The sequence below is a fragment of the Coturnix japonica genome, chromosome 29, assembly GCF_054131305.1.
Source record: "Coturnix japonica strain WE chromosome 29, WE-NBRP24, whole genome shotgun sequence".
Taxonomy (NCBI): domain Eukaryota; kingdom Metazoa; phylum Chordata; class Aves; order Galliformes; family Phasianidae; genus Coturnix; species Coturnix japonica.
The window spans coordinates 3,116,345-3,188,433 of NC_140691.1; positions in this window are offsets into that span (position 1 = coordinate 3,116,345).

A 72,089-nucleotide genomic window follows, 5' to 3' on the forward strand; every position below is an offset into this window, starting at 1 on the left:
CAAGACCCTAGGCCTGCAAAGGCACAGAGATTTGGAGTTCGCTGAGTGAATGTTTGTGGTCCTCTCATTAGTGTAACGACTCTTCAGAAAGCATCCCCTTCCAGAAGCATGCTTTGATTTAGCCTGTCTGGGTCTTGCATCTACACTGTGGTACTGATGTTCAGGGCCTTGCTCAGAATCAGCAGCCTGCATGAAAGGAAAAGCTCTGTGGTTTTCTCTTGATTTGTCCCGTTTATTTCCCATGCTACCCGCACTGGTCTACAGGCACTTTAGGGCAGCAGTAGGTTGGGGTTACCCCCAGAGGGTACACAGTAAGATTTAGGACGGGGTATTGGCAACAAGACTTTCTCTGAGGAATCCTCACACAATCCTATAGAACAACTCAGAGGCTTTCCATTCAATCTCCAACAGCAACAATATCCCTCAGCCCTTCTCTGTCACATCCAATTCCCCACCCTTCCCCATTTGGACCTGGTTTAAAGCCCTATAATCAATCAGTGCAGGAGCATTTCAGATGGGGTCATGGAGGAGGCAGACTGCCATTCTTGGGGTGGCCATTTTCCCAGGAGGGCATGGTGGGAGGGCTTTGTCCCATCTGGTTCCACCAACACTTGCATCCACCCAGCAGAAGGCTGTGCCCTCTGTGTCCCACTTGAACTCTGCATGGAGCTTACAGTTGGCAGTGACATGGCTGAGAAGCTCTGGGCATGGATTAAGGGACAGGGAATTAATGTGCCTTCCTAACTTCCTCCCTGCATGCCTTAGCAACTTCCTTGTAATCTCCCCAAGTACCCAGCCCCTTCTTCCAGAGGACGGAGATTCTCTTTTTCTTCCTGAGTCTCAATAGTTTTTCCCAGTTCATCTGCACTGGTCTTCTTCCCCTATGGCTCACCTTATGGCATTCAGGGACAGCCTGATCTCGTGCCTTTAAGATTTCCATCTTGAGGAGTGTCCAGGCTTCCTGGACCCCTTTACCCATAAGGAGCGACTCCCAAGGGACCTGTGCTACAAGTGTCCTGAACAGGTCAAAGTCCGCCCTCTAGAAGTTCAGGATAGTAGTTTTGCTAGTCACCCTTCTGACATCTCCAAGAATAGAGAATTCTACCATTTCATGGCCACTCTGCCCAAGACAGTCCCCAACCTTCTCAACTCCTACCAGTCCTTCACTGTTAGTGAAGAGCAGGTCTAGCAAGGAACCACCCCTGGTAGGACTTCATACCAGCTGTGTAAGGAAGCTGTCTTGCATGCAATCTATAAACCTCTTGGACTGATTCCTCTGCTATTTATTATATTCCCAGCATATATCAGAGAAGTTGTAGTCTCCCAAGAAAATGTGTGCTGGCAATCTTGCGACTTCAGTAAGCTGCTCATAGAATGCCTCACCCATCAATTAGGCGGTCTATAAGAAACCTTTAGCAAGATGTCACACTTACAGTCCTTTCCCCCGATCCTTACAAACATGCACTTCATTCTGAAGCCCAAGCTCTTCAACATCAAAACTCTCTTTAATATAAAGGGCCACACCACCACCCTTCCTTCCTCCTCTATCCCTTCTGAAGAGCTTGTAACCATCCATCACAGCACTCCAGTCATGGCAGTGGTCCCACCATGGGTCGGTAATAGCAACTAGGTCATGGTTTGTCAGATGCACAGTTGCTTCCAGCTCCTCTTGCTTGTTGACCAAGCTGCGTGCGTTGGTGTAGACGCACTTCAGCTGAGGCATCTGCCTCTCTCCCAGCTCAAACAGCATTTCCCTAGGCTTATCTCTGGTAAGCCCTGTTTTGTCCACTCCCCCATCGTAGCTAGTTTAAAGCTCTTTCGATAAGCCCCGCTACCGTCTATGCTAGGATTCGCTTCCCCCTTTGAGACAGTTGGGTTCCATTCATGGATAACAGACCATGGGCCAAGTAAACTGTCCTGTGATCAAAGAACTCAAAGTTTCTGGCTCAGTACCAACCTCTGAGACAATTGTTCATTGCTTTGCTTTCCAAGCCTGCTCTGTGTCCCTCACTGCCACTGAAGGTATAGAACAAAAAATCACTTGATCTCCCACTTTGTGAACTAAATGGCCTAAATTCCTGAAATCTCTTTTTATAGTTTGTAGTCTTATCTAAGAAATTTCATCACTGCCCACCTAAACTATGAGTAGTGGAAAATAATCAGTGGACCTAACCAGCATTGGGAGTTTCCTCATTATGTCCCTGACCTGAAACCAAGAAGGCAGCAGACTTACTGACAACTGGGGTCCAGTCTGCAAATGGGGCCCTCTATTCCTCTGAGAAGGGAGTCACCCACCACGGCCACCCTTCATTCTTTCATGGCAGAGGAAGTCACAAGGCTTGGTAGTGACTGCCTTGCATTAGGTTTCCTCCTAGGCAGATCCTCCATTGCCTCCCCATTCTTATCTCCTTCAGATTTCAGAGTGTCAAACCTGTTGCTTAGATGGATCAGGGGTCGAGGGCTAGGCAGGCATGGGGGGGCTCCTGTGATGTTGAGTTGGGACTCTCTTCCAACCCTTCTCATCAGTCAGGTCTGTCTGACTGTGACAGGGCAGGGAGTCAACCACTTTTCTGGGGGTATCTGCCTGGCAGCCTTCCCTCGGGGATGCCAGCAAGTCACTCCACCAGCCCATCTCCCGATCACACTCCCTGATGGTAAACTGTGAGTAAAACCTTGAGTAAAGTGAGAGTTCACCTAGACAAAAGTATGAGTAGAAACATGGACTGACGTGAGGGTAAACCCAGAGTAAACCCAGGATCCCATCCATTGGGCATGCACAGCCTCTGAGGGCAACTTTTTCCAGTGTTGCTGTGTAAAAATATAGGTTCCTCACATCTAACCTATGTCTCCCCTTTTTAATTTAAATCCGTTTCCATTTGTCCTGTTATCAACAGACCATCCCATCCTTATTCTAGCGTTAGGCATCTCATCCTCAGATGGAAACCCTGGGGCTGAATTGGGATCAGTTTTTCAAAGAACCACAGGAGCTACAAGTTCACCTAGCTGAGTTCAGATGTGCACAGTGAGGTGTCTGTGTGTGAGTCCCTCATCTGAATCCTTGGTTTTTATTCCACAGGGACTGCACTACTCATACACAGTCTCTCAGTGATGCCCAAGGTGCCTTGGGTGATCCTAGTTTTGTGCTAGTGCTTGTAAACTGTGACGGAAAATCTATGAGATAGACACCTCCTTCTGGAGCATCAGCTGAGGGCCAGAAGGGAGGTATTCTTGGCCATCCTAAATACCACCTCAGCCACGTGCTTAGGGCACCCATTGTGTCTTTTGCACCTGACCCCATGGAGTATGTAGTGATATTCAGCTTATCAAAAGGATGAGCTCAGAACAGAAGAGGCAGATCTTCCTCTCTGCTCCATCTGTGGCATAGTCTGGATTTCAAGGCATTGCAAAGCTATGGCACATCTACGTTCTTGCACTGATGACACTTTAGCATGCTCTGGGCTCGCATTTCAATGGCATCTAATAAATCTAGGGTCATACCTGTTGACAGGAAGCTGGCAAATGTTGTCTCATTGTAAGGAAGAGCAAGAAAGATGACACGGGCAACTATGGACCTGTCAGTCTCACTACAGTGCTTGGTAAAATTATGGAGAAAATGATGGTGGGAGTTATGGAAAAACAACTGAAGGACAGGTCACAGACAACACAAGATACAGAGGGGAAGGTCCTATTTAATTTCAGGTCTTTTTATGACACCTTTATCCATTGAGCTGAACAAGGGAAGGCAGTTGATGTAATCCTTGAGGATTTCAGTAGAGCTTTTGATACTATTTCTCCAGCACCCTTCTGGACAGAAATTCCTGCATACAGCTAGACAGAAACAGAACGTGGTGTGTTGTAATACAAGAAGAATTTTACAGAGCAGCAGCCATGGATTGAGATAAGGAGTTCACAGAGCAGCAGCTGCGGAGCAGGATAAACAGCATGAGAACAAAGGACATCTCTAGGAAAAGAATGAATGGCTCGTGGCTTTGAAGGGGGGTTATAGGGTTGTTATTGCAGTAGCTTTCCTCCAATTAGCGTGTGTGATTTTTGGACACCCTTGTCTGTCTCCTATAAAAGTCTGGCTTTCGGGCAATAAATTGATGCAGCTATATGTAACTATATTGGTGTTTCTCTGTTTGACCCAGCACGCTGACATTTTGCCTTTCAGGTTCACCAGCAGTGGTGGGTGAGCAGTTGGCCAGTAGTTCTGTCCCAAAGGATTATAGTCAGTGGGTTCCATTGGGCTGGTAGATGGTCACTGTCAGAGCTCCCCAGGGTTCCATTTTAGGGCCACTTTCCTTTCATGTTTATGCAGATGACTTGCATGCAGGACTAGAAGATGTTCTGAGCAAGTTTGCTGATGAGACCAGATGAGGAGGTGCTGTTGCCTCCACTGAGGGTGGAGAGGACTTGCAGAGAGATGTGGACAAGTCAGAGAAGTGGGTACCAGTTGGTACTAAGCACCAAGTGCATAACGTATAACAAGAACAAGTGCCTGATTGTGCACCTGGGTATGGGCAATGCTGGACATAAACACTGTCTGTATATTGGACACATGAGAGACGTCTGACTGAAAAGGATTGGGGGTCCTGCTCAACATAAAATTTTAAGTGAGTCAGCAGTGTGCCCAGCCAGCCAAGAAGGCCAACAGTCCCCTAAAGTGCATCAAGCAATTTATTGCCAGCTGGGTGGGAGAAAGGTTTGTCCCTCTTTGCTCTGCATTGCTACTGCCTCACCTGGAGCACTGGGTGCACTTCTGGGCAATGCAGAACATAAAGAACATCAAACTATGGGAGAGTGTGCACAGGAGGGCACTGGAACTGAGAGATCTGAAGTTCAGAGTTTCACTGGGATTGACTGCTTGTTCAGACTGGGCCCTTCTCACACCCCACATCCTGTGATGAGACACAGGGCACATGTGGGATATGAACTTTAACAGCATCCTTGCACCACATGCAAATGCTTTTCCCAGTGCTTCAGTGTTCCACCACCCATTGCTTTCAACATAGTTTTCAACACCCCATTGTATCTTTTAATTTTACCAGAAGCTGGTGCATGGTAGGGGATATGATAAATCCACTCAATGCCATGAACTTTGGCCCAAGTATTTATTAAGGGAATTTTTGAAATGTGTCCCATTATGAGACTCAGTTCTTTCTGAGGTGTCATGTCTCTATAGGACTTGTTTCTAACAACCCAATATTGTGTTTCTGGCAGTAGCATGGGGTACTGCGTATGTTTCAAGCCACCCAGTGGTTGCTTCCACCATGGTAAGCACAAAACGCTTATCATTATGAGATCCTGGCAAGGTGACATCATTCACCTGTCACTCCTCCCCATATTTATACTTTTGCCTTGGCCTTCCCCCCAGAGAGGCTTCATATTCTTGGCTTGTTTAATTATGGCACATGATTCACAGTCATGAATAACCAGTGCAATAGCATCCATAGTTAAGTCCACCCCTCAGTCTCTAGCTCAATTATATGTTATGTCCATTCCTTGATGGCCTGAGGTCTCATGGAACCATCAAGCTTGAAATAATTCACTCTTGTTCTGCCAGTCCAAGTCTATTTGAGCCACCTCAATTCTGGCAGCTCGACCTACCTGATGGTTGTTTTGTTGTTCTGCAATAGCCCGACTCTTGGGCAAGTGTGCATCCACGTGACACACCTTTACAATCATATCTTTTTTTTGAGCAGTTATGTTTTTCTACAGTTCAGCAGCCCAAATAGGTTTACACCTCCGTTGCCAGTTATTTTGTTCCCACTGCTGTAACAACCCCCATAAGGCATTTGCCACCATCCATGAGTCAGTATAAAGATAAAGCATTGGCCACCTCTCCCGTTCAGCCACATCTAAGGTCAGCTGGACAGCTTTTACCTCTGCAAACTGACTTGATTCTCCTTTACCTTCAGTGGCCTCTGCGACCTGTCGTGTGGGGCTCCAAACAGCAGCTTTCCATCTCCGATGCTTCCCTACAATATGAAATGATCCATCAGTGAAAAGAGCATATTTCTTTTCATTTTCTGGTAGTTCGATGTATGGTGGGGCCGCTTTAGCACATGACACCTCTTCTCCTGGTGATGTTCCAAACTTTTTATCTTCAGTCCAGTTCATGATCACTTCTAAAATTCCTGGACGATTGAGGTTCCCCATCCGCGCTTGTTGTCTAATCAGTGCAATCCACTTGCTCCAGGTGGCATCGGTAGCATGATGGGTGGAGAGAACCTCCCCTTTCAACATCCGGTTCATCATTGACAGTCGAGGTGCCAGAAAGAGCTGCATTTCAGTACCAGCTACTTCGGAAGCAGCCCGAGCCCCCTCATACGCGGCTAAGATCTCCTTCTCAGTTGGAGTGTAGCACTCTTCAGACCCCTTGTACGCTCAGCTCCAGAATCCCAGGGGTCGGCCTTGGGTCCCTCCTGAGGCTCTTTGCCACAAACTCCAAGTGGGACCTTTCTCTCCAGCAGCAGTATAGAGGATGTTCTTTACATCCTGTCCAGTCCGTACTGGCCCCAGGTCCATGGCACAGGCTATCTCCTGTTTAATCTGTTCAAAAGCCTGCTGCTGCTCTGGGCCCTATGCAAAATCATTCTTCTTCTGCATCACCTGATAAAGGGGGCTTACAATGAGGCTGTAGTTTGGAATGTGCATCCTCCAAAAGCCCACTGCACCCAGGAAAGATTGTGTCTCTTTCTTGCTAGTTGGTGGAGACATGGCAGTGATTTTGTCAATCACTGTTGGGATGTGATGACATCCATCCTGCCACTTTATACCTAAGAACTGAATTTCCTGGGCAGGCCCTTTTACTTTGCTTCACTTAATAGCAAAACTGGCTCATAGAAGAATTTGAATTATTTGCTCTCCAGCACAGCAGCACTCAGTGGGGGTGTGACCTCATTCAGGCCACGGTAGTCTACTGTCAGCCTCCATTCTCCACTGGCTTTACGCACTGGCCATATGGAGCTGTTAAAAGGTGAGTGAGTTTTACTGATCACTCCCTGATTCTCCAACTGGCGAATCAAATCATGAATGGGGAGCAAGGAATCCCTGTTGGTGCGATACTGCCGTCTGTGCACTGTCTTTGTAGCAATCGGTACCTGCTGCTCTTTTATTTTTACTCGTAGCAGCCTCACAACAGACGGGTCCTCTGACAGGCCAGGCAAAACAGACAGCTGCTTAATGTTGTCCATATCTACAGCAGCGATTCCAAAGGCCCAGTGATACCCCTTAGTATCCTTGAAATGCCCTCTTCTGAGGTATCCTCAATACCAAGTATGAACGGAAACCCTGGACCACTCACATAGGATGTTTTTTCCAGTCTTTACCAGTGAGGCTTATTTCAGCCTCCAACACAGTCAATTCTTGAGAGATATCCAGAAATATGGATTGATTCTGTCCCTTCATGACTGGAGGGCATTAGGGTGCACTGTGCACCAGTATCCACCAGTGCCTTATATTTCTGTGGTTCTGATGTGCTAGGCCATCAAATCCACACAGTCCAATAAACTCTATTATCCCTTCCACTCCCTTGAATGAGGGCAGGGCCCCTCTATTGGTTACCTGTGATAACTGGAGCAGCCGTACTGGTGGTTGGACTGTTTTGTAGTTCCCTCACCCGTGCTCATAGTACAGGAGTAGGCTGGTCATGCCACTTCCTCGTGTCTTCTCTGTGGTCACGTAGGTAACACCACAAGGAAACACACAGTGCAATTTACTGTTGTTCCTTGCTCAATCTGGAAAGCGCTTGTGTCTAATAGCTGAGAATTTTAATGATACACATGAAGGCTTTATGGTCGTTAATTTCTTTACGATCTCTCGCCTTCAACTGAAGCAGCAGCTAGGCCAATTACCAAGTGACACCAAGGAGATGAAGTGGCAAAATGGCGATTTATTGAAACAGACACATCCTTATATAACCTACGCCTTTTTGTCTACACCCACTGTATTACACTAAGATTCTTCCAGAATATGGGGAAGGGCCTGTCACATCACAACAAGCTACCGTCCCAGCTGTCCCAACAGCGAAGCAACCAGGTAACAAGAGATTCATTCTGGTGCCGTGTGAACTCCTTTCTTACGCCTTCGATTTCAGTCATCTTCAGGGATCGACAAACAGTAACAGAGATTTCCTCCTCATCACTCTCTTCTTCATGACACTTTTCCTTTTTCCTTTCTCGGTACTTATCCAGACCTGTCACCTGGATCTTCTGTTGCCTCCTCCTCCACTTCTTTTTTCCGTTCTAGACGTGAGGACACCCATTTCCATTTCTTGCCTTCCACAAGGGCAACTGATATTGTTACTGGTGCCTCCTGTGACTGATCAAAATTGACTTGGGGATTTCCCTTTTTGGCTAGAACCTCAGCTCGGAAATTCTCTCTTTTCGGAACAGTGTTATATAGAGCACGGTAAGCACAAGCCAAGCCCCAAATAAGTCATACCCCCTTAGATCTATCTAGGCTGCGCCATCCCTGACTCAAATACTGGCTTAGTTTCTCGGGATCCCACAGGTGTTCAAGAGTTAAATCCCATGACATTGCGGGCCCCCATGTGTTGGCGAACCTGAAGGCAAAAGTCAGCGTTCTAGGACAAACAACCACACACCAATATAGTTAAATATAGCTGTGTCCATCTATTGCCTGAAGAGCCGTACTTTTATAGCAAACAAACAAGGGTGTTCAAAAATCACACGTACTAATTGGAAGAAAGCTTCTGCAATAAGAACCCTAAAACCCCGCTTCAAAGCCACGAGCCTTTCACTCTTTTGCTAGAGGTGTCCTTGGTTCTCATGCTGTTTATCCTGCTCTGCAGCTGCTGCTCTGTAAAGTGCTTATCTTGATCCATGGCTGCTGCTCTGTAAAATTCTTCTTGTATTACAACAGAATGGCAGTTCCCTGGGGTCTCCAGCACACCCCCAGCCAGCTGGCAAATGCCACTGAGGACCTTTAGGAAAGACATGCCCTGGGTAGTGACAATGTTCACTGGATAACTGTGAGCCCCACAATGGGTCTCGTACCTGTGTGCCATCTTCTGAACACCAGTAGCACGGTGTAGATGCAAGGCCCAACCAGGCAAAATCAAAACATGCTTCTGGAAGGGGATCCTTTCTGAAGAGTCGTTACACTAATGAGAGGACCACAAACATTCACTCAGCGAACTCCAAATCTCTGTGCCTTTGCAGGCCTAGGGTCTTGTTTGGTTCACAGAGACATGGTGGGTTGATTCTCAGCTCTGTACTGTAGCAAATGGGGTACAGATTCTGCATGACGGATGGGCAAGGAAGAAGAGAAAAGGCTGCTGCCATCCATGAGAGGGCACTGAGCTCTGCCTGGGGATGGCAGAGGAGCCAGCTGAGAACTGATGGAAAGGGCTCAGAGAGGAGAGCGGCAGATTCTGTTCCTTGCTTCCTGATCAGGAAGAACAAGAAGAGGGGACAGGCAGGAATCTGAGTTACAGCTGGGATGGAATTGTTTTCTTCAGACTGTCTGCTGTGGTGCAGTGTTTTGGTTCTAGGAGAAAACCATTGATAACACTCTGATGTTTACAGCTGCTGCTAAGCAGTGTTGTACAGAGCCAAGGCCATGGTCAGTGGAGGGCACATGGAGCTGGGAGGGAACAGAGTGAGGACAGCTGACTGATAGTGGCCAAAGGGACGTTCTCTATCAGCTGACAGCAAGCAGAAATTGTATTGAAAGGGGTGGGAGTTCATCTCAGTCTCTTCACTGCCCAGGGTCCAGCTGAGCATCAGTCTGGTGGTGCTGAGCAAGTGCTTGTGCATCAGTTGTTACATACAATTCCATATCAACGGATATATAGTGATAACTATTACTCCACTTCTTTTATCTCTCTTAGTAAACTGCTTTGTTACATCCCAGAAGTTGTACTCTTTTTCCCAGTTCTCATCCCCATCCCACTGGGAATTGGGCAGTGCACAAAGCACTGTGTGCTGCTGAGCCACATGTTGGGTTCAACAACCACTGTCATTTTGGTGCCTGATGTGAGGCTCCAAGGGTTGAGATAGCAGCACATCTGTCCAGAGCGGACAGGGCTTTGTGGGAGCTGGAGAAGTGCAGGCCATGGTGCTGATATGTGTGGATGTGCTCCCTATGTGTGGAGCTTGTTGAGTCTTCTCATGAAGCTTCACTGCACAGCTCCTTACTTGGTGCTTGGATGCTGCATTAGGGTATTTATTTTGCTATGCTGTTTGACCTCAGTTTGTACCATGATAAAATTGGCAGCTGACAAAGTGAAGTTTTGTGCACATTCAGCTCAGCGGTCATCTTTGGGTTTTGGAAGTAATATTGTCCATATGATTAGGAATTACACAATTTACATTGTCGCCTCTGTGAGTCCGGGGGTGTACTGGATATTGTGTTGAGGGACATGGTTTAGTGGGAGCTATAGGTAATAGGTGAACGGTTGGACTGGATGATCTTTTAGGCCTTTTCCAACCTTGGTGATTCTATGAATCTATGATTGAGGTTAAACAATTATTCAGGAATATCAGTGAGAGATCTGCCCCAAGGTGAGAAGGCTCTGCATGGCAGAGGGTGTGGGACGGTCTGGGCAGCTGCCTGGAGTGGTGGGCACCCCCAGGGCTTTGGAACTTCATCTCCAAGCAACTGCAGGATCCTGATAAACTGGTAGAATATTGGGGGCAGGTCTGCTGTGGCACTGGTAACCCCCAAGAGGCACAAATGACTGCAGTGTGCCAGATCCAGAGAGCTGGATCTGCTGACAGTGCTGCAGCCTCTGCAACTCCTGGCACAGACCATGCAGCAGCTCCAAGGTTTTGCTACACGTCCTGCAGTTGCTCTAAGCTCTGGGCAGATCCCTCTGTCACTCCACCCCTCATAATGAGCTCTGCAGTTACTCCTGCTACGGGTCCTGTAGCTGTTCCAAGTATGGTAATAAGAAAATGGTACAAATTCCTCCCAAGGGAGGAAGTACAGCCCTGCGGTGGCTCCAACCCCTCCAATGAGCCCAGTGGCTGCTCCAACATAGTCACAGGTCCTGTGGTGGTTCCAGCTCTGGCAATGAACTCTGAGGTCACTTCAACTCCTGCAACAGCCCAACAGCCACTTCAGCTCCTACAGTGAACCCTGTGGCTGTTAAAACCCCTGCAACTAATCCTGGACTTGCAGACAGATGCGCATAGGGATTAGTTCATATATGTTTGCAACTGCATATGTTGTATATGTGTGAAAATACACTAAATATATTATATATGTATAAATACATTTGTCATAATTATTATCCTTTTCTTTTTCTCTTTGTCTCAACCCATAAACCTTAAACCACAGCACTGCCTTGAGATGCTTACGGATCTCCTTGGGACTATTCAATCTGATCTGGTCACACAGTGAAGAGCACCTGAAGATCTCAAGGTTTTCTCAGGGAGCAGCTCCTGAGGTATATTCCTTACACCAGCTTTGGAAGAGGCCTCCCTCCAGTTCTCTGGTCCTGCTCTAAAGGGGCCCTCTTGTTATGGCAGTGCCAGCAAGGAGACCAGCTCTGACAGACCTGTTCATATTGCCGGCTACTGACTGCAGCCCTGGATTGCTGCTGTAGAGGCAACAGGACTGTTGTGAGACACACAAGACCTTCAGGACTGCACAAATGAGAGGACTCAAGAGCACTGCAGCACTGGTAAGAGCACATGAATGAAAAGAGCACGTTGAGCTGCTGTCTGTGGCTGTACCTCCCCAAATCCAGGCAAAGTAGGAAGAAAGAAAATCTAAGTAAGTCTATTTTGAAAGCTTTTTAGGTATCTTATAACATATTCAGGGAATCTGGTTCCATGTTTACATGAGTTCTTGGAGTGAGAAAATGGAAATTAGGTAGGAAAGAATTTAAATACATTTTTATTTATAAGTTCAATAACATTTTTTTTTTTGCATATTCCTATATCTCACATAATCAAACAGACAAAGATGCATAAAACATAAAGAACCACCACTGGGAATCCTATTGAGGAAGTTGTGCATTTTATTGTAGCTGGAATAGTGCTTATTGCAACACCTTCCTGAAAGCGTGCTTGATCTCCCTGTTCCTCATGCTGTAGATAATAGGGTTTAGTGTTGGAGGAACCACTGCATACAGAAGTGCCACTGTCAGATCCAGGAGTGGGGAGGAAATGGACGGGGGCTTCAGGTAGGCAAAAGCACCAGTGCTGAGAAACAGGGAGACCACAGCCAGGTGAGGGAGGCACATGGAGAAGGCTTTGTGCCGTCCCTGCTCAGAGGGCATCCTCAGCACAGCCATGAAGATGTGCACATAGGACACAACTATGAAAACAAAGCAACCAAAGCCTAAACTGACACCAAAAAAGAGAAATACAAATTCCATGAGGTAGGAGCCAGAGCAGGAGAGCTTGAGGATCTGTGGGATTTCACAGAAAAACTGGTTGACAACATTGCCTTGGCAGAGAGGCAGTGAAAACGTACTGGCAGTGTGCAGCAGGGAATAGAGAACCCCAGTGCCCCAGGCAGCTGCTGCCATGGTGGCACAAGCTCTGCTGTCCATCAAGGTCCCGTAGTGCAGGGGCTTGCAGATGGCAACGTAGCGGTCATAGGACATGATGGTGAGAAGGGAATACTCTGCTGAGAGGAAGAAGGAAAAGAAAAAGAGCTGTGCAGCACATCCTGTGTAGGAGATGGCCCTGGTGTCCCAGAGGGCGTTGGCCATGGCTTTGGGGAGAGTGGTGGAGATGCAGCCAAGGTCGAGGAGGGCCAGGTTGAGGAGGAAGAAGTACATGGGGGTGTGCAGGCGGTGGTCGCAGGCTACGGCTGTGCTGATGAGGCCGTTGCCCAGGAGGGCAGCCAGGTAGATGCCCAGGAAGAGCCAGAAGTGCAGGAGCTGCAGCTGCCGCGTGTCTGCCAACGGCAGCAGGAGGAACTCACTGATGGAGCTGCTGTTGGACATCTGCTGTTGTTGGGCTTGGAGTCCTGCTCAGAGTGCAGAAGATAATGACAAGTCCAGACCATTCTCAGACACACTCCTCCTGCTATAATATGAAATGTTTTTATTCTCTTACAACAGTGTACATTTAGCACCATTACTTGCATTTAATTTCATGTATTTCAGCATTCCTTAAGCAGAAGCAGCATATGGAGCTCTAACCTTCCTTTTATTTTCTTATGCCTTCTCCCTGGATATTTTCATCTGTTTCATGTCTCATATCTTTACCCCAAGTGCTCTTAGAGCCCCCTACCCGAGCTTCTGTGGCATTCAGTTTCAGTTAGAAAATGCTGCCTGTTTGTAGGATAAGTGAATTATTCATGCCTACAGAAAATGATGATAATTCCATCCTTCGAGAAAGGGGAGACTGAAAGCACATCATGTGTGAGTGTTCACAAAACAAGCAATTGATTGATGAAAAATTCTCAGAACTCTTATTGCCCCTTTTAGATTTCTGACTCCAAACCTCTTTGCCTCAGAACAGGAAATGGAAACCCCCTGCCTTGGCTCTCCTCTTGCAAAGTGCCCTCAGAAACATTCCGTTGTGCAGTGGAGTTGTGATCCCCTGCCCCAGGCAGCAGCTGTGGCAGCACAAGCCCTGCCGGGGGGCTCCTTCCCCCCACCCGTCTCCCTGCAGCACCCTGGGCACTCCCCGGGCAGGCTGAGTGCTGAGCCTGGCAGGCGGCAGAGTCCCATACCCGGCACACAGCCCCTGGGGCACAGCAGGGACCCTGCTCTGCAGGACAGCCCTGGGCACCCGCCTGCAGCCCCGGCTGCACAGCCTGCAGCCGTGCTGGGACATGCAGCCCTCAGGGCTGTGATTTCATACTGCAGTATGGAAGCCCTCAGCTGGAGCAGAAGGCTTTTTCCACAGTAAAGAAACATGCAGTGCCTGCATCCAGATCTCCTATGGGATGTCCCAAATTAAGTTGACCCTCTATGAAAAGCAGCTCATGGTCTGCAGTGAGACTTACCCTGTCATGGTCTGTGAGCAATGCTCCTGCAGTGAGCTCACAGCCCGCTCACACCACACACATCCTGCAAGCTCTCTTCAGTTTCTCTCCTCTCCTTCTGTCACCTGCAGGCTGTGCTGTGCACAAGAGCTGCTCCTGGGCACAGCTGTCTCTCTGCAGCCCTGCACACTTTTATGAGCTCCCTGTGTCCCAGGAGCCTGGACAGGCAAGCAGCAGATTATGTCATTTTTATCTTTCCGACTTGTCTCCCCTGACATGTCCCTGGGTCCTCATGGCCAACAGCTCCTGAAAGACAACAGCATCATGACTGTGCTTTGAAATTCGCTCAATTAACCACCACATGTCCAGTGGTCAGTGACTGATTGGAGACATATGGGGAGTGCTCCCAGAGATCGTTTGATGAAACAATAAGGGCAACCAGACAAGGAAGGCAAGGTTTGGACTTTCCCTGTGCAGGGCAGTGATCCAGCTGAGGCAGTGCAGGAGTCTCATCCCTTGACAGAAATCCTGGAGCTGAAATGGGATTCAGCTCCCTACACACCCACAGGAGCTGGGATTCCTCTGGTTCAGTTCAGAAGAGCACAAGGAGTTGCCTGCATGTGAGCTCCTGCTCTGAGTCCTCGGACCTTCAGCTGGGAGGCAGCTGCTCACACACAGACACTGGGTGATGCCCAAGGTGCCTGGGCTGCTCCTGATGTGTGCCAGTGCTTGTAAACCGTGTGGGAAATCCCTGAGATAGACAGCTCCTTCCTGGGCATCAGCCGAGGGCCAGAGAGGGGATAGCACTGGCTGTCCGGTGAATTCACTCACAGCTGCAAGAGCAGCACAGGGCCTTCAGGAAAGCCATGCCCATGGTGTGACCATGTTGCTGTGTCAACTCCAAGGCCCACGATCAGTCTAATGTTTGTGTGCCACCTTCTGCACACTGATACCATAGATTAGCTATCCAGTCAGGCTATGTCCAGTGATGCTTTCCAATTAGGATGTTTACTTCTGTGGTTTTGCACTAATGCAAACACCAACACACAAGAAGCTAGAAATCTTGATAGAGCTGCAGGCCTGAGCTCCTGTTTGGACCATGAAGACACAGTTTAATGGCTTCCACAACTGCACTGTAGCACAAGGGGGATACCGAGTCTTTAGGATGGATGGGCGAGGAGATAAAGAAGGGTGAATGCCCTCTGTGAGAGTGCACTGAGCTCTGCCTGGGGATGGAAGAGCAGACAGGTCAGAGCTAATGGAAATGGCAAACAGAGGAGACCATCAGTGTCTTTTCCTGTCTTCCTGATCAGGGAGAGTAAATGGAAGGTGCCCTCTGCAGACAGATGGGAATCTGATGTTGTCTGTCCCTTGTCCCATTTGGTGGCCTTTGTCACTCCATTATCTGCAGCAGGGACAGCACAGCAGGGCATGTGGCATCCAGCAGATCCCTGGAGAGCACAGATGGCAGCTTCTTGACCAAGCAGTGGAGGAACCAAAGAGGAGAGGTGCTCTGCTGGATCTCATACTCTCCGGCATGGAAGGACTTGTGGGAACTGCGAAGGTGAAAGGGGCATCAGGCCACGTGCAAGATGCAAATGTATCTCTTTTTATTTATTTTGAGGCTGTAAGCTTAATAGTTGATCATAAATGTCAATAAAACTGAAACAAATAATTGAAGACAAAGATGGAAATCAATGAAAATGTGTTAACCCTTCTCAACATGAAAAATTCTCATGAGTCTTGTTCCATTTTAAGTTGTAAATATGAATCTTTGAGGTGATTTGATGTCTTTTTTTTTCTTTTACTGAAACTACAATGTTTTCCAGAACTGTGTTCGCTGGACACAAATGTCTTCAGATTCAGAGACACAGACAGTGGTGCCAGTGCCAATGCCCTGTGACTATAGCCCGGTGCCCAGCACTACTCTTCCCTGCTGCCTATTTGATGTGTCTCATCCTCCAAGTTTTTTCAGCTCTCCTAAATAAATGGCCATGGTTAAGGGCATGTTTTCAGCAGGCCATTTGGGCACAAACTACTCCCACTGCCCTCCAGATTTCTCCATCCCTTGCTCTTTGTTCAGTCAGATACCTCCCAATTATCTGTCTGATTTCTGACTTTCAGGGGGATTACTGGAATTTGTTCCATCTCCCCAAAGTCTGAGAATCAGTGAGAATGTGTTAACCCGTCTCAATGTGTGAAATACTCACAAGTCCTGATCAATTTTAAGTTGATACCTCTCAACTACCTGGCTGATCTATCCCAGGGAGATTACTGGTATTTGCTCTATCTACCAGAGTCTGATGGCCTCTGTTGTCAACTACTTCACTGTGATTCAATCTATCCTATCCTACCTCAGAATAAATCATTTCTTTTAAAAATATTCCATATGAAAGACAAACTTCAATAGATGCCGCTTGAACATGGCATGCAGTTGATCACTGTGTTTTACTGTTCATTCAATTGCATCACCTTTCTTTCCATTTGCTGGCCAGATAAAAAAGAGAAATCTTTCCTTTTCCATGTGTAGCTGGTTCTCTGAGGAAAGCCAGTGGGAGTTGGTGCAAAGCAGTTTTAACACTGAGCGGATGAATGCAGAGGAGAAGAGTGATGTGAAGAAAAGTGATGCAAGTCCCATAGGTCCATTGTGAGCAGAAATTGGGTGGGGAGGTTGAGAAGGACCTTTGTCAACACAGTAACAGTACAGAACTCATTGGGACATCCTGGATTGGTATCAGTTGCACAGTGCTGCTTTAATGTCTTCTTTAAACCCAACTATAAATAAATAGACAATAAATTTATACTGGATTCTTTAAGCTCTCTCCAGATATCCCTCCTTTTTGCTGAACAAGTTCTGATAACCTGAAGAAGATAACAAGATGGCATAAGGCACAGGAGATTCTTTAGGTTATAATGGTCCCAGGGTGCATTTGATGCTGAGTTCATCAGCCTCTAGTGCAGAGAGAAGTTTGCACAAAGTGCTCAACAAGACAAAGTCAGAAGTAACAGTGAAGTTTCTTGGAGTATTAATGGGCCCGCTGAGGAACATTACCAAGTAAGCTTCCCAAGGGACTTGTTAGAGAAGATAACTGGAAGCCATGACTACAGGCAGGCAAAGGCACTGGCATGCTAAGAAACCTCTCCTTTGCCTTACAAAGCAGACAGGTCAAGCCCTGATTGCAAGACCAGTGGTAGAGAGGTCCTGTATGTCATGTTGGCTCTGGGCATTTCCTGGGGCAATGTGTTGGAATTTTGTATGATGTTAAATGAAAGACATGGGGACAGAAGATCCCAGGCTCTACATGTGGTGCAAGGACGCTGTGAGGTTCATGTCCCATATGAGACCTATGTTTCATTGCAGGATGTGAGAAGGGATGTGAGAAGGGCCCAGTCTGAACAAGCAGCCAATCCCTTTGAAACTCTGAACTTCAGATCTCTCGGTTTCAGTGCCCTCCTTTGCACATTCTCCCAGAGTTTGAAGTCCTTTATGTTCTGTGGTGCCCAGAACATAGTGAGGCAGTAGCAATGCAGAGCAGAGGGACAACCCTTTCCCTCACCCAGCTGGCAATAAGTTGCTTCATGCACTCCAGGGGACTGTTGTCTTTCCTGGCTGCCTTGGCACACTGCTGACTCACATTCAGTGTGATGCTGACCAGCACCCCAACCCTTTCCAGTCAGAATCCTCTCCAGTGTCCCATATCCAGTCAGTGTGTATGTCCAGCATTGCCCCTACCCAGGTGCACAATCAGGCACTTGTTCTTGTTATACTTTATGCACTTGGTGCTTAGTACCAACTGGTACCCACTTCTCTGACTTGTCCACATCTCTCTGCAAGTCCTCTCCACCCTCAGTGGAGGCAACAGCACCTCCTCATCTGGTCTCATCAGCAAACTTGCTCAGAACGTCTTCTAGTCCTGCATTCAAGTCATCTGCATAAACATGAAAGGAAAGTGGCCCCAAAATGGAACCCTGGGGACCCCGACAGTGACCATCTACCAGCCTGATGGAAAAAACTGACTATAATCCTTTGGGACTGACCTACTGGCCAACTGCTCACCCACCACATTGTGTTTCTGTCTAGCCATATGCAGAACATTCTGTCCAGAAGGTTGTTGTGAGAAACAGTATCAAAATCTCCACTGAAATCCTCAAGGATTACATCAACTGGCTTCCCTTGGTCAACTAAACGGATAACTGTGTCACAAAATGAGCTTAAATTAAACAGGACCTTTGCCTCACAAACTTGTGTTGGCTGCGACCAATGACAGAATTGTCCTTCAGCTGTTTTTCCATAACTCCCACCATCATTTTCTCCATAATTTTACCAGGCTCTGGACTGACAGGTCCATAATTGCCCATGTCATCTTTCTTGCTCTTCCTTACAATGAGACAACATTTGCCAGCTTCCTGTCAGCTGGCATGACCCTAGACTTCTTTAGATGCAATTGAAATGAGAGCCCAGAGCACACTAAGTTTTCATCATTGAAAGAAAGTAGATGTGCCATAGCTTTGCAATGCCTTGAACTCCAGAGTATGCCACAGATGGAGCAGAGGGGAAGATTTGCCTCTTCTGTAGTGAACTCATTCTTTTGGTAAGCAGAATAACACTACCTGATACATGGGGACTGTGTCTCTGCTCTGCTCTGCTCAGCTCACAGGGCAGCGGTCTGGCAGGGTGTTGCTCTCATGTCAATGCAGGTAAACTCACTTTAATCCTTTTTCCTCTGTAAATGCTTCCTCTATTTCTATGCTCAGATACACTTCCACATTCCCTCAACTACACTTTCATATATCATTAACAATTACACTTTCTTATACCATCAAAACAGTTTGTCAAAACGTACAGTTCTTCAGTTCACATAAACTCCCTTAATACAGTCTGTATTCTTCAGTTATAAACACTGTGCCACAGAACCAGCACTGATTGAACCACCTCCCTCACACACTTCCTCGCAAGCAGTACATAGTATTACATAAATGGGTTGACACTCATTGGTTGGGTGGAATGTACACCTCTCCTCAGGACAATCTTACTAATCTACAGAGTACAAACTCCCGTCTTCTTACATACAAGCAGAAAGTACTTATGAGTGGACACACAACACAGTCTTTCACTTTGTCCGTGTCTGGCCATTTCCCTCACAGGAGGAAGGAAACATGGATCGGGACTCGGCACTCACCCTGCAGCTGTTCTGTGTCTCACTCACACCACACTCACTCTGACATTTAGATCAAAAACCATGGTTTATTCATACTACACAATGCTGACAACGTTTTCTAGCTGGAATCTTAATAACACTCATACTCTGGTCGACCAGTTGCAAACGTTAATGTTTTTCCCAGAGTCGGCTTGACACACGGTACCAAACACTTAAAGCAGATGATAATATTGAACATACAACCTATAACCCCCGTGATTACAACTTGGAGAACCCAGGCTACCATTTGACAGGCTATCCACTATATCCCATACCCGTAGGAGAGACCAACCTAGGTCCCTCCTATTGTCACCCACCTGGGAGAGAGTACTTGTTCTTGTTTCCATTCATATGACATACAGTTCCCTTTCATAGGAACTCACCCAAGGAGTCTTCCTACCCAGCTGGCAACCAAAGCCATGAGCTCACCTCCCTGGGAGCAGCACGTATGGCTGTAAACTGTGTAGGATGTCTCCTCAAGACATATGGGCTCCACTTACCATACACATACCTGGTCCACCTATGGGTGGTCCTTGTCTGTCCCTGCAGTGATCAGGTGAGGAAGGGAGTCCTTCAGAGAAATCTCAGGGTGCGCCAAAAGTGTCTCCCTCTCAGCTGGTCCTGCAGCGAACAGAGCTGGTCCCACCTGGGCCGCCAAATTGACTACAGGAATTGAACTCTATAACCTCTATAACTGATACAGTCTCCCATGACATCCTTATAACAAAGCTGAGGAAGTATGGGATAGGTGATTGGACAGTGAAGTGGGTCGAGAATTGGCTGACTGGCAGAGTGCAGAGTGTTGTCGTTGGCGGTGCAGTGTCTGGCTGAGGGCCTGTAACGAGCGGCATCCCCCAGGGGTCTGTGCTCAGTCCGGTCTTGTTCAACATCTTCATCAATGACCACCCTCAGCAAGTTTGCTGATGACACGAAGTTGGGAGGATTGGCTGACACACCTGAAGGCTGTGCTGCCATTCAGCGAGACCTGGACAGGCTGGAGAGCCGGGCAGTAAGAAACCGGATGAGGTTTAACAAAAGCAAGTCTTGCACCTAGGGAGAAATAATTGCATGCACCGGTACAGGCTGGGGGAAGAGCTGCTGGGGAGGAGCTCTGCTGAGAGGGACCTGGGCGTCCTGGTGGACGACAGATTAACCATGAGCCAGCAGTGTGCCCTTGTAGCCAAAAAAGCCAATGGCATCCTGGGGTGCATTAAAAAGAGCGTGTCCAGCAGGTCGAAGGAGGTGATCCTCCCCCTCTACTCTGCCCTGGTGAGGCCTCATCTGGAATATTGTGTCCAGTTCTGGGCTCCCCAGTAAAAAAAAGACAGGGGTCTCTTAGAAAGAGTCCAGCAGAGGGCCACTAAGATGGTGAAGGGCCTGGAGCATCTCCCCAATGAGGAGAGACTGAGGGAACTGGGTCTGTTTAGCCTTGAGAAAAGAAGGCTGAGAGGGGACAGGATCCAGGTTCTATAAATGTTTGAGGTGTGGGGGGCAAAGTGTTGAGGCCAGACTCTTTTCAGCAGTGTGTGGAGACGGGACAAGGGGAAACAGACAGAAACTGCACCATAGGAAGTTCTGCACTAATGTGTGCAATAACTTCTTTACGGTGAGAGTGACAGAGCACTGGAACAGGCTGCCTAGGGTGGTTGTGGAATCTCCTTCTCTGGAGATATTCAAGACCTGCCTGGATGCTGAGCTGTGCAACGTGGTGTAGGGAACCTGCTTTGGCAGGGGGCTGGACTCAGTGGTCTCTGGAGGTCCCTTCCAACCCCTACAATTCTGTGATTCTGTGAATATCATGGAGTTGTTTGGATGGGGAAAGACTACCCCTTTGAATGACCTTTTGTCAGGGCATGTCCTGGGATTCCTAGGATCCTCAAAATGCAGCACTGCTTCTGTCACTGAAAAATGGGGCCGTGTGTGGGACGGAGGGAGGGTCCATGAGTCCCTGGCCCACCTGACTGAGTATTTCCATGGTCTTAGCAAAGACATACTTACAACTTGAGAATGACAGTTAGCTGTGTTCATGGTGGCATGGCCACTTTTAATGGCCTTGAACTGTCTGAACATAACTGAAGAGGCTCAGGCTGATGCAAATCAGCTATTGAATGATAGTGTTGAAAAACTGGAAAGACAGGTGGCAGTTTTGATGGGGAAAAAACCTAATTCAATCATTCTCCTATGGAAGATCAGGAACATCTCTCTGGAAGACCATGGGGACCCTGTACAAGGGAATCTGTATAAAATGGACTCTGTAAATGAAGGCACTAAAAGGTCAGATTTTGAGGTTCCATTTGGACTAGATCTATTTGAGATCTGACTGATTGTAACCCAAAAATGAAAAAAAAAAAAAAAAAAAATGCAGGATAGGCTGGTGGGAGTGCCCTGACCAGTATCCAACCCCCCAAACCCTGCTGCCCATAATACAGCAGCTGAACTGATGGATATAGTACAGTGGTTTAGACAGAAACCAAGAGAGCATGCCAGCATAGCTGCTCTGGTTATGGGACATGGAGGCAGAAAGCGCTGTGGTGAATGGACTGGAAATTTCAAAACTGACATCCATTACTACTCACCCTGCCCTCAGGCAAAGACTGTATGCTCTGTCCAACATAATGAGGATAGCCATTTGATCAGTGAATGATTTATGGCTGTGTGTCATATAACATGGCCAAATAAGAATGACATACCATTAAATATCAGCCTGTGGTCCTCTATGGAGGACTAACAAAATTATATTAGAGAATTAGGCATGAAAGAGGCAATCTATGAAGATGATTTTGAGAGCCCAGTCAATAAATTTTTCATCAGGAACGAGGGATCTCATCCTACAGCCATCACCTTTACATCAGTATGGGTCTATGTTATCCATACTGAACCCCCCAGTGGCCCTCAGGTGCTGTAATACAACAGGCTGCCCAATTGATGGGGAGACAAGAGTGCCTACGGCCAGATGCAGGCTCTGAATGGTGGTGGAAAGGTCTGAGAAAGGCAGAGAACCATCTGCTGCCATGACTTAGGCGTCCAGCCCCTAAGGTAATCCAGTCTGGACCCATTAGGGTCTTGAGACAACCAATGTTTAAAGACCAGATTAGAGCAGGAGTTCAGTTTAAAAAGATCGATGGACAGCATAATCAGGAAAAAATATCTGTTAAACAGGCCCAAGCACTGAGTATTTATAGTCCAACCTTTTCAGCCAAACTAGATGTGAATGTAACTCAAGAAGGGTCTGGATGGGGGCTCTGGCAGAGCCAGAGTTCTTTGTGAACCCCTATGAGGTTTTGGCCACAGGTTTGGCATGGAGCAGAATAAAGATACATCACAGTTGAAAAGCATTTATTGGCTACCTATTCTACACTACAGGTGGTAGAACCAGTAGCTCAGATTTCAGAGGTTATCGTTAAACAACAAGGCCAGTCCAGGGGTGGGTAAAAGATCTAACACACATCTCTATGATGGGGGTGGCCCAATCACAAGCAGTGGTGCGCTCAGTTGTTCTGCTTGCCTGCTCCTCAAGGAGTTAAGAGAAATCTATGCCTGTTGCGTGTTCGAGTGCATGCGCAATGCCATGTGGAGGGCTTATCACAATAAAGATTGGCGGATTTGCTGCGTAGACCGGTCAGAACTCAGATCTGCGTTGTGCTTCCTGCGGCACCAAACGCCCAACAGTGGCAGTTCCGTGTATTGGCCAGCAGGTGGCAGCAGAGACCACGGAAAGAACGTCTGCGGGACAGACCCTGGGGATCCGTTCTCTTTTGATTATAGGGGAAGAACACAAAGATGGAAGAGGAGGGAAGGGGGAAAAAAAAAAGAAAAAAAGAAAAAACCAAACCACAGCAAACAAATAAAAACTTCTCCAAACGTAGCAAACTTGAATGTCTGTCAATAAATAAATGAATAATTGAATTGATGTCCGTTTCAGACAGTCCCCTGTAGAATCAGGGTAAGGGTTAGGATTAGAGTTACATTGCAGGTTAATGCTGTTATCTTTACAGCTCCTGTGAGGGTTGGGGTCTGGGTCAGGTGTTTAAAAAATGAAATGAAAAAAGAATTAAAAAAATATATTGAAAGCTTCAGATTTCCTTAATCTTTGTGGGAATCATATAATGTGCAACTCAGATCTACCTCTTCGTACCTCTTTTGTGGTGTATGGAACCTGCTTTGGCAGGGGGACTGGACTCAGTGGTCTCTGGAGGTCCCTTCCAACCCCTACAATTCTGTGATTCTGTGAATATCATGGAGTTGTTTGGATGGGGAAAGACTACCCCTTTGAATGACCTTTTGTCAGGGCATGTCCTGGGATTCCTAGGATCCTCAAAATGCAGCACTGCTTCTGTCACTGAAAAATGGGGCCCTGTGTGGGACGGAGGGAGGGTCCATGAGTCCCTGGCCCACCTGACTGAGTATTTCCATGGTCTTAGCAAAGACATACTTACAACTTGAGAATGACAGTTAGCTGTGTTCATGGTGGCATGGCCACTTTTAATGGCCTTGAACTGTCTGAACATAACTGAAGAGGCTCAGGCTGATGCAAATCAGCTATTGAATGATAGTGTTGAAAAATTGGAAAGACAGGTGGCAGTTTTGATGGGAAAAAACCTAATTCAATCATTCTCCTATGGAAGATCAGGAACAACTGTCTGGAGGACCATGGGGGCCCTGTACAAGGGAATCTGTATAAAATGGACTCTGTAAATGAAGGCACTAAAAGGTCAGATTTTGAGGTTCCATTTGGACTAGATCTATTTGAGATCTGACTGATTGTAACCCAAAAATGAAAAAAAAAAATAAAAAAAAATGCAGGATAGGCTGGTGGGAGTGCCCTGACCAGTGTCCACCCCCCAAACCCTGCTGCCCATAATACAGCAGCTGAACTGATGGATATAGTACAGTGGTTTAGACAGAAACCAAGAGAGCATGCCAGCATAGCTGCTCTGGTTATGGGACATGGAGGCAGAAAGTGCTATGGTGAATGGACTGGAAATTTCAAAACTGACATCCATTACTACTAACCCTGCCCTCAGGCAAAGACTTTATGCTCTTGTCTGGAGGGCTTATCGCAATAAAGATTGGCGGATTTGCTTCGTAGACCGGTCAGAACTCAGATCTGCGTTGTGCTTCCTGCGGCACCAAACGCCCAACAGTGGCAGTTCCGCTTATTGGCCAGCAGGTGGCAGCAGAGACCACGGAAAGAACGTCTGCGGGACAGACCCCGGGGATCCGTTCTTTTGATTATAGGGGAAGAACACAAAGATGGAAGAGGAGGGAAGGGGGAAAAAAAAAAGAAAAAAAAAAAATCAAACCACAGCAAACAAATAAAAACTTCTCCAAACGTAGCAAACGTGAATGTCTGTCAATAAATTAATGAGTAATTAAATTGATATCCCTTTCCCGTCCCCCCCTCCCCCCCCCAACTTCTGAGATGAAAAAAAAACACTTCTTTTAGAAGAAAACAGAGTAGTAACAACTTCTGTACCTACATTCACCACTCTGAGATCCTGTCTGGGTCTCCCAAGGCTTGTAAATAACCACTGGGTCGGTTCTGATGTCGCGTGATTTGTTGTCAGTTCTCTCATGGTTCTCCGGTCAGTTCTCCGGTGCCAGGATCTGCCACAGGGCATTCTGACCACGGGCATCATGTTTCTACGCTGCCGCCTGCATTTAACAGGCAATGGGACTGCCCAGCATGTGCAAGGCAGCACCTCTTTCACACCACCAGAATGTTTAAGGCTGTTGGGATTGTTGTTAGCGTCCCATTAACACTGAGGCTAGAGATACCCTTAGGATTGACATTACTATTAGCATTACTTTGATGGTGCCCTATCTGGGTCATTTCCAGGGGATGTCAGGAGTAAGGCACAGTGTCAGGAGAAAAAGAACAGACTCTGTTACTTTATAAACGTGATAATAGAGAGAGTTCATTGGAAAAAATACAACTCTTAAATAATGCAAAGCATGCTTCTGATTGGATGCAGGCATCATCTGGGCTCTGATTAATATTACTCTTAAGGTAAAGATTATTGTTACCATAATGATTTTTTTTTTGGATTATGATCAGGGTTAAGGTTCCTTTTGCTACAAACTTCTAGCATCATTTTTGTTGTTGCATTTGGAGTTAGGGACGATTTTAGAATCAGGGTAAGGGTTAGGATTAGAGTTACATTGCTGGTTAATGCTGTTATCTTTACAGCTCCTGTGAGGGTTGGGGTCTGGGTCAGGAGTTTAAAAATGAAATGAAAAAAGAATTAAAAAAATATATTGAAAGCTTCAGATTTCCTTAATCTTTGTGGGAATCATATAATGTGCAACTCAGATCTACCTCTTCGTGCAGTGACTGCCTGTAAATTTGCTGGAGCCTAATATAATATGGCCTTGTGCTTTCCACTAACTCACCTTCATTTCATTTTCATTACATTTGCTTGGTAGTCAGATTTTGGTGTGTGGATATTTTAAAACAATCTAACTGACATTAGCAAAAAATTAAAAATAAAATTAAAAAAAATGCACAACAGCATCGTATCAATTTTTATAGATAAGATAAAGAAGAGCAGTTTCCCTTAGTTTTCTGTGCCTCTTTACTTTCTTACCCTCTCCCCTTGTGTGAGAAACTCTCAAAGTCAAAGATTTCTAGTTAGGCAAAGATGGCAGCGATAGCAGCAGTGCTTATTCATTATTGCAATACTGCGCGCACATCCCCTATTGGCAAGGGAGAAACTGCACACCAGTCAGTGAAATCAATTCTGTTCTGTGCCCTAAACCCACTGCAGGTGATGCTCTCATGGCTCTCATTGGTTGAGCATCTCAGGCTCACAGACTCCTCGAGACTGTGGCTAGGATTCATTTCCATAGAAGGTCAATTACCAACCTCTTGTTTTTAGGTCTGCCTTGTACTTTTCTGCGGACAGAGAAGGGCAATGTTTCCAAAAGTCAGTACATTCATTCTGTCCTGTGCTGGGCTCTACCCACCCTGTATTTATCTTGTGCTTGTCTCAATTCTCCCCATGTCAGAATGCCCCCAGTCTGAACTTAATTCTGTTCAGCAACTTTCTTGGTGCAAAAAATACTTATACAGCTGTTTTACAAGAGGGTTATACATTCAGTTAGGGCCTACACTATGTACTGAAAATACTGGAAACTTCCACTGCAAAAACACAATCTACCTCTCCCATCTGTGCAGCCTTGCAGACCCAGAGCATGCCAGGTTATTTCTGCTTTCATAGCATTTGCATGCTGTAGGGTGAGCACAAGGTTCTGCTGCTTGATTCTTCTGCAAGAGCTGCCTACCGGCAAATGGTTGCAGGGATGGAGGATGTGACAGAAAGCATTTGTCTCCACAAGAGCAGAGTTACATTCAGTGCAGAGTGTGAGTGTCAGGTTGGTGTGGAAAAGCACTGACACGCTGGGGATGATGCAGTGCTCACATGTCTAACACTCACAGACATTACTGTCAGAAGGATGGTGCTGTGTTGTGCTTCTACCTTTGGCAGCCCCTGGAGAAATGCTATGGCACACAGAACACCTTTGTATTGCACTGACTGCTGCCATGCAGCATGGATTTAACACACCAAATCCAGAGGAGCATGACTGCATCTAACTTCCCTGAGAAAAACTACTGTAGCTGAAGAGATGAGGAGGCAGCTGCTCATCTGCAGAACAAGCAGTACTGCCAGACATTGGGCCAGGTGAGCACCTCCTGCTGCAGCGTGATGATGACAGGGCTGGAGATGATCTGCAAAGCCAGCTTAAAAGTGGGAGACGTGAGTCAACATGGCAGGAGGACAGAGGTGTTAGGGAGCAGCCAAGGCATCAAAGAGTATCAGAAGGCTTTGAAAAGTATCACAAAGTGACAGCCAGGAAGACTGGGATATATCATGAGCAGCAACCTGGATGCTAGAGATTATTTGCTCCCATACAAAATGGTAGAGATCTTGCTGCAGACATCCCAAAGCCAGGCAAAATGGGAACCCAGAGCTCTGCCTGCACGAACCCCACAGCCATAGCATTGCAAGCTGAGCTGCCTTGCTGTTTGTTGCATTCATCCCAATCCCTGTGATTGAAGACTCAGAATGCAGTCAAGGCGATGACTGAGCATGAGAGTGACTTTATTCAATAAAAGACAGGAGGGCTTGAGAGGTCAAGGGTGAAGATGGGACTCCTCTTGTCAAGATGAGAGTGGCTCAGAGCTGGTGCTGCTGCCTGGTGCCTGGGACTGGCAGCCTGACTCTAAGTCCCCATCTAAGATGCTCAGCTTCACCTCACTGATGCTGCCCTGCTCCTGCATGGTGGTGCTGCTGCTGGGACACTCGGGCTGTGCTTGGGATGGGCAGCACTGCAAAGGCGCTGGGTCACAATCCAGGCAGGTGACTGCTGTGTCTGGCAGGCTCAGGTCAGGAGCTTCAGCAGAGCCAGGAGATATGAGAGCATGAACGTGGATGAGCCCCTTGTGTCCATCACTGTTACCATGTGGAAGGCTGTCATCCGAATTGCAGCGATTCATGCTTAATAAGAACTCTCCATTGATGGAAAGACACTGCTTGGTTTGGATCTTTGGGGTTGACAAGGGCTCGAATCACCTAGGAAGGCATAGAAACACAAGGGTTAGTTTCAAACATTTGCAAGTTGAATCATGAAAGGTTGTTGATACTTGGTAATAGAGTGGCGGCAGGAAGAAGCAAGTAGGCTTGAAGCAGCATAGCCACTGTCTTGAAAGTGATCCTCATTCAGGTCCAGCTCGTGTGTTGTTTCACTGTAATCTGCTTCTTTGGGTCTACCTAGTGGGCAGCAACACTCGAGCTGTTACTGATATCATTGAAAAGAACTGGAGACAATTGTTCTATTCCTAAGAGCTTCAAGGTGCCTAGAAGCACAAATAGAAACCAGCAGTATTTCATCACTTCACCAAAAGGAAGGTCAAACACCTGAGCTGTGAAGAGCAGTTACAGAACCTATGCATAAGATCACACCAGACATACTTTGTTCTAACAACAGTTATGGCACATAGTCCATTTCCTTCAATATTCCCAAAATGAAATGATGTGGAGCATTACAGGGAAAGAAACACTGCACACAGACACTATGACCCTGATTAGACTCAAGCAGCAGACTTAAAACAAGTCAGAGTTTTTGATTCCAGGATATTTCAGGACCTATCGTGTGAAATTCAGTTACACAACAGTGCCTAGGTGCCTGCGTTTCAAGCAACTTTCAGATCACAGCCATGTAAAATAAAAACAAATTCAGTGCAGAAATAGCAAGCCTGTACCTTAATACTCATGAGATTATCCATTTTTTACTGCATTCTGACTAAGTTCTAAAACTTGCTCATCCCAGTTCACTTCAACAAGTTCCACCAGTTCAAGCAATGCAGTTCTGAGATCCGGTGTATGTTAGGCAGATAGAATTGAACAGTGCAGAAATAATCTCTGACAGCTTTAAGAGCTCTGTTCTGCTTACAAACTCTCAGTCCAAAACTATTCACAGTTTTAAGGAAATGAACACCTGAAGCAGTTGGATCATCTGCCATTTGCCGCATTCTGCTTCTTGGCATCATGATTAGCACAAAGGGTTTTCTGCTGTCCTGCAGAGATGGACAAAGTCCTGCTTACAAATGGACCAGGTTTCAGTGTACAGCAGAGTTTGTACCAGACTAACAAGCCACGTCATTCAATTCATGTGCTCAGGTTGTTATGCACTCCGAAAGGAAACAGAACTAACTGTTGGATTCTGAAGGCAATCTGTGGGGTCCTACATTACCTCCTGATTCTGGAAGAGGAAATTCTAATAGCAAATGCAGAACTTTGATCTTTGTAGACATGAGAAGAGCTGGCATTTAGGAACATTCATTTCAGGGAAATCAAATGATGTGTCTATATTTTTACTACAGATAGTATAGGGAGCAGCCAGTTGAAGAACCAGATACAAAAAAATCCAGCCCATTGGCAGGAAAATACTTCTCCTTAAATTCTGTATGCTATCATGGTACAGAATTAGGCTACAGTGCCACATAGGCCAACCAAGCGTAGAACCAAATCCACAAAATACTGGTAGACAAAGCAGCAAAAACAGGGACAATATTCAGCAGACTGTGCTGTGGCCTTTCTACCCACAGCTCAGCATGTTCTGCCATCCGAAAAGCAAGGCCTCTTGTCAAGCTCAGCTATTTCCCTTCTCAGTGTATTCTAGCACCACTGATACCCACTGGTATCCTCCTGTAGAGTGCCATCATATTGTCATCATCCAAAGGAAAAACCCACACAGCAGAGCATACAGCAGTACACCCATGCTCCAAATATCCGCCTGAAAAACAAAAAGACAAGCTTACAAACCTGAAGCACCTCAAATGGCTTCCTGACAGACTGGATTGTCTGCCCTTGCCAAAGCCCACATATAGCCCATGAAAAGCTGGCTCTTTCCCTCAGGAAATAAAACCTTATCGTCCCAGAGAAAGCATATAACCCTCATTCAATTGCCCTTCCACTCAGCTTAGAGCACTACTAAAACCAGCATCTTCACCTTAGCTCATCACACTGCTGCAGTTCCTTTTACAAGGATTTCACTGGCAAAAATGAAATCAAAGCCGTCACAAGGGATTTAGCACAGTTACGTGTTACTGGCTACGAGAGCTGTCAGCACAGTCACCTGTCTGGCTTTGCTGCTGTTCGGTTCTCTTTATGTAGAGGCACAACAAGGTTCAGACACAGTGCAGTTCTCACTTTGACTGTAAAGAAAAAGGAGGCTTGAAAAGCAGCGTGTGGAAAACAAAGAAACAAGAATTAGAACAACAGTGGGGCCATGGCACTTGTAGGAATTGCTCCGCCTTTAACAGCGATTCAAGAAGTACGAGGGCATCCCAAACCAGACCAGTTTGGACAGATTAACAACTGCAAGTAGTGGGTTCCAAAATTCCAGACATGAAATCAAAGCTGGAAAAACTCTTCACATTTTCATCTCTCAATTTTTAGTTCATTGTGCATTACAACGGAAACAATTCTTCACATACAACTTGGAAGCTAAAGACAAGTCTGACAAAACAGACTGCACAGAAATGATGGATAATTAACAGAGCAAATTGCTCTTTCAAACACTTAGTAATAGAAAGAGATCTCTGAAGTTGCTGTTCTGTAGAGCCCCAAAGCAGTCGCTTGAGGCAGTTCAGGATTAGCCTGAGACAAACCAGCCAGCTGTGTGAACTGAGACCAATTGCACTTTTCTAGTCTGTGGCCACTGACAGCTTCTGAGAGCTACCAAGCGATGCAACCTAGCAGAATTCAGAAGGGAAACCAAGAGAGCCTACCTGAGCTCCACTGCCTTTAAATGCTCTGTGGAGAGGGAAGGGAAAGAGGGGAAAACAAACACCGCTCTACATCCCTCTGAGCCAATAGACACTTTGCCCTGGATTAGCTCTGGTGCTGCATAAGCTGGGCTTCCACAGCATGTGTTCAGGCGGTAATCAAGGCCTGCCTGGAATAACACAAAAAATAGAGAGAAACGTTTGCTTTAACAGAGTTTATGTCTTTTGGTTATAACACTTGAGAAGCCTCAGAGGCTTCTTCTCCTGTGCATATTTTCATTCATCTTAGAGTTTGCTTTCATTCAATGTGACCTCTCTAGGCAAATATTGTCTAAGACCATGAGCATCACATAAATGTGCAGATCTCAAGCTGCTCACTTATCTAGTACCCTTCGCATGATGCTTTATTTTCCTCAGCTGATCATCTAGATTGTGTTTGTTGATTGTGCAACAACAGCCTGTTGATCTCGATTACCTGTGAGAGGCTCTAACTTTGGCCAGGAAAAATCATTTGAGGATAAGTAATTATCTGGGACTCAGTAAGGCAGTCTTCCCATGCTTTCATAACAGCCGAGATACACACACACACAAACTCGTGGAACCCCACTGCTTTGCACAATCCTGTGCACACTCACGTGTGTCATGCACTGATTTCCCAGCCAGTCCTCATAGGGTCTCTTACTTAGGACGTGAGTGTAGGGGAGCAGCCAGAAGCTGTTTGCATTCCCTGCTGTCTGCTGGGCAGCTTTGCTGGAGATGCTTGGGTTGCTTTGTTTTTCCTTGGGAGGTGGGAAGGAGCTTTGGGTTGGAGGCACATCCCGTGCCAGAGCATCCCAATGGCACGTGTGGGGCACTGATCTGCAGCAGATGAAGGGGAGGAGGTCCCAGCACAGCTCTGCACCATGCTCTGCCACACTGGGCAGCTTGTTCCTGGCTCAGCAGCGTCATCAGACAAGAAGCAGGGAAGGAAATCAAGGATGGGGGGTACCATCAAACGCAGTTAGTGCATGCCTGTGCAAGACAAACAGACCCAGAGCTTGCAGGTTGTTCCTGCTTTTGTAGCATTTGTGTGCTGTAGCTGAGCAAAAGGTTCTGCTGCTTGAATCTTCTTCTGCAAGAGCCACCTACCGGTAAATGTCTGCGGGGATGTAGTCGGTGTGCACGTCTGAAGCCATTTGAGAACCTAGTCGTTCTTGCTGCAGGACCCCTGTCTTCTGTTAAAAGCTGAACGGTCCCCAGAGCACCTGTTTCCATCAGCTACCACCATCCAAAGCAGCCAGCCTTCTTACAGTCACCTGGCCCAAACATCCCTTTTGCTCTACACTTGATTCCTCCAAGAGATGGGAGCTCAGCACGCACACCATCCTTCCAACACCCCATCCCTGCAGCAAGGGATCACAGCGCTGGCACAGCTGAAACAAAAAGGGTGTGCGAGTTTCCTGTTAGCACTCAGTGTGAACCAATCTACCACTGAGCAACACCGTGAGTCCCCACTCACCTCAGCACAGGTCAACCTGTAACCCCAACCTTCCCCTATCCATGTGCACACGCACACCCATTCACCACCCTGCCTGCTTTGCACACCCCCATGCACACTCTGCATCGTGTGCCCTCCTTTGCATTCACAGACGTGTGCAAACCATCCCTGGGAACACCTACGTGCCTACACCTTCCACAAACACCCCTTTGTGTGCACCTGTGTGCAACCCAACTCCTCAGCACACGCACGCGTTTGTGCCACCCTGTCCATGCACTCACCACGTGCCCTCCAGCAACCAAGGATTGCAGAGATGCTCCAGACTGTGCCAGAGATGGAATCTCAGAGTGCTGGGACATTATTGATCACTAAGGAAAACACTTGGAAGCATATTCAATCTGCAGAAGCTGTAATTACTGGGCACAGTTAGCTTTCCTATGGCTCAGCTGGAGGAGGCGGGTGCTCTCATACATCTGAGACACTCGCACAATGTTGGGATCATTCTGATGGAAACTATGTCTTCAGATATCATGGTTAAAACCATCCAAGATGATCATGCAGAGCCTTAGCTCTTGAGCAGCACTTCCTCCCCACCCTTCACTACTCCAAGCAGCTCCAACAAACTTCTCAGAAGAAATCCAGGCCAGCACAGACCTGGCAGACCAGAACCAAGTGCAGCTTGTGGGACGGCAGTGCCCACTCCTTGCTTCCACCCTGCTCCAGCAGGTTAAGGAGTCTGAGCCTCACTGGCCTTTGACAACTCAAGACTTTCAGCACCTCATGCCAGCATTTCTCACTAAGATACACCTAAGGCATTGAATTCTCTTCTCACTACCTCCTCCCAGTCCTCCCCTAGGAACAGAAACAATTCAGATTCTACAGCAAACTACAGCTTCTGCACTGCAAGAGCACACTGAACCACCTGCAACAATGAAACATGGTTTTGGAGAGTGGGTATGAAAACACACCTTTAGACAGCTGTCTCCCTGTAGCCAAAAGGAAACCAAGAAGGAAAAGTCCAGCCTGAAACATGCCCATGCTACTAGCCCAGGTTTTTCACAGTCAATGCAGAATCCATCCTGTTCTTGAGGTAACAAACGACCAGTGAGTTTCCCGTTGCTCCACCCCTTCTCCTTCAAAGCCTGAAAAAGAAAGAATAAACAAGCAGAAGAAACCCAGACGTACCTTTCCACACACAGAGCAGAAAGTGGAACAGCAGTTGTCTCCTTCCTGAGACATGGTGGGGAGCATCCCAGAGGAAGCCCAAGTTCTTTGCTTCTCTCCACAGGGACTTCAAGCACTCTTGGCAAGAGCTGCTTTGGTTCTTTCTTCAATTGCTTCCATCACCAGAATCTCCTTTGGAAAAGGAACCCGAATGAAAGAATCAGCAAATGAAAAAGAATGAGCAATAGCCACTTTACCAGCTTTCTTCTGACACTCAATTTAGACTCTTGACTCGGGCAAGGTCTTAAAATCAACTGGTTACAAGAACTGTCCCAAAATATATCCAGCTTCTGTACAGCTGCCGTTATTTCTGACAGCGAGTGTAATCACAGAATCATAGAATGGCCCGGGTTGGAAGGGACCTCAAGGATCATGAAGATCAATCACCTCCCTGTCCCTGCTGGCCATCCCCTCTTCTGATGGAGCCCAGGGGACCATTTGCTCTCTGAGCTGCAAGAGCACGCTGATGGCTCACGTTCTGTTTTTCATCCACCAGGACCCCCAGGTCCTTCTCTGCGGGGCTTCTCTTAAGGACTGCTCCTCCCAGTCTGTAGAAATGCCTGGGATTCCTCCAGCCCAAGTGCAAAACCTTGCACTTTGCTGTGTTGAACCTCATTAAATTCACCTAGGCCAACCTCTCGGTTGAGCTCCCTCTGAATGGCATCCCTTCCTTCCACTGCGTCAGCCGCACCACTCAGCAAACAGCAGAGGGTGCACTCCATTGCATCATTGGTGTCTCTGATAACCATGTAAAAAAGCACTGGTCCCAAGACAGACTCCTGGATGACACCACTTGTTATCGGCCTCCACCTGGACATCAAACCATGAGTCACCACCCTCTGTCCTCTACAAAACCTCTTTGTCTTCTACTCCTGCTGCAGCTGCAATGGCTGCACCAGCATGACTCACGTGTTTGACAATCCTCCAGCTCTGGCCTAGCCATGCACAGCAGCAGTCCGTCTCCCTCCCAGCTCACTCACCAGTGTGCTGCTGTGCCCCTAATTCAGTGCAGCAGCATTGAGAGCAGGCAGCACCCATCACCCTCCTCTAACTCTCTCTGCCAGCTGCGATGAGGACTGACACAGCATGCCCACCCCAGCCCAGCTTTTCTGCTGAGACACCTCCCAGCAACCACCCAGCACCAATCCCAGTTGCTGCAAACTGTCTGAGAGCCTGCTGGAGTGCACTGACAATAACTTTGTGGGCCAAGCATTAAGCACACCAAGCAGAAGGGAAGCATTACTGGACATGGTGCACAGCAGGGGTTAAGACTGGAGGTGGTCAGGGCTGTAGTGACCATGCCCTCCTAGAGTTCCTCATCTCAAGGAATGTGTGCCTGGCAAAAAGCAAAGTCAGGACCCTGAGCTTCAGGAGAGTCAGCTGCAGGCTGTTCAAAGAATTCTTGCATGAGAGACACTGGAAAACTGTTTTTAGGGGTAAAGGAATGGAAAAGAGATGGTAACTTTCTCCGAAAACCTTTCTCAGAGCTGGAGCTCTGAGCTCCATCCCGACCACACGAAACACAGCAGAGGAGGCAGGAAAGCAGCATGGCTGAACCTGCTGGTTACAGGGAGCAACAAGAAGGAAATGGAGAAACAGCGGAAACGGAGACATGCAGCCTGGTCGCTTTGGTGGCCTTCTACAGTGGAGTGACAGCATCAGTAGGGAAAGGAAAAGCAACTGACATCACTCAGCCAGACTTTTGCAAGGCCTTCGATGTTGAGCAAGTTTCCTGTTAGAACTCAGTGTGAACAAATCTACCACTGAGCAACACCCTGAGCCCCCACTCACCTCAGCAGAGGAAAGCCTGCACCCCAGCCTTCCGCCTATTCTGCTCCATTGATGGAAGCACACCGGGCATCATTGCTACTCACCCGACCAATGATGATAGGGGCAGAAAAGGGAATTCCTCTTTACCTTTCAGATGAAAAATTGATGACTGTGTGGAACCTTCCCAGTACCGCTGCGGGGCCTTCCTTTACTTGTATCCTGCTGCTCCGTGTCACAGTGGGAGAGCTGCTCTGGCCTCTCCTCTCAGCCTGTGCCTCCTGCAGTGTGAGCAGCTTTGTGGATAGAGGAGACACCCACACAGACTTGGGCCTGGATAGAGAACTGTGCCCTACAACATAGGTACATTTACATCATGCTCTTTTCCTTGTGTGTGAGCAATCCTTGCTCATTTCAGATGGTACTATGAGCGTGTGACATCCCAAACACATAGTTAGCATCTGTCCATATCATTAAGGCTCTCGTCAAGGCAGTTATTTCAGCCTTCTGAGGGGTAGTCCCCACGGCTGATGGTTGTGCTTCCATTCCCTGCTCAGTAGCAGTTACTGCATGTCCTGCCTTACAGCCTCCTTGTCTCACAAAACTGAAGCTGCTGGTAAACCAGGCGTCTTCTGCATCTTCTAAGGGTTCGTCCTTCAGCTCCGACCGACTGGATGTAATTTGCAGCATCAGTTGTTTCAAAGCAGTGATGTCATCCTGGTTCTCCACCAGGGGAGTTCCGCTAAGGAAAGATACTGGGTTGGCAATAGTAGTTACAATTATTTCTATCTCACCCTGCTCTACCAGGATGGCCTGGTATTTCGGGAATCTTTGGGGTGAACAGATGCCATTCAGAGGGACCTTGACAGGCTGGAAAGCTGGGCTCGGGTGAACCTAATGAGGTTCAACACAGCAAAGTGCAAGGTTTTGCACTTGGGCCGGAAGAACCCCAGGCACCTGTACAGGCTGGGAGGAGTTGTCCTTGAGAGCAGCTCGGCTGAAAAAGACCTAGGGGTCCTGATAGATGAGAAACTTAACATGAGCCAGCAGTGCGCTCTGGCAGCCCGGAAAGCAAATGGGATCCTGGGCTCCATCAGGAGAGGGGTGGTCAGCAGGGATAGGGAGGTGATCGTCCCTCTCTACTCTGCTCTTGTGAGGCCCCATCTGGAGTACTGTGTCCAGGTGCGGAGCCCTCAGTACAAAAAAGATATGGAGATTTTGGAAAGGGTCCAGAGGAGGGACAGGAAGATGATCAGGGGGCTGGAGCACCTCCCCTATGAGGACAGGCTGAGGGAGTTGGGTTTGTTCAGCCTGGAGAAGAGAAGGTTGCGGGGTGACCTCATTGCAGCCTTTCAGTACCTGAAGGGAACTTACTCCCAGGAGGGGAGTAAACTCTTCGAAAGGGCTGATAATAGCAGGACTAGGGGAAATGGTTTTAAGTTGAAGGAGGGAAGATTTAGGTTGGATGTTAGGGGAAAGTTCTTTACTAGAAGGGTGGTTAGGTCCTGGAACAGGCTGCCCAGTGAGGTTGTGGATGCCCCGTCCTTGGAGGTGTTCAAGACCAGGTTGGACGGGGCCCTGGGCAACCTGATCTAGTAAAGGCGTATGTTTGGTGGCCCTGCTAGGCAGGGGGGTTGGAACTACATGATCCTTGAGGTCCCTTCCAACCCGGGTAATTCTGTGATTCTGTGATTCTGTGGGGTGAAAGCCAATGTCCCCCTTTTGCCTCCAATACAGTAAACACTGCATGAGATATTAAAACTGGTATCCTTTGGCCCAGTGTAGATTGATGGGCTTCTTGAATATTGAGCACCAGTGCACCCTGGATATCCCTTACTCACTTCAAGCTGTTTCAAGTTTACCATCAGTCCGTAGCTGTGTATCCATGGTCGGCACCCTCCTGTCATTCCTGGCAACGTATGGAGTTCCTTGGCAGTTTGCAGCTCAGGGGTTGAGCAGATGGCTTCTTTCTTGGCAGTCCTTAAGGTTCAAAGTCCAGCTGTCATCTCCTATCCCAAATACGTCACTTGCTGCTGAGTTAGTTGTGCTTTCTGTAAACCAAGAAACTCAGCAAACTCTCAGTCTATTGTACACAGTCCTTTTGTTGCTGTGGCACCCACGTGCTCCAGTAAAGTTCCACCCTAGGATGGAGGATCCCAGGTCTCAGGCTCACGAGTTGACCAGTTCTCAACAATCATTTAGCTGTTCTCACAACCCTGGGTAACACTGTCCAGGTTCACTGAGTCTCTTCTCCCTCTATTAGGGAGAACAGATACACGCAAGTACTCGTATGCTATCATGAGGAATTCAGTAGGTTACATTTAATTTAGAAGCATGATGCAATCAAAAGCTCGCTTAAATAAAAGCATACCCTTTTCTTTCACTCAAAATAATAGCCCAGAAAAAAATAAAAACAAAACAAAACTCTCATCATAATTGTTAAAGAAATTATCTACTAAATCTCGATGGAGAGTGGAGACACATGCTAGTTTTAGGAACACAGCACTTATCTCATTATCTGAATGCATCTCAAGGCATGCTCCTTGTGAAACTGTGAGAACTTCTATCATTAACAGACGTGTACCATGCCCTGATATATGGTTAAACCGCTTGCAGTGCACTGTCAGATGTACAGGATGGCAGCTGTATGTGCTGTGACCAAATAAACCCCACACTGAAACCTTTCAGAATTTTAGGACCTACAAGTACTGCATTCATATTAAAAGTAAAAAATTCCTAAGCTACACATGTTCTAGGTTTCCATTTGTTAGATACAACATACCTTTGGAAGTAGGCGCCTAAAAAGATATGCCTTCTACTTGCTTCTCTGTCTGGCTCTTCGAAAAGAAGGCCTTTGGAGCAGGAAATGCAAAGGGCAGCTCATTTCTTAACACTGACTCTGCATCAACATTCTCTGTGTTTGCACGCTTCTTAGATGCCACTTTTCTTGTCACTGGAGTTGACAGTGTGAATTCCATATCACCCAGTTGAGTATCATGCCTCGAATGGTGCCAGAGACGGAACAAAATGTTTTCTGATCACAGCCGGAGAAGTTACTGTCAAAGAAATTCTAACAGCTGAGAAGGTCAGACACAATGCTTATAAAAATATCATACATTATTTGGCTATTGAACAAAACAGTTGAAAACTCTGATTCTCTCCTAGAATAAGTTCGTTTCTTATAGACTGTCAAACACCATTTTTTTATTTGTTCATCTCAATTCTCCATTGAGGATTAACCTTCACCAGCTTATCTAAACATAAATATGAATTATCACTTGGTTTAGTTAAAAATTTGAATAATATCACAGTGGATTTTGTTGTCCAACACAGTAAGATTGAATTTCTTTCGGTACCTTTCAACCTCTGCCTACCTCCAGCCTAACTCCAGAATCTTATTAACTGTGCCTTATCGCTTCCCATTGTGTTTTAAAATCCTCACTGACTCCTTTACTTGTTCCCTTGCTTGCTGTTTCTGTGCAAACCAAACACTGGAGTTAGGGATCACGTCAAACCAACCATGGCCTACAGGTAGAAGGCAACAAAATTTATGCTTAACATACTTCTTTGCTCTATCTTTATCTTCCTTTGGTCAAGGTCCACTAGATACTTAAATATGGAGTAAGCACTAGATACAATGAGAAGCAGATTTCTAGATTAAGAGCTGTATTTTTTCTGTAAGAAACTAGCTGTACATCTTCACACACCTGCTTTGTTTTCTGAGTATTTAGATCGAGTGGAGATTCTTCAAACACTGAAGCTACATCAGAAAATTCCATGGATCCAAACGCATCTGGCACATGGCTGCAGTCTGGCACATCTTCATATGCCAGAGCCTTTTCAGACAGAAATGTTCCACCGAGATTCTTTTGCAGAATTAGAAGGAAGATTTCATCAGAAGATTTCACCACTAAAGTCTAAATAAGATTGGTTTGCAAGTTCCAAACTATGGCTAACAGCTAATGGAAGTCCACAGGCCAGCAGCAACAACTTTTATATTATGTTCTTAATATTCTAATTGTTGATATGACGTTCATATAAAGAGCAGAAGGGAAATTACTCTTAGAGCTCAAGTCATCTTTCACAGCCTGCGTCAACAAGAGCAGCACCTCATAGCCTTTGGTTTCAAGACCTGGACCACAAGCTAGCTAATGATTTTACACAGAATTCCAGAGTTCAAGTCACTGTTTACATTAGGGCTGAAATTGTACTGAAAGCCTTCAAGTTCATCACACTTAATTATCACTGGCACCACACATAACTCCACGTTACATATGTGATCACACGCAACCTGGCAACTTCAGACAATTCCCAAAGCACTCCACTTGCACTTGGCTACTAAAGTACAGAAAAAGGAATTAACATCAGAAATAGCTGCAGTCAAAACCATCTAAGAATCCAAGTCTCCAGGAAACAAGGAAAGCAAATCCTCTCCAGGACTGTGTTCTAAAAGGAAACAGATCAGAAAGGTGAGTTCTTCCCCCCTTTGACCACCCACTCATGTAACGTCCATGTCATTTCTAAGTATGCTGCCCAGACCAAGACTGAGGATGCTTCAGAAGAAGACCTTCCCTGCTAAGCCAAACAGAACAAGTAAGGTACCAAAATATGTAGAGCCAAACGAGGAAAGGTGCTCTAAGAAGGTAAGCATCACAAGAGACCAACAGGAATACTTACACAATCCAAACAATGCACAGTTTCTGTTCCACAAGCTGCCAAGAGGAATGTGTGCAGTACTCACAGCGCACCATGTACACTGCTTACTGCAGTCATACTGCTTCGTAGGACCAGCCCAACTTACTAAAACACTTTAATGAGCAATCCGAACTGTCTGGATCAGCACGGTTCACTTGGAAGGGACCTTCACAGATAAACCTGAAGAGGTGAGGCGACTGCACTATCTAAACCTTAAAGCATATAGGACCTTAAAGCATAAGCTTAAAGCACAGAAGCATGACCAGCAGGTCGAGGGAGGTGGTGCTGCCCCTCCACACTCCTCTCATTGAAACCCCATCTGGAGCACTGCACGCAGTTCTGGAGCCCTCAACACAAGAAGGACTTGGAGATGTTCAGGCAGGTCCAGAGGAGGGCCATGAAGGTGATCAGAGAGGGCTGAAAGCACCTCTACTATGTGCACAGGCTGAGAGAGATGGGGCTCTTCAGCCTGGAGAAGACTCCAAGGAGACCTTAGAGTGGCCTTCCAGTATCTGAAGAGGGCCTACAGGGAAGGCTGGGGAGGGACTTTTCATAAGGGCAGGTAGCAACAGAATGAGGGGAAATGGCTTTACATGGGAAGAAGGTAGATTAGGATTGGATATTAGGAAGAAATGCTTTACTGTGGGTGTGGTGAGACACTGGAGCAGGTTGCCCAGCAAGGCTCCAATATGATTGCTTTGCAAGTTCCAAACTATGGCTAACAGCTAATGGAAGTCCTCAGTCCAGCAGCACAAAATTTTATATTATCTTCTTAATATTCTAATTGTGGATTTGACGTTCATATAAAGAGCAGAAGGGAAATTACTCTTAGAGCTCAAGTCATCTTTCACAGCCTGCGTCAACAAGAGCAGCACCTCACAGCCTTTGGTTTGAAGACCCGGACCACAAGCTAGCTAATGATTTTACACAGAATTCCAGAGTTCAAGTCATTGTTTATGTTAGGGCTGCAATTCTACTGAAAGCCTTCCAGTTCATCACACTTCATTATCAATGGCACCACAGATACCTCACAAAGAAGCATTATGACACCACAAAGGGGCATTATGATGTCAGAAAGGGCATTATGACATCACAAAGGGCATTATGAATCACAAAGGAGCATTATGACATCACAAAGGAGCATTATGACGTCTCAAAGGGCATTATGACGTCACAAAGGGCGTTGTGACGTCACAAAGTAGCATTATGACATCACAAAGAAGCATTATGACACCACAAAGAAGCATTATGACATCACAAAGGGGAATTATGACGTCAAAAAGGGTCATTATGACGTCTGAAAGGGGCATTGTGATGTCACAAAGGGGTGTTATGACATCACAAAGGGGTATTGTGACATCACAAAAGAGCATTAAGACATCACAAAGGGGAATTAAGACGTCACAAAGGGCATTATGACGTCACAAAGAGGCATTATCACGTCACAAAGAGGCATTATGAAAACAAAGGAGCCTTATGACGTCTCAAATGGCATTATGACATCACAAAGGGCATTATGACGTCACAAAGGGGCATTAAGACATCACAATGGGTCATTATGACGTCAGAAAGGGGCATTATGGCATCAGAAAGGTGCATTATGATGTCACAAAGGGTGTTATGATGTCACAAAGGGGCATTATGATGTCACAAAGGGGCGCTGGGAAAAGATCTCTGTGTGGAGATTGCTTCTACTAGAGGTAGTTCTATAAGACTGTTATATAGAGCTGTGCAGGGGCTGTAAATCTGTCTGCAGAGGGTGATGATCAGTTCCAAGTGTCTGCAGTCAATGCTCATGGACAGAGCCCATCCAACCTGGCCTTGAATGCCTGCAGGCCTTGAATGGGGCATCCACAGCCTCCTTGGGCAACCTGTTCCAGTGTGTCACCACCCTCTGAGCAAAAAACATCTACCTAAGATCCAACCTATACCTCCCCAGTCTCAGTTTTAAACCATTCCCCCTTGTCCTATCATTATCCACCCTCATAAACAGCCATTCCCCCTCCTGTTTATACGCTCCCTTCAAGTACTCAAAGGCCACAATGAGGTCTCCCCACAGCCTTCCATTCTCCAGGCTAAACAAGCCCAGATCCCTCCACCTTTCCTCATAGGAGAGCTGCTCCAGCCCTCTGATCATCACAGTGGCCCTCCTCTGGACCCCCCCCAACAGCTCCACATCCTTCCCAGGCCTGGACACAGTGCTGCAAATATGGCCTCACAAGAGCTGAGCAGGAGTGGACAATCACCTCCCTCTCCTGCTGGCCACCCCTTTTTCAGTGCAGCCCAGAACACACATGGATCTATCTTTTCCATACGGATATTCCCATCTGTGTACATATATATACCACACCTACATCCCCACAATCTGCTACAACTCCATAGAATTTTCAAGGTTGGAAAAGACCTGGATGATCTTATGATCTTATGACTGATCTTCTCATCCAGTCCAACCATCACCAATACTTCCCAGTTAAATCACATCCCTCAACACAACACCCAAACTTTTTGTGAACTTCCCCAGGGTTGGTGACTCTACATGAGAGAAAAGGGCACTCAGATAAGGGATTCTGCATTTGCTATTAGCAGAGGTGGGATGAGACCGAGCACTGCCCCAGCTCCTGGGATAATGCAGAAGGGCTGAGACCTTCCAGCTGCTTCCACCCAGGGTCACACAGCAAAGCCGACCCTGCAGGAGTCTGCATCATTCTTTGCATGGCATTGCTAAGAGGAAGATCCCCCCCCTACCCTTGGCTCTACACTCCAGCTGCTGTCTGCCATCTGTAAAGCCACCACAGCTCTCCTACTGGAGTTCCCATCTGCACAGTGACAGCTTGGTTTCTTCTTACTGTCAAAGCAGCCACAGCCTCAGTGCTTCTCAAATCTCCCCTTTTCAGCTGATTTCCTCTTTCTTGTGTCTGGGCAATTCCTCCCTCTCACAGTCATCCCTCTGCCCCACTCTGTGCCCACAGACCCAGAGAGGGCACACAGAGCCAGCCCTGTCCCAGCTGCTGCTGCTTCACATCTGACAGTCTCAGGAGCTGAGATCCAGGCCGAGACAGCAATGCCCAGACATGGTTTGTAGGACGTTTGTGATAGGAAATAGGGAGGCTTGTGATTAAACCTGCCCCCTAAGGAGGAAGGCAATGCTGCCTGCAGCCCCAGCAGGCATTACAAAACATCCCCATTTACAGGAGGGTTTTAAATAGCACAATTCAGGAACTACAACTGCACAAATTCCCGCATGCCCTGGAATAAGTTTGGGAATGGACATGGTTCTACCACCTGTGCAATGCCATAGAAATAACAACCATCCACCTGTAAACCTCCATCCTCTCCCCTGCTGCACAAAGGGAAGCTCAACAGCAGTGCACAAATGTCCCAGCAATGTCTGAGCACTGCTCTGTGCATCCCAACCTGCTCATCCCATCCACTCCTGGCTGGGCAGCAGGATTGGGGTGGCACATTGCAATGGGCACAGAGGAACATGGAAGCCCCACACATGTGAGGAAGGGGCTGGCTGTGCTCCACACTCACGTTATCAGACGTGATTTGCCCTTCTGTGGGGAGCCTCTGCTCTTTCCCAGCTCATCCTCCAGCGTCTGGGACTCCAGGATCTCATTCAGGCTGTTGTTGGCTGCGGGGCAGCTCCATGAAGAGCCTCCCCTCCACCGACCGGCACACAACAGCCGCTCCCGCGCACTGCGGCTCAGCCAATCGGAGCCGGCGGAGCTGCCGCTGCCCGATGGGACCCCCCCCCCCACATATTGACCCCCCAGACGAGGAAGAGGAGGAGGAGAGCGACGAGGAGCTGCCGCAGGAGCTGACGTTGGGGCGGGGGGGCAACGCGGGGGGGGGGGTCGGCAGTGGGGGTTGGGGGAGGGGGTGGGGCAGCATTACCCCCGGACCCCGTGGACCCCCCCCAGCCAAAGTGCTGCTCTCCGACCCCCGCGGGCTCTTTGTGCAGCCGCTGCCCTCCAGTTATAGGACCCCCCCCCCCATATTGCGCTTTGCTCACCCCCACCTCCGGAACCCCCCCCCCACTCACCACATCGCCCCCTCCCCCCCCGGGTGGGGTTATGGGGGGTGGGGTGGGGTCGACGATGTGCCGTAAGCCGCGCCGGGGTCGTGTGACAAACCCCCCCCCCCATCAAGATGAATGGGGCGCTGTCGGGGGGGGGCTCAGCCGTAAGGATAAAGCGGGGGGGTTAATGACGGGGGGGGGCAGTGCTATAGGGAACGCAACTAATCTAAGCCCCCCCCCCCCACATTAACACCCCATTGTGTGTGGGGGTGGTGGGGGTGGGGCACACAATAACCCCCCCAAAGGCCAAACAGCCCCAACACCCCCCCTCAAAGCCGCTGACTTACGCTGTGCCCCCCCTGCATGAAGGGCCCCCCCCCATCGATTGAGCCCCCCCCAATCCCATCTATAGTTGAGAGCTATGCTTTTTGTAACCCCCCTCTTTTAAAGCCCCCCCCCCCCCACAATGTTGTGCACGATGTGCTGCCCCCCATGAGCCCCTGACCCCCCCCCTTAAAAGATGGGGTGGGGGGGGTGGTCTCGGACCCCCCCTCCTTTAAACGATGGGGTGGGGGGGCGGATTGTCACTGCCCCCCAACACCAAAATGGACACCCCCCTTTTAAAGGATGGGGTGGGGATGGGGGGGTGGGGGGTGAAGGTGATCTCGCCCCCCCCCCATTAAAACGGACCCCCCACCCCTTTAAAGGATGGGTGGGGGTCGGTTACGGGCCCCCCCGGCGCTGTGTGTGTATGTGCCCCCCCCCCGTTTTGCTCCCCCCGTGGCGCAGTGTGCTGGGAAAGGATCTCTGTGTGGAGATTGCTTCTACTAGAGGTAGTTCTATAAGACTGTTATATAGAGCTGTGCAGGGCCTGTAAAGAGAGTTGAGGGGGACTCTAGTGGGCATATGGGGCTGTGGTGGGCAATAGGAGGACTAGGGGCTCTAGGGGGCTCTGAGGGTGTGTAGGGGTTGTGGATCAGGTTGGATCTTAGGAAGATGTTTTTCACTCAGAGGGTGGTGACGCACTGGAACAGGTTGCCCAAGGAGGCTGTGGATGCCCCATCCCTGCAGGCATTCAAGGCCAGGCTGGATGTGGCTCTGGGCAGCCTGGTCTGGTGGATGGCGTCCCTGCACATAGCAGGGGGTTGGAACTGGATGATTTTTGGGATCCTTTTCAACCCAGGCCATTCTATGACTGTACAGTTCCATAGTGGAACAAATATAATATGCTAACTATGTAAAACATGGAGTCAGACCTGTGTGATTTGTCCACACCAGGAGGTGATTAGAAAACAATTTGTAAGCTACAAAGCTGCTTGCTGGAAAGGAAAAGAAAATAAAACTACAAGAAAAAGGGAAATCATTTCTTCCTGAAAATAGGAAGAATTATAGATCTGACATGAAATTTGAGTGAAGCTCCTGATTTTATGAAGCTATTCCCATTATTTTCTTGGTGCTGTGTTTCCCAAATGAGTGGTTTCTGGCTCTGCTGCAGCACCAGTCTGCATGTGAACATCAACTCTGTTCACCATCTGGGAAGATTAGGACTTCCCTTCTCCTACCAGCACCACTGAATTACAGTTACTCAGTGGTTAAACAAAGGAATCCTTAAAGAAGGGTTTACAGCTGTCCTGTTGTCTGAAGTGCTTGGGGCATTCTGATGCTATTAAGCTCTATGTATTAACAAGTTAAAAAAGAAAAGGTAGGCATCTGATTGTTGTGACAGTTTCTAAGCGATTTGGAAAGCTGTACCACCCAACCACTCCTTCTATTTGATGGAGGTGACAAAGCTCAGTTTAATTTCTGACTGCTGTTTAAATTCTGAAGCTCGAGCTGGTTCCTGGAGCAGAAAAAGCTCGGAAGCTGTCCCTCCTACAAGCAGGCACCTCTGAGCAAAATATGACATCTCAGTTTCTGATGGTAAGGTCAGGAGATCTGATTCCAGCATCTAGCTTTTGGCTTAATACTGTGTTAGTGGGACCTTTGGCATCTAGCACTTAATGATCTTGAAGGTTTCTTCCAACCCAAGCCCTCCCATGATCCTATGATTCTGTGATTTCATTCAGGTTTATTGAGATGAGTTCTCCTGAATGTGCTGTTCTCCATATGATTATAATTGGAGTCCAGATGGGTGACTGAAACCAGACACCAAACTTTCTGATGGCCAAAATTAAATGAAATCAATCCTTTACTGTGTCAGTAGTCTGTAACTAGAGCCCATCAGGTAATTCCCAGCCTCCTGCCTGTATCAGTGGCTGCACACAGTGAAAAAGTCTGATGGGATTTTAACCTCTAAAATGTTCCAAAGCAACCAGAGGGTGAATATATTCACTATGTAAATACCTGCAGGAATAAGCTTGTCATGTATGTCCTCAGGTACCACAGTAGTTAATGGTGGGACTCAGTAGGTCATGCTGAAAGTTGAGTCTGCTGATTTTGAAGGTCTTTTGAAGGTCTTTTCCAGCCTACATGACCTTATGCTAATATTTCTGAAATTTATTTCTGTTCAGCTCCCAGAAAACCTCCCACCCAGCCCCCAACTGACCCCGTGGTGAAAAATAAAACAGAAACCTCAGTGACGCTGGCATGGTCCCCTCCGAAGATGCACCGCCCCATTCCAGTTGATGGCTACATTGTGGAATGCAAGAAACTAACTGGCTTCACCTGGGTGAGGTGCCACGAGTCTCATGTCCCCGTCCCAGAGTTCACGGTGAGCAATCTGTCTGAAGAGGCTGATGATCAGTTCCGAGTGTCTGCAGTCAATGCGCATGGACAGAGCCCGTCTCTGGAATTCCCAGGGAGCGTGCACCTTGGTAAGCACAAAAACCCCAATGGAAATGGGTCAGTGTGTGCTGAGCAGCTGTGTTGGTTCCCTAAAGATGCTTCCTTTGACTTTAAGGTTAGCAGTGCATTAACACACCAAAGGCTTTCCTTTATTCCTAGTTCTCCTATCTCCTATCAACCTCCAGCTACCACTAAAGTGATACGAGTTGTTTCTGTGACAGAGACATGAATATCCTTATCTTTTGATATCTCACATGTGCAAGAGGCAGAACTTTCTGTAACAGATCTTAAGCACAGAAGTGCTTCTTCTAGCACTCATGCAAAGGGAGAAGTAGAAATGTACCTATGATTTAATCTTCCATCTCTAAATGAGATACCAGACTTGCATCTAAAGAGCATTAAGACATACATGTTCTTCCTCAGACCCAGTCCTGGCTGTGAAATCCCCCCTAACAACTGGTGAAGCTGTACCTGGAGGGGATGCCATGTTTACTATTGACCTTACAACAACGTGCAAGCATGCCAGCTGATGAATGTCTGCAGTTCACAGCTATTGGCCAGTGCATTCAGTCACCAGGTTTACCACTGCATGACCATAGAGCAGTACTTTCAGCTGCAGGTTCAGACAGCCTTTCTGATTGCACTGGAATAGTTTAGAAGTAGGGGAGCAATCATTCCAATAATATCTCTATCAATCAGCTTTGCATGACAAAGTAGAACAAATAAACATTCATGATGGGAGGACCTGTTTGTCATTGGGTGGAAACCTCTGCAGAAGCATGTTTAGAGCATTATTAATCAGTAGAAGGAGATGTTTGGTTGATTTTTACTTAGTAAATCCAGCAAGAAGACCAAATGAAATATCGTGAATTGCTCAGCACTGACACAATGATGAGTGCAGGAACAGAAGTTGATACTTTTTCAGAGATGTTGCAGCAAACATTGACCACGTTAGCCTGATATAAATTGAAATAACGAGGCCTTTGCTCCTGACAGGTGCTGCAGTGAGATTTACCAAGAAGAGCAAAGATGTAGAAAAGATCTGCGCTTGGCTGCGTGAGGAAGCCAAACTGCAGGCTGAGCTTTCAGACACAGGCGCTACTGTGGAGTGGATGAAGGATGGGAAGGAGCTCAAGGCCAGTGAAAATTATGAACTGCAAATTGTGGGGAAGAAACACACCCTGAAAATTCACAACGACTCAATGGATGATGCTGCAAGTTATCAGTGCATCTGTGAGGGGGATAAAATGCTCTATCAGCTTTCAGTGAAAGGTATGTGACAGTCTGGGCTGTCCTCTTCCTGCCCAGGGCCAGCAGACTGCATTCACCTGACTCCCCGACAGTCCAGCTGTTGTCAGACAGCATCTGGGGTGTTTTCAGTGGCTGTTTTGACTTGAACTGGCCAATCTGCTTTGTAGAGCCATTTGATTTCTGTGTTCTGTCTTGTGATTCGTCCCTAAGATATAGAGGAAATCAAGGGAAAGACAGGAAAAAGAGCATCCCAGCCTTCCTGCTCTTCTGTCAGGGTGGCCACAAGAGATGATGTCAACATCTCTTTTTGTAGCAGTGATCCCAAATGTAGAAAACACCTGTGAAGAGTCACAGGGACTAAATTGATGGAGAGCAGAACTTCCTGCCAAGGCTTGTCAGCTAGTCTTAATTTTGCTTTTCTTCTCTCTCTTTGTCATGTTAGCATAATATTTCATACTGGCAGGTCTGCCCATAGAATTAACTGGCACAGGCTGCCCAGGTAGGTGGTGGGATCCCTGGAGGTGTTCAGGAGCTGTCGAGATGTGGCCCTGATGGATGTTATCAGGGGGCATGGTGGGGTGGGTTGGGGTTGGAATCAAAGGAGGACCCCCATGTATTTCATCGGGAAGCACTACTGGTAATAAGACCTTTGGAGCAAATCCTGGTAGGGCCACGCTCAGCTGGTCCAGTCTGGAGGCTGTTTCTCCTTACTGCAGTATCTGCAGTGAAAACCAGCAGCTGCTTTTGTGTGGTTGGGCTCACATCCAGCAGTGGTGACGGGACTACAATGATAAGAGACAGTTCCTGAAAAAATGAATGAAATTTGACTGTATGATAGGATGGAGTTAAATGTATTGACAGGATCTCAGTCATCCCAGTGTCCATCAGCTGGCTCTCGAGCTCCTAAATACAGGCATTCTGTAGAACGTTGTTGAATTTGTATTATACATGCGTGTTCTTGGAACTGCAGAACAAATGCATGCATAATCCAGACTTTGATTTTAGCAGCTCTGACTGCGCTGTCTCAACAGACCCAACTCAGTTGTGTGCGCTGTTTTGAAATGATATGTTAACAAGAAGTTGGAAAACAAGCTCAATTACCCTCAGTAAAATAGGACCGTGGACTTAGGCTTGAACTTTTGGCTAAGACAGTGGTGAGATTTTGAATCTTTGAAGTCAATTATTCCACTGTGTGTTAATAAGGGCCAGTTTTATCATCTAACTTTTGCACTCCAATTAATTTCCATAAAGGAATTCTTTTTTTTCTTTTTTCTTTTCAGTCCTAAGTGATATCTCTATCTTTTAGGCTTGATTTGTTTGCCAGGGGGTTACAGTGCAGTAATAGATACCCCCTCCATTGATTTCCTTCTAGTTTGCTTGTTCCAATTCTTTCCTCAGTTTTCCTATTTTAGACATTTTCTTGAAGCCTTGGGCTTCTTCCTTTGGCTCTGTCCCCTGTACAGTGTACGTCCTTCAACTTGTGGAGATAAGGTAATCTGGTACGTGGTTTATAAAAGCTGCCAATTTGCCAGCTTCTGAATTAGAATCTAGCAATTAGAACTAGGATTAAACGTGCACGTTTGATCTTATGATAAATGAATGCCTCATGGTCACCAATGTCCCTGCAGTTCTTTACCATCATATGTATTTTGTGTCTTCATATTTTGTTTCAGCACTGGCAAACTTCGTAATCAAAGAGACAAGTGGAGGAGTAATCAGGGCCGTTGCTGGAAAACAAGCTGAATTTGTTTCTGAGACCTCTGAAGCCAATGTCATGGTGAAGTGGTACAAAAATGGCAAAGAAATCAAGACCAGTAAGAAATTCACAATGGAAGATAAAGGGAAACTGCATAAGCTTGTGGCTTCAGCTGTAACGAAAGAAGACGAGGGAACATACATCTACACAATTGGAGATGACACTCTGATTTTTGATTGGAAAGTCTCAGGTAAGTTTGTGAGGCAAACATAGGATCACAATCCATGTAAAGCACTTCAGACTTAATTCATTTTATTTGTCCAACGCTGTGGGTTTCCAGTATTTAGGACAAAGATTGCATAGCTCTATTGAAGCAATTCTGACCTTCCTGTTGTCCCTATGCAAATCCACAGTATGAGCAAATAATGTAACTGTGTTGTGATGAATTCAAGACAGCCTTAGCTTCTGGGCTTCATTCATCTAGTTCATGTATTGCCTCAGCACTTACATCATCTTTAAACCTATGACTGAAATGGTCCTAAGTTATTAGCATGGGAATCCTGTCTCCTCTTTGGACAAATTAAACTCCACATTTGGAGAGTTGAGTGTCTCCTGCTGTACCCGAAGGACATTGTGATCTCTGAGGTGTCTCCCTGAGGTGCTGTAAGCACAGCCATTAGCTCATAGTGCAAGTAAAGCACTGTTAGGTCAAGCCTGGAGGAGTAATGCTTGTCACTGACATGTTCCTGTTCAGGGTGGAGCTGGAGGGTAAAATAACACAAGAAATTGTCATTGAAATTCAATATCTGTGAAATTCAGCTGGTTGCATTCACAGAACCTGGCGTTAAGATCTGTTTTCTGTTTTATATCTTGAGCCTATTTTCCATAACCCAGTCCTCATTTATGAACTGAAGCTCTACTGAAAGCCTTTCGCTGTGTATGCTCATGCTGCAGTGCAGCGCTTGTGACCTTTAACAGCACATTCACGTTCCTCTGATCACAGGATCCTTACGGTTGATTAAGACCCTCTAGTCTGACTGCTCACCCATCACCACCGTGATGCTCACCATCAGCTTAGCTAAAAACTCAGCAGAGATGATAGATCAAGCACAACACTGGATTTGGGGTGGCTAGAGATTCCTAAGATATTGAAGGATTGCTTGCAGGTGGTGTTGGTTCAGGTATTCACCCTGCATCCCACCTGCTGTTCTGTTTGGTTGAAAATCATGCATTCTGCAATTTCACTTTGTAATTCAAAGACCCTGGCTTTATCTGTTGAAAAACTGATCTAAAACAAGCCAAGAAGACTCCGTTGGAACTGGTTGATGCAGAACAAAGGCATCCCCAAAGGACAAGTTGCACTGTTTGATGAACATTATTGGATGAGAGCTAAGCTAAGATTTAAAAAGTTCTGGGGCTGTCTCTGAGCATCAAATACAGAGGAAGCCTGCATGATTCCCTGAGAATGGATACCTCCTACTTTGGTGTAGGGTTAAGGGAACACTAGCAGTAACTCCTATCACAAAATGTCGCATGGCTCAGACAAAATGCCATCAAGAGGGCTTAATTAGGAGCACCAAATGGTCGCAAGATGGTCTTAGGGCAGGGAAGTAATCTATCTATGTGATATTGATTGATGCTATTAGTTCTTAACAGCTTGACTCTAGAAGGACTGTTGTTCTTTGGTCACCTAGTTATAAAAGAATAAATGGCTCCTGTCTATTACAATTTTTAACGCATTTTTTGTTCACTGATGCCATAAATGTTCCTGGCATAGTAATTGGCCTTGGTATATTCAGTGACTGAAAGCAACAGTTGTTGCTCTAAGAAATGCAGTACAAAGCTAGGTCTGCCTGTAGCTGACAGCCATCAGCTTGCTCCTCAGGCAGGTTCTGTCTGTGTATGGGAGATCACAATGTGAACCACTGATTGATCAGCTGAGGCAAGTGTGGGGTCAGCTGTGGGAGCACAGGTGAAAGTTATGTAGCTGTGCTCCCTGGAGGGGTGGAGTTCGACTCCACCTCCTCTGAGACCTCATTTAAGGGCTGACCCTCACTGAGGCAGCATCTCTTGGAGATTGCTCACCAGGGAGGATCACCTCAGCTCTGGTGAGTTCCCTTTTCCTTATATCTTCTGTATTTCTACCATTTTACTTGTAATTGCTATCCTTGTTAATACCAGCATAGTTATTGCCAATACATTTGGCAAGCCAGGCAGGAGCCACTGACTTGGCATCTAGAAATATAAGGAAAAAAAAAATGTCCTTTGTGTGGAAAATCTTTAATTGGTACAAGGGGGAGAAGACCACCCCCTTAGGGACATGCCTTCCTGGACAAATTCCAGGTTTTGAGGCGTCCCCATATTACCAATTAGCAACAATTATTGAACAATGGGGCCCTTTAAGAGTACCAAATAACATGGACGCCTATTGTCTAACTGATTACTTTCTAGGACTACAAAAAGATATCTTAATTACAAAAGAAAAGCGAATGGCTGCATCTATGGCAGCCTGGCCATTATTAAATGCTTTAAATCGGGCAGAGATAAAATCAAACAACATTGCACATGAAAATGAATTGTTAAAGGCCCGTATTGAAAAATTGGAGGGTGAGATCAATCTATTGACAGGAAAAAAAACCGTCATTTTCTTCCTCCAACCCTCAAATTAGATACATTTCATTTAATGACGATCAAGATCCTGAAGAAATGAATCAAAATAAGATCACTAAATCTGATCTAGAAAAACCATCTGAGACGGACTCACTAGAAGTCCGTCCAGTAATAACTCAAAAAACAAAGAAAATTCAAGATCGACCAGCAGGAGTGCCTCCTGATCAATGGCCCCCTGCCGAATCTGTTTTACATGTAACAGCCCGTCCATATACACCTACTGAACTCATGGACCTAGTGCAACGATTTAGGCAAAGGCCAAGGGAAAGTGTTCCGGCTTGGTTATTATGGTTATGGGATTCAGGGGCAGATAGTGTACTGGTTAGTGGCCCCGAAGTATCTAAGTTGGCCACAATAACAGTACATCCTGCCCTTCGGCAGAGACTGTATGCTGGGACTCAGTTCCCTGAAGAAAACCATTCAATTGTAGAATGGATAATGGCTGCTTGCCGCATGGTGTGGACAAATAAAACTGACATGCCAGTAAACACAGGGATGTGGTCTTCTATGGAAGACCTTCAAAATTATATACGCGAATTAGGTATGAGAGAGGCTATCTACGAAGACACATTCGATAGCCCTGATATGGTTAAATTTTCTGCGGGAATGAGGGACCTAATTTTACAGTAAGCACCCTCTCATATGTATGGAACCTTGGTTTCCATACTTAATCCAGTAGTATCCGCAGAGGCAGTAGTCCAACAAGCCGCCCAATTGGTAGCAGACCTCGGAGAAACTGAGCGTTTACGAGCTAAGCGCAATATCAGGGTGATTGAGGATGCCGAGGCTTTTCCAATAGTGCGAGCCAGAAGATCGGCCCCGCGAACTTCTCGGGCAGGACCTGTTAGGGTATCCCGGAAACAAATGTTTAATGATCTGCTCCGGGCAGGCGTTCAGTTTTCAAAAATTGATGGGCAGCCCAATCAGGTTCTCCTTCAGTTGTGGAAACAACTGAAGGATGAACAAAAATTTCAGAATAAACCCAAAAGGCCAGGGATAAGATTTATAGAGCGGCGACCAACAACAACATGGAATTTAGAAGATTTTATAGTTCCAAATAGGAAAAAGAAGCCACCTCAGGTGCCTCGGGTTATGACACCGGAGGTATCGGAGGTAAAAGACTTGAATCTGGCTCAGTTCATGGCTTGACGAGGGATGTCAGTCCTCCTAGGGCCTCTAGACGGGACCGGAGGCCCTATGTGGAACTGACGATATACTGGTCCCGAAAGAATATACAGAAGGTTATGGCCCTAGTTGATACCGGGGCAGAGACATCTATAATATATGGAGACCCAACTAAATTTAAAGGTAATAGAGTGATGATTGGAGGTTTTGGGGGACAAACCATTCCGGTCACCCAAACCTGGGTAAAACTGGGGGTCGGGCGTCTTCCACCACGGGAGTACAAGGTATCCATTGCCCCAATTCCAGAGTATATATTAGGAATTGATATCCTGTGGGGTCTGGCTCTCCATACAACAGTGGGAGAGTTCCGATTGCGGCAGAGATGCATTAGTATCCGGGCAATCCAGACAATATTGAGAGGCCATGCAAAACATGAGCCTATTTGTTTGCCGAAGCCACGCCGGATTACTAATGTGAAACAGTACAGACTCCCGGGTGGGCAGGATGAAATAACAAAGACGGTGCAGGAATTAGAAAGAGTGGGTATTATAAGGCCTGCACATAGCCCATATAACTCCCCAATATGGCCAGTGCGAAAACTGGATGGAACATGGAGGATGACAGTAGACTATAGGGAATTAAATAAGGTCACGCCACCTGTTCATGCGGCTGTACCCAATATTGCCTCCCTAATGGACACACTAAGCAGGGAAATCAAAACATATCACTGTCTTGGATTTGGCGAATGCATTCTTCAGTATTCCAATCAGTGAAGAATCGCAAGATCAGTTTGCATTTACATGGGAAGGGAGGCAATGGACTTTCCAGGTCCTACCCCAAGGGTATGTACATTCGCCCACTTTTAGTCATAATTTAGTGGCACGTGATCTGGCTAAGTGGGAAAAGCCAAATAATGTCAATTTATATCATTATATTGATGACCTCCTGTTAACATCCGATTCGTTAGAGGCGGTGAGACAAGCAGCAGATTTGTTGATAGCTTACCTGCAGAAAAGAGGGTGGGCTATAAACCCACAGAAGGTGCAAGGTCCGGGGCTATCTGTAAAATTCCTGGGAGTAATTTGGTCCGGGAAAACCAAAGTACTACCCAGTGCGGTAGTAGATAAAGTCCAAGCGTTTCCAGTCCCTACAACATCAAAACAATTGCAAGAATGTTTGGGTATATTGGGGTATTGGCGCTCCTTTATACCTCATTTAGCTCAGCTATTAAGGCCATTATACAAGCTTACAAAGAAGGGTCAATCATGGAATTGGGGAAAGATAGAACAGGATGCTTTCCAACAGGCAAAACTGGCAGTTAAACAAGCTCAGGCGTTGGGTATATTTGATCCGACCCTCCCAGCTGAACTAGATGTTCATGTTACTCAAGATGGTTTTGGCTGGGGCCTGTGGCAACGCCAGAGTTCTGTTCGAACCCCCCATTGGATTCTGGTCTCAGGTTTGGCACGGAGCAGAAGAACGATATAGCATGATTGAGAAACAGTTATTGGCTGCCTATTCGGCATTACAAGCAGTAGAGCCGATAACGCAAACAGCAGAGGTCATAGTTAAGACTTCATTACCAATCCAGGGGTGGGTGAGAGATTTGACTCACCTTCCTAAGACGGGGGTGGCCCAAGCACAAACGGTGGCACGATGGGTCGCCTATCTAAGCCAGAGAAGCAGTCTGTCTTCATCTCCACTTAAAGAAGAACTACAGAAGATCCTAGGCCCAGTGACGTATCACAGTGATACATCAAAAGAACCGATGGTTGCTCCACCAGAGAAGAGTCCCGTTCAGGAAGGAAGATATCCTATTCCTGAAGATGCCTGGTATACGGATGGGTCCAGCAGAGGCAACCCGAGCAAGTGGCGAGCAATAGCATACCATCCCTCTACTGAGACCATCTGGTTTGATGAGGGGGATGGTCAAAGCAGCCAATGGGCAGAATTGCGAGCCGTGTGGATGGTTATAACTAAAGAACCTGGTGACGGCGTCCTGAACATCTGTACAGATAGTTGGGCTGTGTACCGAGGGCTCACTCTGTGGATTACGCAATGGGCTACCCAGGAATGGACTATCCACGCCCGACCGATTTGGGGTAAAGACATGTGGGTAGACATTTGGAATACGGTCAAACACAGGACAGTATGTGTCTACCATGTCTCTGGTCATCAACCCTTGCAGTCACCAGGAAATGATGAAGCTGACACACTGGCCCGAATCCGATGGATTGAGAATTCACAATCTGAAAATATTGCCCGTTGGTTACATCAGAAGCTACGGCATGCTGGACAGAAGATAATGTGGGCAGCTGCTAAAGCATGGGGGCTGCCTGTACAACTATCTGATATCTTTCAAGCATGTCAGGATTGCGATGCTTGCTCAAAGATGAGACCGAGACCGTTGCCTGAAACAACATCCCACATTGCTAGAGGATATAGTCCTCTTCAGAGATGGCAGGTCGACTACATTGGGCCCCTCCCTCGGTCTGAGGGGGCGAGATATGCCCTGACCTGCGTTGACACTGTAAGTGGACTGCTGCAAGCCTATCCTGTACCAAAGGCAAATCAAGCATACACAATTAAGGCTCTTACTAAACTGATGTCTGCATACGGGACACCTCAAGTTATCGAGAGTGACCAAGGGACTCACTTCACTGGAGCGATGATACAGTGCTGGGCAGAAGAAAACAACATTGAATGGCGATTCCACCTGCCATATAACCCAACAGGGGCAGGCCTTATTGAACGTTATAATGGTATCCTTAAGGCTGCCCTGAAAACAGACTCTCAGTCCCTGCAGGGGTGGACAAAAAGATTATATGAAACCGTGCAGGACCTGAATGAAAGACCTCGGGATGGCAGACCCAGTGCCCTGAAAATGTTACAAACTATATGGGCCTCCCCTCTTAGGATCCAAATTACAGGCACCGATAATAAGGTAAAACCGCAGGTTGGTACTGAAAATAATCTTCTGCTCCCTGCCCCTGAGAATTTAGAACCGGGAATCCATAAGATAAATTGGCCTTGGAAGGTGCAGGTAGGACCCAAATGGTGTGGCCTACTTGCACCTTGGGGGAGATTATTGGAGGTGGGAGGTTCAGTCACCCCCTCGGTGATAGGTACATGGCCTACTGACATCGTGGTCAATACTCCGGCCTTTATTGCTAAAGGAACACCTATTATGTCCCTATGGCAGATCAAGACTCCTCCTCTGGTGCCAGATATAGTTATACAGCCACAGATATCTGGCCAGAGGGTATGGTATCGGAGGCCGGGACATAATCCAGTACAAGCAGAAGTATTGACCCAAGATAAGAATACGGCCTGTATCTTGCCCTGGAGGGCGGATCTTCCCCTCCTAGTACCCTTGAAACATCTATATTACTCCCCTTAAGATTGATTCTAAGCCTCTAGGACCATTACTCTGGACTGATGAAACGCAGACGGACCTGCACTTCAAGATGATTTGTCTCCGGTAACATCTATCAAGCACTGGCCCATGGAAGATCATAAACACCCATCCAATCATCATCATTTGAATAATATCAACATCTAATGCGACGGGAGATTGTATCAGCGTCGTGATTGGGTCTCTGTAATAAGGGGAACTCACCTAATCATTGGTTCACGTTGTGAAGGGGTGGAGTGTATGGGAGATCACAATGTGAACCACTGATTGATCAGCTGAGGCAAGTGTGGGGTCAGCTGTGGGAGCACAGGTGAAAGTTATGTAGCTGTGCTCCCTGGAGGGGTGGAGTTCGACTCCACCTCCTCTGAGACCTCATTTAAGGGCTGACCCTCACTGAGGCAGCATCTCTTGGAGATCGCTCACCAGGGAGGATCGCCTCAGCTCTGGTGAGTTCCCTTTTCCTTATATCTTCTGTATTTCTACCATTTTGCTTGTAATTGCTATCCTTGTTAATACCAGCATAGTTATTGCCAATACAGTCTGGATGGAATGAAGGGCATGAAATACTGATGTGCTCATCAAACGCTGCTTGTTAGCTTAGAGACAAGGTGTTGAATTGGTTTGTTCATGTATTGCAAACAGGTTACTTAGCTGCCTTCATTTTAGCTTCAGAAGAACATGTGCAGAATACAGAATTGATTAGAAGAAATAAGAACTGTCTGCATAGAACTTACTCTTTCCTTACACAGGAGAATCAAGCACACGTTTGTATGTGAGTACCTCCAGAGGTGAAACTTGATCCCCCAGATGTAATGAGCAGAGACATTACAATCAGTTCTAACTGTATCTTAATGCTGTGCTGAATAAGCCTGAGTCAGGATGTAAACCACTTTCTCTTTTTTTCTTCAGATGAAGCCATTAATTTTGTCAGCAAGTCCAAAACGACTCCAGAAATATCAGTCAGTCCTTCTGAAGACCTGGAGCTGGTGTGTGAGGTGTCAGCTGCAAGTGGAGCTGTCGTATAGAAGAAAGATCAAATAGAGGTGAAGCAGGACCAGAGGACAACCATCATCTCCCAGGGGACGCACCGCAAGCTCATGGTCAAAAATGTGACCCTGAAAGACCAAGGGAGCTACAGCTGTGAAACAAAAGATGACAAAGCAACATTCCAAGTGAAAGTCAGAGGTGAGAAAGTGCTTGGAATCCCAGAGATAAAGGAACACTTCATTTTGTGTGTCTTGCATTTGGAGGATCAACTTACAGCCTCTCTGGTGCAGAACATTTTGGCTATAGGACTTTCTTTGTCATCTAGTGTCATAGCAACACTTTTCTACATGTGCTTTTCCATCCAGGAATGAATTACTGCAACAAACAATAGGCAAGGAGGGTAACTTGTGCAGCTCTTGTAGTCAGCTGGTGTCTGCAGGGTTACAGTGCAAGAGCACACCAGGCATGCAAGGAGTGAGAAAAGGGGAGGTGTTTGATGAGATCTGGTTACAAAATTTGAATGACACAATGAGGTGGAAAATGCCACTAATCAGACTCATAAATGGCCTGGGTTGCAAAGGCCCACAGTGCTCATCCAGTTCCAACCCCCTTCTTCCTATGTGCAGGGTTGCCAACCAGCAGCCCAGGCTGCCCAGAACCACATCCAGCCTGGCCTTGAATGCCTGCAGGGATGGAGCATCCACAGTCTCCTTGGGCAACCTGTTCTAGAGGGCCATTCCCTTCTGATTTACTGGAAATGTAGAGAGACATCAGAAGAAACAAAGAGAAGGGAGGAGGTTCAGCAGTGCATGCAGGTGTTCTAAATCTCATGTCCAAATCTGCTATCAGACTGCGAAATGTTTAGATTTATGATATGATATGAAATGATATGCCTATTCATTTCCCAAGGCAAAATAGAGGGGAAAGTATTTTCCTGTCTTAATGAGGCATCATGATGGTCCCTGTGAAGGGCAAGTATAATGAAAATGGGGAACTGGAGTAAGCTCTGCAGCAGACTACAGCAAAATGGTGTGACTGTTGTGATGTCCCTGCAGAGAAAGAAGACGTGTTTACAAACAAGGACAAGGTACAAAAGGAGGTGAAGGCTGCACTGACTCAAAATGCCACGCTGAGCTGCGAGGTGGCCCAGGAGAAGATGGAGGTGAAGTGGTACAAGGAGGGGAAACTGATCACCTCGAGCAAGAAGTTCAAGGTGGAGTCAGAGGGCAAACAGTGTCGGCTGGTGGTGATCCAGGTAGAGAAGAAAGATGCAGGGGAGTACAGCTGCGAGGCTGCTGGCCAGAAACTCACCTTCAAGATTCATGTCACAGGTGAGAGAAAACACATTTTGGCCTTTCATTCTAGAATGTTTTAGAAAACGGTCATTAGTTTGTAAGTTTTCCCTGCTATGCTTAAAATTTTTGGAGCTGAACTTTGGGGTGGTTAATTTCTGATGAGGAAATTGAACAAATTATTCTAAATACAGTTGTGAGGCAGCTCCATCTTTTAAAATCTTCAGGAATTTCCTTTTGCTGTGGGAATGAGGCCATAGACAAGAAAGTTCTGATTGCACTTCTCCATTCCCACGTGCCTGTACCACTAGAACAACTCTGCAATGCAGCTGCGTCTCAGGAAGTTTCAGAACAGGGGCTTTGTGTCAAGCACTAGGGGGTGTGCTCTATGTAACATGTTTTTGTCTTGGAAGGGCTCATTTAGCATGGGAGAGAATACTACAGGAATGTTTTGTATAAGTTGATGTTTTGAAGACATAAGTAAATGGCAGCTAGGGGACGAAAGAGTCATGAGAGTCATACAAGAAGCATCACAGAATGCCTTTTGTTGGAAGGGACCTGGAGGATCATCCAGTTCCAATCTCTGTCCTGGAAAGGAACACATTCTTTGAGACTAGGTTGCTCTAACACCCATCCAGCCTAGACTTGAATGTTTTCAGGGATGGGGCATCCATAAATTGCACAACTTCTCTCCACATCATTCTCTTGGGGCATCAGACTGGGAGAACTGATTCATTTTTCTGACTCCTTCCCCAAAACCTGCTCTTCTTTCAAGAGGCCAAACTAATGTATCTCTCTCTTTTCAGAGCCAGAATTTGTATTTACAAACAAGGAGAAGGTACAGAAGGTGGTGAAGGCTGCAACAACAGAAAAATGCCACGCTGAGCTGCGAGGTGGCCCAGGAGAAGATGGAGGTTGTCATCAATTTATAAGCAATGAGCCAATAATGTTCCAATTATAAACTTTTATTAATTGTAGCGGGTAAAACTAAAAGGCAATTCAGCGCTGGGCGACAGGGGGATTATTGTTCCTCCAACTGCCGTGCCGTCCCGTCCCTTGCAACTTCTTTTGTATTGTCCATCCCGAGCGTATTGTCCTTTAATTGGTCGGTTGTGATCGTGCGACTTGGTGTGTCGTTCCTTGGTTGGTCCTTCCGTGGAACTTTGTATCCATCGGGGCGCGCTTTGCCTGTAACTACGCAGAGTACACAATCTACCCATAAAATTAGAGTGTTCTGCAACCTTTGTGGCCTCCATATTCCACCATTATATCCCGGTCCTAATGAACAAGCACTCCACCACAATGCTACCACATCCCGGTCTTAATGAGCAAACATTTTATCACAGAGGTCAAGTGATGAAAGGAGGGGAAACTGATCACCTCGAGCAAGAAGTTCAAGGTAGAGTCAGAGGGCAAACAGCGTCGGCTGGTGGTGAGCCAGGTGGAGAAGAAAGATGCAGGGGAGTACAGCTGCGAGGCTGCTGGCCAGAAACTCACCTTCAAGATTCATGTCACAGGTAAGACAGGTGTTGTATGAAATACAGCAGAGAACAGTAAAGTAAAATCTAGTTTCTATTATACTGCACCTGGATCACTGTAGTCTGTGCTGAGGTTTTTTCCCTAGACTTGATTGCCTGGGTTTGTAGAAAGTATTTGGTTTCAGTATGACACAAAGACCTGTTTCAGTCTGTCTGTAGAGCAATAATTAGTAATATATGTACAGTGGAAGCAATATTCAAGATATTATTCAAATCTCTCCTGTGCCTGAGATCCCAAACTGTAATTCTTGTTCACCTAAACATTTGACTAAGATAAGTATGTGCAGTGAGGCTGGAGTGCATGTTCTACGTGCAGCCTTTCATGGCAGGAGAAGCAGGAACTTCTCCTAGTAGTACACTGCCTTTTTACTATGCCTTTATGTTGGAGGCTGCATCTGGATAGGTGAGTCTGCTACTCACAGTAAGAGACCTGGTAGAGCTGACTATTGCCAGAGCTCAAAGTAAGATAGATATCTGCAAATCACACACAAAGAACAAAGGACTGCGTTGGTGAGCATATTTCCTTTGTGCCTTTGACAGTCACAGTTGTGGCAATGGTAGAGGCCATGAGGAGTCTGTTCAGGAAGCCAGGAGTACTGTTCTGGGTCATGAAAAGGCAGCCAGTGGTTTGACTATCACATGTTTATGTGTTTTGATGTTTCACAGTGGGTCTTAAGTAAAAGGAACTCAGGTTTTGGTTGCCTGCAGGACAGATGTTCTTTTGGGTTCAATATGTTTGCATAGTGACTTGCAACCATGGGACTGGTGTTCAAGGACCCTCTTGGTTCCTTCAGTTCCTAGGTTCTTTCTTGCCTAGATTTGACACTTTGTTTCAACAGAAGAGCTGATATTCTCTAGTGAAGGCTATTAGTTTGGGCACAAGTGGTAACCTAAACCTGTTCCAACCTGTACATACAAACCTGCAAGTTGGTCTCATTTCGGTCCCTCAGTCAATACTTTTTCTTTTCTTCCCTCAGAGCCAAAACCTGTGTTTATAAACCAGGAGCAGGTGCAGAAAGAGGTGAGTGCTGCCCTGGCAGCAAGTGCCTCCCTCAGCTGTGAAGTAGCACAGGATCCAACCGAAGTAAAATGGTACAAGGATGGAAGACTGCTTGCCTCCTCCAGAAAGTTCAGAATGGAATCTGTGGGCAAAACACGGCGTCTGGTTGTGGAGCAGCTGGAGAAGAAAGATGCTGGAGAATACATCTGCGAGGCTGCTGGCCAGAAGATGACCTTCAAGTTGGAAACAACTGGTGAGCATTCGCTTTGGGAGCACTAAGCAGCTTTTTATGTGGCTTAGAGGAAGACTGGCTGTCTTCTACCCTGTGGGCATGGAACAGCCACAATTCCCCCCGGAACAACATCAATGACCCACACCACAAGTTGGATTCTCCTTTTTAATGTAGTGGTAGCGAGGTGAAAATCTGGCTGTGGAATATTTTTGACTAAGGAACTTCTACTTTAATTTCTAGATGCGCTGAATTACCCTCTGGAGTGTCTTTCTGAATATATAAGCAACCATGGGTGACTATGATCCTGATTTATATCTAGGTTCAGGCTTACTTTTTCAGTTAGGTTAGATCAATAGCTCCAGAGAAGATAGGGAAATACAGCAGTTCACTGATACCATGTGTCAGAAGAATGCAGCTCAGTGCTGGGCAGTTTGCTGCTTCATTCCCTCTTACAAGTTGCACCCAAGGCTGGAAAAGACCACTGAGATAGCTGAGTCCAACCCAGCCCACCCTCACTGGACTTACTAACCACGTCCCCAGTGCCACATACCCGTGGCTCTTGAGCACCTCCAGTGACTGCGGTATATCAGCGTGGTTGCTTCAGTTGTGGGAGTTTTCAGACACTGGCTGTTGTTCTAGCGAGACAAAAAACCAAAACTGATGGAACAGTGTCTATACAGGAAGCAACTGGCTGTCCTGATGGCTGCCAACAGTTTTACACAAGGTGTGTCATGCAAGCTTGCATGAGTCTGGTTTAAAAACTTGCTGTTCTGATGGAAGGAGAGGATGTTGGTACAGGATAACTGCGGGATTTGTGCTCTCCCGACATCCAGTTGCAATCACAGCTTATTGTTGCTATAGAAAACAGCTTCTCTGTAGACAAATTGAGTTAGTTCCAATAAGTGGCTGAAGCCCTAAGTGATCCAAGGTGAAGCATGATCCAAACTGGAATTTAACTAATTGTAGTAGGGAATCCAAGCCTTAATGAGATGAGTTATTTAAAATATGAGTCCTCCATCTAAAACAGCATTGAACTCTTACTCTGGTTTATGATAGAAGTGAGAGTTTAACAGCAGAAGTCTGAAGTTATGCTCCATATTTCTCATCACTCAAGAGAATATTTGAATATATGAATTCCTTTGGCTATGTTAGAGCTCATAATGAGGTCAGCTGATGTTCTTTAAATGCTCGGAGTCTAGCAATGTGGGGAAGTGGACTGCTATTTGCTGTTGAGCTTTAGGCTAAGAAGCCTGATTTTAGAGGACTGTGGACTTCCCCTTTCCCTTCCCCTCTCCTCCCCTTCTCCCTGGACTGATCCCACATGGTTTGAGAATGATTTCAGATCAAGGTAAATGAGGAATCGCTGTGTGAAAACCTGTTGTTTTACTGCACTATAAGAGACACTTAGTCAAAAGACAAGTGTGTGTTCCAAGCTTGAGATTGCAGGAGATCCTAGAAACAACTCAGCTGCTCAAACCTGTAGTCTGGCTGAATCTTTTATTGTCAGTTTTGGTCAGGAGGAGATGCTTGAGTAAGACAAATAAAAGGTCACGGGTAAGTTGGTCCTTCTTGTGATATACTTCTAGGCTTTCATCAGGGAGAAGCTTAATTAGTCCAAATAATCATAGCAGAAACCACACCAAGAGCATGAGAGTGAAATTTATACTTTCTTGACGTGAAGGAAAATTTTACCTGGTTCTGCCATTCCCCAAATATTTGTTTCCTTATGACAAGAAGAACTTTGCAGAAGTAATTTTTTTTTTCAGTCTTGCGTGCAACACAAAAAGGGGTAAAATCTAGGAGGCCACCTGAAATGTTTTTTCCATCTGGAAGGATCCATTTAACAGCACCCATGGACCTGGTAATGAACAAAACTAAGTTCCCAACTAAATCCACATTCTTCTTTCTCCTTCTCAGAATTGCCTGTGAAAATCAGCAAACCATTGGCAGACAGTAGCGTCATTGAGAAGGACAAGGTCACATTTGAGTGTGAGCTGTCCAGGCCCAACATGGACGTCAAGTGGTTCAAGGTATGGCATGTAATGGTATTTTCCTTTCTGACTTCTCTGGAAATGAATGAGAGCCTTTAATTTCACTTCCAAGGGATGCGAGTCTGAGCTTTTCCTTGATAGCTTTTTCACTGCTCTCTTTTCTTTATGCTCTTTTATTTGCCCAGATCAGCACTCTTTGTTATTATGTCCTGAGTTCATTTATCAAGTTGAAATTGAAGTTTGTTTTGGTTTTATTGTGAACTTTTTAGGTCATGCTGCACAAAATATTGTTGGTTGAACTACAGTACAGTCTTGAGCTTCAAGTCTAACACAGAAATTCTCAGCTGGGATTTTGTAGCCTTGTTGTGAACTGGGTTTTTGGGGTGAAATCTCAGTTTTCTTTGCACCTGACAGTGTGAGAATTTGCTCTGGCACTTTGTGTACCTCCCCGGTGCTCAGCTGTTCCTTCCCTTACTTGGGGATAACATCATTTATTCAAGGTGATGTCCAAACAGGCTTGTTAACAGTCCTCCGCAGTGCTTTAAGCTGTCATAGGTCAGCCAGAATTTATGCATGTTCTATAGCCATTCCTTCATGTTGAAAACACTGCACTGTGCTTAAGCTTCAGCATATGTTCCAGTAAGCACAGTTCCATTAATTCTAGGGGAGTGGGTGAATTAAGCATAGATCTGAAGGCTCCCTTTGCTGAGTGCAGAGATGGAAGGACTAATGGAGATCTGACTTGATATTTTCCCTTCTAGGATGGGAAGGAGCTCTGTCAAAGTAAAAAAGTGGGCATTACTTCCCAGGGAAATAAGAGAAGTCTCATTATTCACAAGTGTGAATATGAAGATCAGGGAACATCCACATGCTGAGCAGCCTAAGACAAGACATCAGCTACCCTAAAGGTTCATTTTATGTTTAACTGAAAGAGCAAATAAATCCTCTTGTGGTATTTTGCACCACGGGAAGAAATGCTTCATGGGCAGTTTGGGCATTTCTTGGTTAGTCCTTTTGGATACCTTTCTCTTTCTTCTTTATGCTCAAGACAGATTTTCCCTCCATGTGTTGCATTGGTTAAACCCCAGTTTGTAGCTCATCATTGGGCTCTGAAGCATCAGACTTGTTACTGAACACACGGGTCTGCTGTGCCCTGGTAGATGCCACCTTCCCAAGGGACGTATGAAATGATGCTTTTTTCTGATTTCCTACTAGATGCTGTCCTCATGTGGCCACTTGGGTTCAGTGTTAGCATGAACATGAACATGTGTCCTGTCCCATGACTTTGGTGAACTCTCATTTTCTCTCTCATTCTGCAACCAGGTTGGGTTGCTGTTTCAGTACTGGCTGTTTTATGTAGCCATTCCATTTGTTCTGGTTTACGTTCTTTTTTATTTTCTTTTTTTCAGGCATCATTTCTATACAGTAGACAAAGCCAGCCTATTACATTTGATTTACAGTTTTTAGCTTTTGCTGGTAAGCATTTCAGCTCTCAGGCAGTTTTACCAACAGCTTTGAAGAGCTGAAATGAACCAGCCTGGACACGATGGTCTGTTTTTGTTGGTGTAATGAATTTATGAAGTTAAACTGATTGACCCCATAAGGTTTTACAGTGTATGACTCACGTCTGGCAGAGTTATCACAGCAATGAGTTTATATACTTAGCATTTCAGGAGGCAAATGGTTGGGGATACTCTTTCATTTGCTTGCGTCTCAGAGTGAATCACTAGTATGTGAACCATCCTTCATCTCCTTTGTATTGCTTTTGTGTGTGTCTGTGTGTGGTTTCCCCTGTGAATTTCATTCTTTCCAGTTATATGGAAGTTCTCTTTTGAGCAGTGAAATTAGATGTTCCATCATCAGTCATAATGGTAAAGCTGAGTTGCCACGTTATCTGTGTCCTTTCTGTCTGGTGTCTCAATAACTGCTGCCCCACCACAATATCTGCCTAATACTTCAGCTCCATGGATGCCTCCTTGTGCAAACTGAGAGCCTGTATTTGGTGTGCATAGATCTGGGCTTACATCTGTGCTGGTAAATGCACTAGTGCATGGGCTAAGCAGTCCTGCCTCCTGTGCTGTGGGCATTGAGATGGGGCTCCTACAAGCTGCCCATTGCAAGATATTTAGAAACTAATTGCTGCGGAGGTTTCCATCCTCTTTTCAGACTAACTAAAATTTGGTTAGTGGGATCAAAACAGAAGGGGCAGGGAGGGAGAGCTGACCAAGGACTACTGATGGAACAACTATGAATCCTTGGTTCCTCAGGATTCCCTGCATCAGCAGTTGGCAACAGGAGTAAGGGGGCTCAGGAGGACACTGTGGAGTAGTGTGAAAAATGAGCGAAGAGAGTTACTAATTGATGCCTCTTGGAAAGTAGTCCAAGAGTGGTCCTCTTCATAAACTCTCCTCTTGTGTGTGGTTTTATCTTTATGAGGTGTTCATAACAAGTGATGTGTAGATCTCCCTTATCTCATAATGTCTTTTCCTGCCTGCAGTGAATATGCAGGATACTGGATCATATACCAGCTTCTTTGAATTACTGCTCATGTCAGGAGATAAAATCTGCCTATTCTTTGAACTAACACTGGCGAGGGTTAGTTATTCTGGCTACCGAGAGAATGACACAGCAGATTAAACTCTTTCATTTCCTTCTTTGTCAAATGCCTTTTCATCTAACTGTGTGTCCCATAGAAATTCAGAGCAGTGTTGGCTGAGGGAAGTGGAAATATTTATCTCCTGTGTGTATCTGCCACCCTATTTAGACATGCTGGCAGAGCGCAGAGATTGGAGGAGTTGGATTAGGCAGTAGTTTCCCTATTGCTCACAGAACCACTTTTTCTGTGGTCTCCCAGCTACCCTGTGCCCAGTGGCCTATGCAAGATGGAGTGGAAAAGGCTCATTTTATGAACAAACAGGAACCTTTCTGGTCAGATTAATACCTGTGCCCTTTTAGAGAGATTTAGATACTAGAGATTTTAGGTACTGGAATAGGCTCCCCAGAAAGGTGGTTGAATCACCATCCCTGGTTGTGTTTAAGAGCCTTTTGGATGTGGTACTCAGGGATATGATTTAGTGTAGGGTTTTTAGAGTTAGGGTACTGGTTAGGCTGCGGTTGGACTTGATGATCTTCAATGTCTTTTCCAACCTGGGTAAATCTATGATTCTATGCAGGAACTCTTCTCCTGAGGTTAATCCAAGTTGTATCCAGGCCCTTCAGAAGGAAAGGGATATAGCAGCACAGAAATATGGCCTGATTCTGACATAACTAAATGCAGACCTGGAGAGTTAAAAGGGATTGTGTGATGTTCAAAGGATTTTGAAGCAAAGATGTCCCCTAGGTAAGATTTGTGGCTGACATTCCCCATACATTGTTTGTAGGCACACAAGCTAAGGAGAGACTAGTGATGAGCATGCAGAGAAGCCAATGGTTCAGACAGGTTTGTAGTGACACAACACTGTAGAGTTCTGTCTAGTTCTCCTTGGCATAGTTTGGAAAATAAAGATGAGGTAATTGGTGGTAACCAATATGGCTTCATCAAGGTCAAGCCATGTCTGACAAACTTGGTGGCCTTTCATGATGGAGTAACAGCATCAGTGGATAATGGGAGAGCAACTGACATCATCTACTTGGACTTGTGCAGAGCATTTGATCCCGTCCTGCATGACATCCTGGTCACCAAACTGGAGAAAAATGGTTTTGATGGATGGACCAGTTGCAGGATAGGGAACTGTCTGGATGGTCACACTCAGAGAGCTGCAGTCAATAGCTCAGTGTCCAGGTGGAGGGTGGTGTTGGGACCAGTGTTATTTAACATTTTTGTAGGCAACATGGAGAGTGGAATCAAATGCAGCCTCAGCAAGTTTGCAGATGACACCAAGCTGAGCGGTGCTGTTGATGTGCTAGAGGGAAGGGATGCTACCCAGAGGGACCTGGACAGGCTGGAGAGGTGGGCCCTTGGCAGCCTCATGAACTTGAGTGTGGCCAAGTACAAGGCCCTGCACCTGGGTCAGGGCAATCCCAAGCACAGGCACAGGCTTAGAGGAGAATGATTTGAGAGAAGCCTTGACCCTGAGGAGAAGAGTTGGTGTGGAGGGAGGTGTCCCTGCCTATAGCAGGGGGACTGGAACTAAATGACCTTAAAGATTCAGTCAGTTCTATTGTTTTTCTACCCTTAATTTTGCTTGAAAGGTTTTAGAATAAATGAGATTCTGGTTTCCATGAAAACTGTTTGCAGGGAGCTCCATTGTAGCTAGTAGGTCTGTCTTTAAGTTCAAGGGCAATAATGCATTGACTGTGTTGAAGAGAGAAATGACTCAGGAATGGATGATGGTTTAGAATAAAACATAATCCTACTTATTTTCTATGCAAATATGTGTAAGGAAAAGATGCTGCACTCAGTTCTGGAAATACCCTGACAAATATATCTCTACTGTTTCACAGCTGGAGATATCAAGATTGTTAAACCACTGGAAGATGTGGAAGTGAATGAATATGGGAGTGCATCTTTTGTCTGTGAGATTTCACACGATGAGGTTCAGACCCAGTGGTACAAAGAGGACAACAAGCTGAAGGCTGATGACAACATCAGAATGCAACAAGATGGTAGGGTGTAAGCGGGGGGTCTTTCTCCTGAGTGGGGGGTGGGTTGGAGATCAAGCATATAAGACATCTGAAATGAAGTGAAGAGGGTTCAGAAGCGAGTTCCCCTTTTGTTTTGGGACTGAGGTTTAGGTGGAACAAGTGACATGGTGGGATGCTTAGTGTGGGAAGTGTGATGCTATCCCACCATCCCACACTGCTGGGAGCAGGTAGGAAATGAGTGCAGTTATTTCCAAAGTGGGGGTGAACAGGGCAGTCAGTTCACCTCTCCAAAGAGGTTTTGTCTGACAGTGAGTGTGATCCTTCTGTATCAGATACTTTGAATTTGACGGTGGCCGCATTTGATCAGTCCTTGTAGAAGCCATGTTTAGATTCTGCTTTGGTCTGCTCCATTTCCAGTTGAAAGTCGTTGGACACTAAATGAGACAGCTGCATCTCAGTAAAAGATGTGTTTGAATAGCTGTGATGTGCTTACTATTCAGATTTACAGAGCTGAGGTTTAGTCCTTGGCTATAGCAAAGAAGTCAAATCAGGTGAAATTAATTGTATTTCTGAACTAGACAAGTTTAAGTTTGGTAGCACCTAAATTTGGTGCGGTTTGTCATTGATTTCATCTGAAAGAAACTTGCAGGCTTTTTATCTGCTGTTGTCCCCAGCGTAAGATTATCCATTCACATCCTAAAGTACTTGTTATATTTTCAACTCACTCTTATTTGAATAAAAGCCTCAACAATTGGGAGCAATTTAATAAGCACAGAACAAGAGCTGGACCTTGCATTTGGTAGATACTGTACAGTATTACTTCATAGAAATGTAGTCAATGGCATTCCCTATAGACAATCGTTTGTTTTATCTTTAGAGTCGTTCAAAGAACCATTGTGAACTTGACATTAATTGGAATGGAATACACGCAAGAGACTTTCCTCTTCTTCCAATTGTCCTCATCCTTTCTTCTCTTCCACCCCTGCTTTGCAGATTACCATATAGAAATCACCAGGAAGTTGGAGGACAAGACAGCTTTGGAACGTCATTCTGTCATCCTGTCCTGTGACTTCAGGCCTTCTCCAAAGGTTGTGAAATGGTTCAAGGGCCGCACACCCATCGAGCCCTCTGAGAAGTACAAGATCAAGAGGGATAAGCATTCAGTAGAGCTCAGAATTCTGAAGCTGAAGCCCGATGATGCTGGTGTGTACAAGTGCAAGGCAGGAATTGCAGAGACTGAGGCCACGCTGACAGCTGAAGGTATGAGCAGGGAGGGTGGCCTCTTCCATGTCCTATTTCACCTCAGATTTCTCTTCTTGAGGTTGACTTCTGCCGTTCTCTCCTGCTAACTTTATACATGTATTATCTTCACATAGATGATTACACAAAGATCATCTAGTCCAACCATTCTACCACATCCCAGTATGATTTATAGTAACAGTGGTAACAGTTCACCTTGTTTCCCCACAGCCCGCAATGTAGAAGTAACGAAGCACCTGCAGGATGTAGAAATTGAAGAAGAGAGCTCTGCTGTCTTCTCCTGCGAGCTGTCCCATAATGACGAGGACGTGGAATGGTTCCTGAATGGCAACCTCCTTTACACCAACAATTACAATGACATCAAGAACGTTGGCAATTGCTGCACACTGACAATGAAGCAGGTTAAGCCTGAGGATGCTGGCACAGTGACAGTGAAGTCAGACAAGGTGTCAGAAAGCGCACCTGAAGGTGATAGGTGGGTCTGATCACACCCCTCCTGGATGTAAGAGATGCTAAGGAGCTCCAGTTCATTCTATTGTGCAGCAGTCCTGCTTCTAAAGCTGACCTCTCTGGGGTGACAAGTCATCAGAGGCTTTCTTCCAGTGGAAGGTTCCATTGCAGCAGATATCAAGGAAGGAGGATGGTTTTGGTGTCCTGCCAAAGCATTCCATTGCTTTTTATCATCATTTTACTTAACACAAGGAGAGTTACAGGAGCAATTTCTTTTACTGCTTCAGTAACATGCAGTGTCAATGCTGTTGTCTCCAAGGATTTATGACTGAAGGAGAGATCATTCAGTGTGTGTTTTGCCTCTGGGATGACTAATGACCAGGCTGTGAGCAACCTGATCTAGCTGTGAATGTCCCTTTTTATTGCAGGGGAGCTGGGCTAGATGGCCTTTAAGGGTCTCTTCCAATTCTAAGGAACTTGTGCCTGAAGTGCAGAAGTGGATGAATTATACCACTTCTTCATATCCTCCCCATGATTACAGAGGAAATACAACAAAACAACATGCATGGTCTTACTGTTGTCATTTGCTTGAATACGAAGACGTCTCTTTTTTATGGTTGAGATTTTTGTTGATATGGGTCAGGAGGAACTCACACTTTTTAGCTTTCTCAATAGGCAAAAAGTTCCAGTTGCTGCAAGCCACCGAGGTAACCAATAGAGGGGCCCTGATCCCCCTTGTGCCATCGGGATGCTCTGGCACGGGATGTGCCTCAAATTCAAAGCTCCTTCCCACCTCCCAAGGAAAAGCAAAGCAACTCAAGCATCTCCAGCAAAGCTGCCCAGCAGACAGCAGGGAATGCAAACAGCTTCTGGCTGCTCCCCTGCACTCCTGTCCTAAGTAAGTGACCCCTCGAGGACTGGATGGGAAATCAGTGCATGACACACGTGAGTGTGCACAGCATTGTGCAAAGCAGTGGGGATCCGTGTGTGTGTGTGTATTTGTGCATGGATGGTGTTGTACACACATTTGTGTCCATGAGTGTACAAACCAGTGGTGTTGCTCAGTTGTGTGTAGGTCTGTGGGTATGTGTGCAAGGACGAGCATGCACATATATGTACGTGCACAGGGGTGTGCAGAGTGTTGGAGCTGCACAAGGACATTGTGGTACCGGTGTGTGCGTGCACTTTGGGAGTGAAAGGAAGGGGTTACGCATGTGTGAGTGTGTGTGCGCACAGGGCTGCACTAAGGGATGTGGTTGTGTGAGTGTGTGTGAGCACATAGATAGTGCGTGGATGCGGTGGCACAAATGTGTGCTTGCACAGGGCTGTGCTGAGGAGTTGGGCTGCACACAGGTGCACACAAAGGGATGTTTGAACCCTTTGCCCCTAAGAACAGTTTTCCAGTGTCTCTCGTCCAAGAATTCTTTGAACAGCCTGCAGCTGACTCTCCTGAAGCTCAGGGTCCTGACTTTGCTTTTTGCCAGGCCCGCATTCCTTGAGATGAGGAACTCTAGGAGGGCATGGTCACTACAGCCCTGACCACCTCCAGCCTTAACCCCTGCTGTGCAGCATGTCCAGTAATGCTTCCCTTCACAGAATCACAGAATCACAGAATTACCCGGGTTGGAAGGGACCTCAAGGATCATGTAGTTCCAACCCCCCTGCCTAGCAGGGCCACCAAACATACACATTTACTAGATCAGCTTGCCCAGGGCCCTGTCCAACCTGGTCTTGAACACCTCCAAGGACGGGGCATCCACAACCTCACTGGGCAGCCTGTTCCAGGACCTAACCACCCTTCTAGTAAAGAACTTTCCCCTAACATCCAACCTAAATCTTCCCTCCTTCAACTTAAAACCATTTCCCCTAGTCCTGCTATTATCAGCCCTTTCGAAGAGTTTACTCCCCTACTGGGAGTAAGTTCCCTTCAGGTATTGAAAGGCTGCAATGAGGTCACCTCGCAACCTTCTCTTCTCCAGGCTGAACAAACCCAACTCCCTCAGCCTGTCCTCATAGGGGAGGTGCTCCAGCCCCCTGATCATCTTTGTGGCCCTCCTCTGGACCCTTTCCAAAATTTCCATATCTTTTTTGTACTGAGGGCTCCACACCTGGACACAGTACTCCAGATGGGGCCTCACAAGAGCAGAGTAGAGAGGGACGATCACCTCCCTATCCCTGCTGACCCCCCCTCTCCTGATGGAGCCCAGGATCCCATTTGCTTTCCG